Genomic DNA, 72,089 nt, shown 5'->3' with positions numbered 1-72,089 from the left:
GCAACCTGAGTCTTCTACAGGGCGCATGCTTCCCCTACCTGTTATCGCTATAGCTTAGCATATATACAAAATGCTTGTTGCATATTGCTGCCGCAGGAGTGTATTATGCTTCCCTATTTACGCCGCACACTTGGCCTCAACCTACTACAGCAACATGCTTGCCGCAAATACGCCGCCATCTGCTCAGCCCAGAGTGATGCTTCCCCTGATTATTGACTAGCCCCGGATGTACTAGAGTCTTCTACAGGGTGGCATGCTTCCCCTACCAGTTATCGATAGCTTAGCGTATATACAACAACTTCTACAGCAACAAGCTTGTCGCTTGTGTTCAAATACCAAGCTTCACGAGCAAACCAAGCTGCATGAGAGACCAGAGTTCCTATAGGACACATGCTCCCCTACCTGTTCTCACTTATATTTAGTGGACATACAACATGCTTGTTTATATCACTGCTGCAGGGGTGCATTATGCCCCCCCCTTTTGCCTCACGAAAAGGTTTAGATCCTACCTGTCTGATCGATACCATTTTGAAGAATTAAATGGTGTATCCTCCACTTTATTACCAGTTAATCATGGGGTCCCTCAAGGATCAGTTCTAGGACCTCTGCTTTTCTCGATATACATGCTTCCATTAGGGAACATTATTAGAAGATATGGGATTAGTATCCACTGTTATGCTGATGACACACAGTTATATATCTCACCAAACCAGATGAAATAGCTAAAGTGTCCAAATTAACTCAGTGCCTTAGAGAGATAAAAGACTGGATGAGCTGCAATTTTCTGTTGTTAAACCCTGATAAGAGACAGAAATACTACTTACAGTATAGGTCCAAAATCCAGTACACAGAAACTCTCACAACTTAACTTCCATTTAGAGGAATGTACTGTTACTAGTAGCTCGACAGTGAAAGACCTGGGTCTTATATTAGACAGCAACCTGTCTTTTGAAAATCACATACCACAAAAACAGCCTTCTTTCACCTTAGAAATATTGCCAAGCTGAGAAACATCCTGTCTGTCTCTGATGCTGAGAAGCTAGTTCATGCTTTCATGACCTCTAGACTGGACTATTGTAATGCATTACTAGGTGGTTGTCCTGCATCTTTAATAAATAGGCTAGAGTTAGTCCAAAATGCAGCTGCCAGAGTTCTCACTAGGACAAGAAAGTATGACCATATAACCCCATCTTTACACTGGCTACCTGTTAATTTTAGAATTGATTACAAACTGCTGCTACTTACATAGAAGGCTCTTAAAGGTTTAGCTCCCATGTATCTAACTAGTCTCCTAACACATTACAATCCTTCACACTCTCTGAAATCACAAAACTCAGGACTTCGAAGTCCACTAAAGGTGGTAGAGCGTTTTCTTATTTAGCTCCCAAACTCTGGAATAGTCTTCCTGACAGTGTTCAGGGCTCAGACACACTTTCCCAGTTCAAAAGCAGATTAAAAACTCATCTCTTTAGTCAGACGTACACATAATACATCCCATAATCTTGTGCACTATTACATTAGACTTGCACATTTTTAAGAATAACAGAAATGTTAATCCCTCTACACTGCTTCTCTCTTTATTCCCATCCCGAGGCATCCAGACATTGTACCAGCTCCGATCGTCTTCCGTGCGATGAAGATCTTGGACCTCCACTGAGATGAGGCCAATTCTGTGAAAATTCTGAGACATCTACAGATCTACCAGCTCCAGTTGGACTCTGTGATACTAAGAGGAGATCTGAACTCCATGTGATCCTTACACCAATACAGCATTTTTTTGACTGTATATTTGTAATCACACCCTCTAGTGTCACCCATATGAGGATGGGCTCCCCTTTGAGTCTAGTTCCTCTCAAGGTTTCTTCCTTACCAATTTAAGGGAGTTTTTCCTTGCCACTGCTGCCTGAGTCACCTCAGACTTGCTCATTGGGGATAAATACATATACTTACATACATACATACACACTGTGAACTATATATATCTTGAATTTTTATTATATTAATTCTTTATATTTCTCCTTATGTTTACCTTCTGTTCCATGTTTATGTTCTGTAAAGCTGCTTTGAGATAATGTCCATTGTAAAAAGTGCTATACAAATAATCTTGAATTGAATTGAATTGAATTGAATTGAATTGAATTGAATTGAATTGGGGGGCACGGTGGCTTAGTGGTTAGCACGTTCGCCTCACACCTCCAGGGTCGGGGTTCGATTCCCGCCTCCACCTTGTGTGTGTGGAGTTTGCATGTTCTCCCCATGCCTCGGGGGTTTCCTCCGGGTACTCCGGTTTCCTCCCCCGGTCCAAAGACATGCATGGTAGGTTGATTGGCATCTCTGGAAAATTGTCCCTAGTGTGTGATTGCGTGAGTGAATGAGAGTGTGTGTGTGCCCTGCGATGGGTTGGCACTCTGTCCAGGGTGTATCCTGCCTTGATGCCCAATAACGCCTGAGATAGGCACAGGCTCCCCGTGACCCGAGGTAGTTCGGATAAGCGGTAGAAGATGAATGAATGAATGAAGATGGGGGGGCACGGTGGCTTAGTGGTTAGCACGTTCGCTTCACACCTCCAGGGTTGAGGGTTTGATTCCCGCCTCCGGCTTGTGTGTGTCGAGTTTGCATGTTCTCCCCGTGCCTCGGGGGTTTCCTCCGGGTACTCTGGTTTCCTCCCCCGGGCCAAAGACATGCATGGTACGTTGATTCACATCTCTGGAAAATTGTCCGTAGTGTGTGATTGCGTGAGTGAATAAGAGTGTTTGTGTGCCCTGCGATGAGTTGGCACTCCATCCAGGGTGTATCCTGCCTTGATGCCCGATGATGCCTGAGACACACAGGCTCCCCGTGACCCGAGAAGTTTGGATAAGTGGTAGAAAATGAATGAATGAATGAATGAATGGCAGCAACTGAAGATAGCAGTAAAGTGCTCATATCTTCTAGTTTGCGTTAAGACTCTAGCTGCATACCTGACTAACTGTAGTTTATGCTCCTACTGGAACATTCAGACAGGAGAGCATTACAATAATCCAACCTAGAGGTCATGTGGCATGTAGTGACATCATATTTCTTAGCAATTTTTCTGAAATGAAGGAAGGCTACCCTTGTGATATTATTTATTTTAGACGGATTCAGCCATTTTTGTCCACATAGGCTGCTCAGGTACTTGTTCAGTCTCTTGTCATTTCAAGACTGGATTAATGTAACACCCTGCTGGCAGGTCTACCTATGAACACAATTCGTCCTCTGCAAATGATCCAAAATGCAGCTGCATGGCTTGTTTTCAACCTGCCTAAGTTCTCCACACCACCCCGCTGATGCGATCCCTCCACTGGCTACTGGTAGCTGCACGCATCAGATTCAAAACACTGATGCTGGCCTACAAAGCCAAAAATGGACCATCTACTTCTTACCTCAAAGCTCTCATCACTCCTCACACTGCACCCCGCACCCTCCGATCTACCAGCACTGATCGAATGGTTCCACCATCTCTCAGGGTAAGATGTAAGTATACTACAAGACTCTTTTCTGTTCTGGCACCAGAGTTGTGGAATGAACTTCCCCTAGGGGTCCGGACAGCTGAGTCACTGGCTATTTTAGAATAGAATAACTAAGACCTACTTATTCAGGAAACAAACACTTTTTTGCCTATTTTTTGCATTTATAAAAAAACTTTTTCATTGTAACTTTGAACAATGTTTTAAACTCTCTTCTTCTTCTTCTTCTTTCGGCTTTTCCCTTCAGGGGTCACCACAGCGAATCATCTCTCTCCACCTATCCCTATCTTCTGCATCCTCAACACTTGCACCCACTAGCTTCATGTCCTCATTAATTACATCCATATACCTTCTCTTTGGCATGCCTCTTTACCTCCTGCCTGGTAGCTCCATGTCTCCATATACTCACTCTTCCTCCTATGAACATGTCCAAACCATCTTAATCTGGCCTCCCTAAATTTGTTCCGCAAACATCCAACATGAGCTGTCCCACTGATGTACTTGTTCCTAATCCTGTCCAATCTTGTCACTCCCAAAGAGAACCTCAACATCTTCAGCTCGGCTACCTCTAGCTCTGACTCCTGTCTCTTCTTCAGTGACACTGTCTCTAATACATACAGCATGGCCGGTCTCACCACTGTCCTGTACACCTTCCCCTTAATTCTCCATTACTCTAGACTGTTGACCCCAAGTACTTAAACTCCTGTACCTTCATCACCTCTTCACCCTGTAACCTTACTGTTCCACTTCCCACACTTTCATTCACATACATGTTACTGATCATTGGACAAGACACCTGTCACTCACGATATACAGGTATGGAATCTTATGTGTAATGTGTAAATTTCTCCATTTAAATATAAGAAAATAACAGAATTACTCCACAGTAATCCATTCCATCCATCCATTCCAACTTTTCACTGCGGCAGACTGTTGAACTTCATGTATACGTTGAGTGACAGGTGTCTTGTCCAATGATCAGTACGTGTTCCAATCACAAACTATACAAACCTCTTCCGGGTTGTCTGACTTGTCATTGTGTTTTTGGATTTGTTAATGTGTTTTCGGATTTGTTAATGTGTTTTCGGATTTGTTAATGTGTTTTTGGATTTGTTAATTTGTTTTGCACTTCTCGGCCACCGTATTAGCCACATGAAATGATGTTTCACCAACCAAAAAGTTTACACTGGTAAATACTCTTTAATTGTATGAACAGTAAATTAAACATTGAACATCATAACATACATTAAAAAATATGTAATACCCTGTACATGTAGCACCATCACAACATGTATTATTATTAAAACCAAACTTATATTACAATGTCATGTCTTGACAATTTTTTAGAATCATCTCTGTAAAAAAATAAATAAATATAGACATCTATAATTAATATTTATACATTGTATATAACATAATAAATGTCATTGGTAAATTAAGATGCTTTCTTTCTGCCTGAAACATCAGTACAGCCACCGGTTGTTCCACTGTGTTAGTATCTGTCAAGACACAAGGACGTGTTATGAACAAGTGTTAGTGAGTCATTTGCTTTCAATCAATGAATCGTACACTTATTTAATGTTCATGACCAAATAATATCTTACGTGATAAAGCCAGGTAGATTTTGATTGGTGACACTGGATATCCAGGTCTGGAACTGAGACACCAGAGTATACACACCAGGTGCGTAGGCTTGAGCACAGCCTTTACCCCAGCTAGTGATACCAGTCTGAATCCAGACTGCACCCTTCTTAGTCACCAACGGACCTCCAGAATCCCCCTTTAAAAACAGAGAGAACTTTTTGCTGGGACAACAAATTCTATTTTGTTGACAATATAAGGTTGATCTACATTGTATTTTTCAGGTATTTGTTCACGTTATATCTGTGACTCTATGCATACCTGGCATGTGTCTGTGCCTCCTTGGAGATAACCAGCACAGATCATGTTTGTGGTAATGGATCCATATCCCAGTAGATAATCACAAAGATAGCTGTTCACAGTGGGCACCATTGCCTCCTGCAGCACACCAGGAGATGGCAGTTGCACTACACACAAAAACATACACAACATATCTTACAAAAGGTAACAAATTATACCCCGGTTTGGCTGCAATAAGCCAACAATGCTCTGATTTGTCCTGTTTTCTTGAGACCTGCCTTCAGGTTCAAGAACAGCAACTATTCACAACTTTAAATTCTGCATAAGGTCGTTAGATATCAGAAGCTCAGGTAGCTTGGTGTAGAGCTGTTTTAGCCTCCCAAAGCATTTTAGTTTCCTGTCTTTTGTGGCATTGATCAGCACCCAAACCCAACACCTCTACTACTGAGACACTTACAGTATATGTTCATTTAAATAAAACACCTCTGTGGCTTAAATTTGTTGTACAATATGAGAATGTCTCCTTGAGCCAAGGGACCTGTGTATGTGTGCATGTGTATGTATGTTACCTCCAGATGCAATGCTTCCCCAGCCTGAAATCCAGCACTTGGTGCCATCTGGAAAACTGCTGCCTTGCCCTGCAAGGCACACTGGTCTGATGTAGTTTGTGAAGGTGACAGAGGAGTTCAGAAGCAGAAGGGCAATGTCATTGTCCTGAGTTGCACTGTTGTAGCTGGGATGAATGATCACCTGTTTAACACTTCTTGCAATTTGATTGGGATTAGAGCCTATTAAAGTCTGTTTCCCCAAATACACAGTAAGGCTAGACATGCTAGTGCTGAAAGGATAAAGAAATAAATCAAACTGTTTAGTCGTTTGTTTAGTTAACCTTCTGAGAAATATTAGTGCAGTGTTATTTGTAAAATCGTACCTGGAGAAACAGTGGGCTGCTGTCAGAACCCAGTCTTTGTTGATTAGTGATCCTCCACAGAAATGGCCATTATACACAGGGCTCTGTAAACTAACCTGCCATGGCCACGACCCATCTGTGGTACTCTGTCCACCCACAATACGGGTGTTAAAAGGTGCAGTTCCACATTCTGAAATAAAAACATCAGTTATAGTCCCAGTGTCAATGAATGTCATCAGGATCTGACTGAATAAAATAAAGGAATAGAAATGCCTTCAGAAAACATTGAGGGAGATAAATAGAAGTACCTACCACTGAGCTGAGAATGGGAACCTGAAAGTAAAAAGGGAATATTTGTCAGAAAATGTGATGTTGACACTGTTGTTACAGAATATTTAACATGAATTACATGAGCTAAGAGTTATCATTGCAAATACCTTACCTTTTAAGTACAAGACCAGGGTCACAAACACACACTCAAGTCTCAGCATCTTTGCTTTCAGATCTCTGTCTCTGTTTGTTCAAGTGAGCAGGTGTTCTTGTCCTCTCTCCTGTTCCCTTATATCTACCCAGTATCACTGCAACAGTGTCACTGGTTTAACCTGTTATATTGCTGGAATTCCCTAATTACATAACCTTCTAGACATCCAGTCAATTAATGTAGATTAAATTTGATAAACAGAGAATACAGAGTGACACACAGAATCGGATCAGTACATGATCCTATTGTCTATCCAAAACTATTTTTATTATTCAGGACACAAATGGTAAAGCCAGGACTTGACCCATGCTTAGGAAAGTCCAGCAATTTCCTGGTATAATTGTTTTCTAGTTGTACACTTAGTTCTTACATAATTGTTCTTGGTATAGCTACAGATCCACTGTAATGATTTTGAATGTGGCTTTTGGAATGTCTTTGTTCATAAAATGTCTTAAAGTAAAGGAAAGTTCAATTTGTGCCACTGTGCCTTACTTTTCCCCTGGCACTGTAAATCTATTACTGTTTCATTCTAAGAAGGTTCATTTCTTATATTTTCTTTAACAAACAAAACCAACCAACCAAACACACAAACAAAAAACACTACAGTGACATACTTGTTACTGAATTTAAAATAAGGTGTGGATGTGTTCCTGTCATAGTTCATGATAAAAGCATTGATTTCCTGCTCATCATGATGATAATTGCAAGTATGTGGACTGAAATGCTGCAGTTTTTTTTATTAAGTGGAAGAATTTGAATGACAGAATAGCTGAGATTAATAGCATTGTTATATTAGAGATTATGAAAGGAAGAGTAGAGGAGAAAGAATTCCCTGAGAGGATTTTTTGTAGAGTGTTTTTTTGATGAAATAAAAATCATTGTGTATTTTTTTTCCAGGAAGACATCAGTCAAGTCATCCAATAATAAATATGTGTGTCCCAGATACCTTGGGCATTTCCCTGTCACACCAGAGATCCACCTTCAAACTCTTCATTAGTTGTGAGTTTCATTCAGCTCCCACCCGTTCAGTTTATTCATCAGTTTTATGTTAGGCATTGGTCACATGCATAATCAGCTACCTGTTTTAAGCCCCATTGACATACCATTCAATTGTCTAGCTTCCAATATAGTTGTAAACATGGGTTTGTTATATTCAGTCTTGATCTAGTTCTTAAGTATTCTTGTTTTTTAGTTATTGATTGTGTTGTCACAGTTTATATTACCACCAAGTATGTTATTCTGTGCAAATGAAGAATTCTGCACTTGTCTTAGCTCTACATGACAAAACACTCATTAAGAAGGAGTTTTTCCCCTTTACTTGTTTCTTTTCCAAACGAATTCTCTTAAGGTCAGTGGTGGCTCAAGTGCTTAAGGCTCTGGGTTGTTGCCTGGAAGATCTTGCTTCAAGCCCAGCTCTGCCAAGCTGCCACTGTTGGGCAATTGAGCATCCCCCTTAACCCTCCCATGTTGATTAATCAGTGGATTTATTACTTTGATAAATTCTGAGATGGACAGTTGTCAGCAAAGACTAGGGTCTGAGAGCAGCCCACTGTTTCACCCATAGAATACTTGTTAGGCCAAATTCACCCCATCTTCAGTACATCTTGTGCTACACCAGAGGCAAGGAATGCCTGTTGTGACTTAGAATCTGAGTTTTCCAAATCACAACAAATGCCCTTTATTCTGAAAGGATGATTCTGGAGGTCCTGTTTTGCATGAATTTTCCTAGTTGAAGGATGATCCACAAACTCTATGAGGTCTGCAAAATTTGTTGTGTTCAGGGTAGTAATAGAGAGTCTCTTTGTGGTATTCTATGAGATTAATGTGACCAGGGAGAGATGAAGATTTCAGAAAATTCTGCCTGCAACTGGGCGACTTTGCCCAGAAAGTAGTGGTTCCAAAGTCCCTTTTGGTTCAAAGCAGCACCCACCTCCTGCATCTTAAAAATCATAAACACATAAAATTATGTCTAGATCCAGTGTTGCTGCCACTCCACAGACAGACACCCTCGCAGTGTAATCTTTACTAACTCACAGTGGCTTGTCCAGGCTTTCTTAGTGTGATTTTTATTGCTATTTGTAAGGTTCTTGGTGTAGACAGAGGGTACACTGTGGTGTTTCCACATAACAGATGCACCTTAACGACAAAGCTCTTGTGTAAAAAGGAATTTAAAAAAAAAATGCTAAAAATGATGAATATATAATAATATATTGTTATATAATTATTACATAATAATTTGGAATGACATTTTTCATGAATTGTCTTTAACTGCTTTTCAGCAAGTGTGCTTTATATTGTGGTTGAATTTACTTAAGCTCTTATACTGATTTTTTTTTAAAGACACGTATAGTCAGTAAGTGTGAATTTAAATATTGTAATATGAGCTATTACTACTGTGATGATATCTACTCATATATACTCATAGTTTTTCATTCATTCTAAAATGGATGCTACTTTTTGGTAATTTTCCTCAATATTGTAAAAACTCAAAACTCATCTACACAGCAGATAGTACAAGATAATGATAAAAAACAAGGAACAATAACAAAACTAAAACACAAACACTTGCTCTGCTTTGCATCTGCTCTTATGTTGCTCAGATTCCAGCACAAACACTCACACAACTCAGTCCCACCTGCTAAAGTGGCCAGTGGAATGTGGTACTGTAGCTTAGTGGTAAAGGTGTTGGCCCACTGATCAGAAGGGTGTGAGTTTGAAACCTGAAACCTTGAAGGTCTATCATACGTCCACTGGTTGGCATTTGAGTCAGGCCCTTATCACTGATATGCTCAGTTGTATAAAAATAAGATAAAAATGTAAATTGCACATATATGAGCAGGAAATAGGGCCAGAAAAACTGTTTGCATTCACTAATAAGAAACGGGTATGCCATATTGCTTTGCCTTATCCCTGCACTGCTGCTGACTCATACTAAACTTCACCCACACCTGCCACAAATATGTTATCAATTAATCTGTTTAGAGGTTTATTTCAGTTATGGCATTTGTGGCATTCATTTCCTAAAAACCAGCAGTGCTCTACTACTACAGTCTGCCGAATTCCACAATAGGTGAGGAATTTTCCTGTTACAATTCAGGAAGTAATATTTTAAAAAAGGACAATTGTTTCCTGATTTTTTCTGATCCAATGCACCAAGTATGTAGACCATAAATGCTATCATTGTTTAAAAAATAGAAAGGAATTCCTAAAAATAAAGAAGGAAGTTCCAGTGACGCTGTTACAATTATAAAACCAGTTGTTTATTTCCACCTGCTTTAGGAACATTGCATAGATTTAAAAAAGTTTGGAGACCCTATGACAAAATGCCATATTCTTATAGTGAAAAGAAGCAAACACAATCTCTTCTGCAAAATATTTTTAATATTATTTCAAAAATAGAAAAAAAATAGAAAATAGTAATTATGGAGTGTTCAAAGGTTCGGACACTGAACTTAAAGGTCCCTAACTTAACCCGGAACTACCAAACTCTAGCCGGTAATATTACATACAATTGCGTTACATTTTGCTGAAATAAACCAATTATTTCTTAAATAAATTTCTGGTTGGGAATGATGTGGTACATTGGTATTTAGCATTGGTGGAAAGAGTACAAAACACACTGACTTGTCAGGATTGCAATTGAGGCCCTGTGTCAGGTGGCAAATGCAGTTAAACAAATGCTTTATTGACATGCTTTGTTGCTTGCAGACAGATCCAAAACATGAGACTAAAATAAAGTCAGCAATCAGGAAATGATCAGGTAATATGCAAACAGCAAAAAGCAGACATAGAGTCCAGTTGATGTTGATCTGTAATCAGGTTAGGTGGAAAGTGTGTATTGGGAGTCTGTGTTGACCATTATTGCAGGTCGTGTGCTGTTGACACTGACCAGATGTTTTTTTGCAGAGCAGGCAGAAAACATTCATTATTAGTTCACTAATCCAAAAGCTGGTAATAGAGCAATACAGGACAGGCAGTATCCACAATGGGAGAAAAGGCACCAGGAAGATCAAAGCAGCTACAACAGTTCTTGGGGTTCTCTAACATTTACTGGCGGTTTGTCCAGGGATATAGCTACATCCCCACACACCTACACAAGCTAACCTCCGCCCTGAACCCAAACACATGAAGTCCAAATGCTTAGCATACTTTTGAAAGACTCAAAGAACTATTTACCTCTTCACCAATCATGACAATGCCTGATCCAGTTCTGCAATTTGTGGTGAAGGTGGATGCCTCCGATCTTGCCGACAGAACAACCAACCACATCCTTCCATCCTCCGTCACCGTTCGATCCCTTTGCCTTGACACTGAGAAGAAAGTCCAATGTGCCTCCTTCAATCTCCCTAATCCTGACAGCTGCCCCGAAGGAAAATTCTACTTTCCTGACCACTATTTAAGCATATGTTCTGCGAACACTCTTCACCTTTCAATTGCCTTCCCACCAGTTTATCAGCTTGTCGGTTTCGGATTTGCAGACTGTTTTCACGACTCGGAAGTGATACTGCCCTGCTTTGATACTTTGCTTTGGTTTTGGTTTTACTGACTGTTCTCTCAACTTGGATCACTGTTGGCCAGCCGTCATAGCTGTTTTGGTTTTTGGATTATATTGCCTGTTTTCCCAGACATCTCTGCCCAGCTTTTATAACTGATTTGATTGTGGAATTATATCAAATCTGTTTAACCACTGCCTGTGTAACCTGGATATCTCTGCCCAGCTCTAATAGCTGTTTTGGTATGGATTATTAATTATCTGTTTAACTGGTTCTCTCTCTGCCCTGCATTATCCTGCATTTGACTTTTGGATTTATATTTCTTGCGTGACTTTGGCCTTGTTCCTGACCTGTGAAGTTAAGTTACTCCTTTGTTGGATTTATTTTATTTTGCTTTCTGGATTTTGTGCCCTGTGTTGTTTTTGGCTTTTCTCCAAGTAAAGACTCATTCAGCTCAGTTGACTATGTTCGAGATTTGGTCCTCCTTTCTCCCCTGACAAATTTACATTTACATTTACGGTGGGAAAGATTGTGAAAGGTTGTGTATCGTCGGCATAGCAGTGGTAAGAGAACCGGTGTGAGAAAATAACTTTACCAAGAGAGTGAGTATACTGGGAGAAAAGAAGAGGACCAAGTACTGATCCCTGTGGGACAGCAGTGGAGAGTCTGCATGGAGCAGATGTCACTCCCCTCCATGTTACCTGATATGAGCGTCCTTCCAGGTAGGAAGCAAACCATTCCCACGCAAATCCCAAGATTTGTGAGGGTGGACAAGAGAAACTTGTGGTTGACCATATCAAATGCTGCTGAAAGGTCAAGGATTATGAGGTCGGATGACAGCTTGCCTGGTCTAGCAGCATGTAGTTTCTTAGACTTCTAAAGAAGTCGAATGTGCTGCTTTAAAACCAGACTGGTTGGGATCTTGGAAGTTGTTCTGTGAGACAAATGGTGCTCCTTGCACTCTTTTAGTTCTCCAGCAATATTACTGGTGGCCCAATCTCAAGAAGAACTTCGTGACAGCATGCTTGGTCTGCACGTATAATAAAAGCCGCGAGACTCTACCTGCTGGCTACACTGAAGTTCTTTTCATATTAGACTGCTTCTCTAAAATGGCCCACTTCATACCACGACCCAAACTACTGTCTTTGCCTGCTCTGGCTTGCACTGTTTGCCTATTATTTGGATAACTGCAATGGTTTTGACATTGAGTGGAACAGGGCTTCTGGGGCCACCACATTGGCCTTTAAAGGGGGCTTAGTGCTGGAGGCTATCCTGGGCATTGAATAGGGCTTGGCAGGGAGCAGGGCTTAGGAGGCCGCCATGTTAGTCTTAGCATGGAAAAGGGCTTAGAAAGCAACCACCTTGACAAGACTTCAAAGGCTGCCATGTTGGGAGCTCAGCATTAGAGGCCATCCTGTTGGCCTTTATGTGGAACAGGGTTTGGAACTCTTTGCAGGGTATGAACCTTGGCAGGGAGCAGAGTTTGGAAGAGAGATTAGGATAACTCTTGGGAGGCTGCAGAAGGATTTTTGTCCTTTGCAAATGATCCAAAATTCAGCTGTGTGACAAGTTCTAACACACCACCCCATTGCTGCACTTCTCTGGCTTCCGGTAGCTGCATTTATCAGATTAAAAACACTGATGCTTGCATACATCAAGCTCTTAGCACTCCTCACACTGTACCTCACACCCTCAGATCTACCAGCACTGCTTGACTGGATCCACCATCTCTCAGCATAAGAAGAAGACTTTTTTCTGTTCTGGAACGGAGGTGGTTGAATGAACTTCCCCTAGATGGCCAAACAGTTGAGTGACTGGCTGACTTCAAAAAATGGGTGAAGACCTACCTCTTCCAAAAACACTTACACTAGCACTAGGGTCAGGGTTAGTAGGTATATTAAGTTATAGGTAGGTATATTAAACTAAAACACCAAACAGATTTTAAGTCTGTAACCCAGTGAACCAGTGTTGATGTATTCTTTGATAGAGAATTTAGTACATTTCTCTGAAAAGGGCATCTGCCAAATACTGTAAATTTAAATGTCAGATGCAGGTAAACAATTTTATTGAAAAGATCACAAACTGCCTGCCTAAACAGGGCTTGTAGGAGCTTGGAAGCTGAGCTAGTGTGTCCTGCTGTAACGACGGGAAACAGAGTGGACCCAAACGCAGGATAGCATAAATCAAAAATAGGGTTTAATAACTGAAAACATGAAACAGGACGATGACTAGACAGGACAAATCACAGTAGATGCCGCCCTGCACGAAGCAACGCGGCACAGTTAAATACAAGAAGACAATGACACAATAAGGATCAGGTGTGATGACAGAGAGGAGCAGACGAAGGCGGGGCAGACACGTGACGAGAAACATAAACAGATGCACGTGGCCAGAGTCCGGGCAGAGTCCTTACAGAGCCCCCCCCCAAGGCGCGGCTCCCGACGCGCCAATCCGTCCAGGCAGTCCCGACGGGCCCGGGAGGGGGGAGCAAGGCACACGGCGAGGCAGGTGGGGGGGGCAAGGCACACGGCGAGGCAGGTGGGGGGAGCAAGGCACACGGCGAGGCAGGTGGGGGGAGCAAGGCACACGGCGAGGCAGGTGGGGGGAGCAAGGCACACGGCGAGGCAGGTGGGGGGAGCAAGGCACACGGCGGCGCAGCCAAAGAGGGCCGAGCGACGTCCACAGCCGAGCTGAAGGGCCGAGCGACGTCCACAGCCGAGCTGAAGGGCCGAGCGACGTCCACAGCCGAGCTGAAGGGCCGAGCGACGTCCACAGCCGAGCTGAAGGGCCGAGCGACGTCCACAGCCGAGCTGAAGGGCTGAGCAACGTCCACAGCCGAGCTGAAGGGCCGAGCGACGTCCACAGCCGAGCTGAAGGGCCGAGCACAACCCCAGACGCACCCCGGCCAGATCCACCCCCAAAGTCCAGGAAAGGGAGGGCGGGAGGGAAAAAAAAATAAATCCTCCACAAAACAGGGAAGTCCAAAAACAGGAAAAAACACAGGCCTGCGACACCCCCGCGGACAGGAAGTGGGGCAACGTCCTCCACGGAAACCAAAAGTGAAGCGACGCCCCCCACCGGAAAGTGCGGGGCGATGTCACAGGACACTGAAAAAACAAAACAAACCTTGGGCTGGCGACATGGCCCGCAACCAGGAAGTGAGGCGGCGCCCCCCGCGAAAAAACCAAAAGCGAGGCGGCGCCCCTCACCGAAAAAATGCGGACCCACGTCGCCAAACGCGCCAAGTCCAGAGGGGGAAAAAAAAAACACAAACACGAAAAAAGTACTCCCAGTCAGCCGGTCCAAGTAGCTGCTATCACGCTGGGTCCTCATGTGGCGGCATCTTCTGTAACGCCGGAAAACAGAGCGGACCCAAACGCAGGATAGCATAAATTATAATAGGGTTTAATAACTGAAAACATGAAACAGGACGCAGACTAGACAGGACAAATCACAGTAGATGCCGCCCTGCACGAAGCAACGCGGCACAGTTAAATACAAGAAGACAATGACACAATAAGGATCAGGTGTGATGACAGAGAGGAGCAGACGAAGGCGGGGCAGACACGTGACGAGAAACATAAACAGATGCACGTGGCCAGAGTCCGGGCAGAGTCCTTACACCTGCTGTCTGTGTTGAGCTTGGCTTTGTATTTGGTGTAAATATTTAAATAAACTAAAGGAAGATAGGAAGTTGATTCTGTAATACATCTGTAACTATAAATATATGTATTAATTTCTTCCACTAAATTATTCAAAACACTAAATATTCAAAACAATAACATTTATATCCATGAATTCTCACAATCTTTATTGGAGTCTGGATTAAGACTGAGCTTGTACACTGCTGATCCATATTTCTAATTTGGCTATAGATGGTTTGAAGCAAATCTTTGTAGTATTGTTTTTGTCAAGTCAATGTTTCTGCTAAAGCAGCCTTAATTGTTCACAATTAATTTAAGGATGACTCAGCAACAAGAGGCACACAGAGGTAATTATTATTGAATTATGTGAGTAAATCAACATTTAATAATATGTAATGTTAAGTATATGACAGACATGTAAAACAAATTAATTGTAATAATCAAAATACATTATTATGATCTTATTCTCAAATATTCTATTCCTTTCCATACTATGAAAATAATAATTGAAATTTATTTTAATTTTGCCTGTCCACCACTGGTCTTCCCATTTGTGTTAGTACCTGCCAAGACACAATAACACATTTTGATTAAGATGTATTAATGACTCATGACCTGAGCTTATTATACTTTATTACGAGCAAATAATGTCTTACATGATAAAAACAGGAAGATTCTGCTTGATATTGCAGGATATCCAGGTCTGGTACTGAGACACCAGAGTATACAGACCAGGTGTGTAGGCTTGAGCACAGCCCTTACCCCAGGTAGTGATACAAACCTGAACCCAGACTGCACCCTTCTTTGTAAATACCCATGCATAATTCTAATGTGTTTACACTAGAAAGTAGATAAAGTTTGTATTATTATTATTATTATTATTATTATTATTATTATTATTATTATTAATAATATACATTTGTTCATGTTGTATCTGTGACTTTGTGTGTACCTGGCAGGTCTCTCTTCCTCCTTGGAGATAACCAGCACAGATAATGTTTGTGGTAATGGAGCCAAATCACAGTAGAATATCACAAAGATATTTATTGACAGTGGGCACCATTGCCTCCTGCAGCACACTATTCAATTCAATTAAAATTTATTTGTATAGCACTTTTTACAATTGACATTGTCTCAAACCAGCTTTACAGAACATAAACATAGAACAAAAGGTTATTATAAAGAGTAATATAAAGATTAATATAATACAAAATTTAAGATTAATATTAGATATATTTAAATGTGTATGTATTTATCCGCAATGAGCAAGTCTGAGGTGACTCAGGCAGCAGTGGCAAGGAAAAACTCCCTTGAATGGAAGGAAGAACCAAACTCAAGGGGAACCCATCCTACAGTCTGAAAAATCTTGTATTGATGAGGAGATTATTGTCCTCAAAGACCACATAGAGTTGGCAGTTGCACTACACACACATATCAAATAACTTAAAAATGTAATCAATTTTAACCCGGCTTGCCTGAACCCACCTATATCCCTTTTTCAGGTTTCTGAGCATCAGCTGTTCAAACCTTTCTGCTCAACCCAAACAAATGTCTAGTAGCATGTTCTGGAGTAGTTGGATTCTCCCCATACTTTTTCATAATCCTTACAATACATACAAACCCAGACGCAAATACAACACTTCTGATGGAATTTTGCATAATAATTACACTATAAATGTTTTAATTGTGCATGTATAGACCAATGCATTTGTGCATGCATGTATTTTACCTCCAGATTCATTTTCACTTATGGGTGTACTCACTTTTGTGGACAGCGGTTTAGACATTAATGGCTGTGTGATGAGTTATTTTGAGGGGACAGCAAATTTACACTGTTAAACAAGCTGAACACTCACTTTACATTGTTGCACAGTGTCATTTCTTCTGTGCTGTCGCTTGAAAAGGTATAATAAAATATTTTTAAAAATGTGAGGGATGTACTCACTTCTGTCAGATACTGTATGCTCCAGTTAATATCAGGTTTCTGTCAAATTTTGTTTTTCACAATGTTATATAGACTTGTAGCATTTGAAGTATGCATTTGTTTAGTAAATTTTGACTGAAACAGCACTTAACATTGTACTCTTCTATTTTTTCCCCTTTTTTCCGCACGTGGTGCTCGCGCAGGGAACAAGAAATTTGCATTGCTGCTGTGTATACTAATTTGTCCCCAATCTGTGTTTGTTAAAGGTATGTTTTACTTCAGCTATTCAGTTGTTAACTTTGATTTTTGTTTGTGGGAAGCTACTAGGTGCGTATGGGTGTGATTAGTCCACACATGCAATTCATGTATTTATTGTTCATGTTTAATTTGAAAATTTAAAAACATTTTATACTGTTTTTGTACACTTTCAAATCTTATGCATGATTTTTTGAGCATAAGCATGGTGGATGTTCATAGGGGAATGAGAAATTTGCAATGTTGCTGTGTATACTAATTTGTTCTCATTCAGCGTTTGTTAAAGGGAGATAAATCGTTTTCTTCATTAATCCTATCCAAGGTGTGGTTGTCTGTGCATCAACCCTTCATGAGCTGAGTCACTTCTCAACACTGCATATATCTACCCAACTTTCCTGAAACTAAATATGTTGCTGGTCTGGACTGTTACATCACTGGACCTTTTTCTCTTTAACCTGGAATTAAAATTTATGCTGTATATATTCAGAATATACTCATAACATGTAATTATCTTCATGACCAGCATTCCAGGTATGTGACAAGGAAATAAACAGAAAACGTATGTATAATTTTTTAAAAGTAGTACTTCCTTAACTATAACAAGGGTCTATTTTGCATCTTATTTTGAAAACAGTTCAGTGTAGCACTAGCTCAAGTTTATTGTCATGTGCATGAAGAATGATGCATCTATATATACAGTTTAATTCCATCCATCCATCCATCCATTTTCCACCCCTTATCCGGGGCCGGGTCGCGGGGGCAGCAGTCTAAGCAGGGACACCCAGACTTCCCTCTCCCCAGACACTTCCTCCAGATCTTCCGGGGGAATACCGAGGCGTTCCCAGGCCAGCCGAGAGACATAGTCCCTCCAGCGTGTCCTAGGTCTTCCCCGGGGCCTCCTCCCGTTTGGACATGCCCGGAACACCTCCCCAGGGAGGCGTCCAGGAGGCATCCGGAACAGATGCCCGAGCCACCTTAGCTGACTCCTCTCGATGTGGAGGAGCAGCGGTTCTACTCTGAGCTCCTCCCGGGTGACCAAGCTCCTCACCCTGTCTCTAAGGGAGCGCCCAGCCACCCTGCAGAGGAAACTCATTTTGGCTGCCTGTATCCGGGATCTTGTCCTTTCGGTCATGACCCAAAGCTCATGACCATAGGTGAGGGTAGGAACGTAGATCGACTGGTAAATAGAGAGCTTCGCCTTGCGGCTCAGCTCTTTTTTCACTACAACAGACCGGTATATCGACCGCATCACTGCAGAAGATGCACCGATCCGCCTGTCGATCTCCCGCTCCATCCTTCCCTCACTCGTGAACAAGACCCCAAGATACTTAAACTCCTCCACTTGAGGCAGGAGCTCTCCACCAACCTGAAGGGGGCAAGCCACCCTTTTCCAGTTGAGAACCATGGCCTCGGACTTGGAGGTGCTGATTCTCATCCCCGCCGCTTCACACTCGGCTGCAAACCGTCCCAGTGCATGCTGGAGGTCCTGATTTGAGGAAGCCAACAGGACAACATCATCTGCAAAAAGCATAGACGAAATCCTGTGGTCCCCAAACCAGACTCCCTCCGGCCCCCGACTGGGCCTAGAAATCCTGTCCATATAGATAAGGAACAGGACCGGTGACAAAGGGCAGCCCTGCTGGAGTCCAACATGCACCGGGAACAAGTCTGACTTACTGCCGGCAATGCGAACCAAACTCCTGCTCCGGTCATATAGGGACCAGACAGCCCTTAGCAGAGGGCCCCAGACCCCATACTCCCAGAGCACCCCCCACAGGTTAAAACGAGGGACACAGTCGAATGCCTTCTCCAGATCCACAAAGCACATGTGAACTGGTTGGGCAAACTCCCATGAACCCTCCAGCAACCTGGCGAGGGTATAGAGATGGTCCAGTGTTCCACGACCGGGACGAAACCCGCATTGTTCCTCCTGAATCCGAGGTTCGACTATCGGCCGAATTCTCCTCTCCAGTACACTGGCATAGACTTTTCTGGGGAGGCTGAGGAGTGTGATCCCCTGTAGTTGGAACACACCCTCCGGTCCCCCTTTTTAAACAGAGGGACCACCACCCCAGTCTGCCAGTCCAGAGGCACTGTCCCCAGCCTCCATGCGACGTTGCAGAGGCGTGTCAACCAAGACAGCCCCACAACATCCAGAGACTTGAGGTACTCAGGGCGGATCTCATCCACCCCCGGTGCCTTGCCACTGAGGAGCTTCTCAACTACCTCAGTGACCTCAGCTTGGGGGATCGACGAGTCCACAACTGAGCCCTCGGCCTCTGCTTCCTCAATGGAAGACATGTCGGTGGGGTTGAGGAGAACCTTGAAGTACTCCTTCCACTGTCCGAGGATGTCCCCAGTTGAAGTCAGCAGATTCCCACTCCCACTGTAAACAGTGTGAGCAGGGCACTGCTTCCCCCTCCTGAGGCGCCGGACGGTTTGCCAGAATTTCTTCGAGGCCAACTGATAGTCCTTCTCCATGGCCTCACCGAACTCCTCCCAGACCCGAGTGTTTGCCTCCGCAACCACCAAGTCTGTCCAACTTCCTCCCCCGCCATCGGATCCAACTCACCACCAGGTGGTGATCAGTTGACAGCTCCAAGTGTCCAAGACATATGGCCGGAGGTCAGATGAAACAACCACAAAGTCGATCATCGACCTCCGACCTAGGGTGTCCTGGTGCCATGTGTACTGATGGACACCCTTATGCTTACGCCTTATCAGGCGCAGGGAAACGACCCTCTCGTTCACCGGGGTGAACTCCAACACATGGTTGCTGAGCTTGGGGGCTATGAGCAAGCCCACACCAGCCCACCGCCTCTCCCGGCGGGCAACTCCAGAGTAGTAGAGAGTCCAGCCTCTCTCAAGGAGTTGGGTTCCAGAGCCCAAGCTGTGCGTGGAGGCAAGCCCAACTATCTCTAGTCGGTATCTCTCAACCTCCCGCACCAGCTCAGGCTCCTTTCCCCCCAGCGAGGTGACATTCCATGTCCCTAGAGCCAGATTCCGTGTCCGGGGATTGGGTCGCCGAGGCCCCCGCCTTCGACTGCCACCCAATCCACATTCCACCAGCCCCTTACGGTCCCTCCTGCAGGTGGTGGGCCCACAGGAGATCGGCCCCACGTCGCTCCTTCGGGCTGAGCCCGGCCAGGCCCCGTGGGGTAAGACCCGGCCACCAGGCGCTCGCATGCGAGCCCCAACCCCGGGCCTGGCTCCAGAGTGGGGCCCCGGTTGCGCCATACCGGGCGACGTCACGGACCTTGTTATTAAATTACTCATAAGGGGTATTTGAACCGCTCTTGGTCTGGCCTGTCACCCAGGACCTGTTTGCCTTGGGAGACCCTACCAGGGGCAGAAAGCCCCAGACAACATAGCTCCTAGGATCATTCAGGCACGCAAACCCCTCCACCACAATAAGGTGGCGGTTCGAGGAGGGGTACAGTTTAATTCTAGATGAAAAATTGTAAGTAGAAAAGAAAGCTTGTCTTTTAACTTTTCTATGGGATTCCATCAATCAAAAGAGGAATCTACATTAGACTAGATTCAACTTTATTGCCATTGTGCAAAATACATGTACAAAGTCTATGAAATGCAGTTAACATCCAACCTGAGGTACATATGTGGCATATTTACAATAAATTACGGCTAAATATATACAACTATAGTGGTGATCTAGTGATGCTATGGAATGGATAACTGATGTACAGGAGGTGCAGTGGTGAAGGCATGTTAAGAATATAAGGATATATTAATGTAGATATATGCATGGTTATATAGTAAAACATACAGAATAGATTATAGATATTCATGGTAAATCCTAAAAGCCTGACCTACTATGGACGGACGTCAAAGGATCAGATTGTTTGTGGACCACACTTTACCTCTTCCTCTGTTCAGACCTTCCTGTTGTAGTGATCAGCTTGGTGTAAATAGATAGAGCTTATAGTAAATTGTTCTATTCAAACTCACTCATCAGACAACATGCCTTTAAACAAAGATATAAGAATATTGTTGGCCCAAGGTGTGGCTAATGATTACACGCAACCTTTGAACTCCAGATTCGAAATGTGATACAGATTTCTTTGAAGCTGTTTCAGGTTCTGAAAGGTCTATAGAATTATCACAAGAAATATTAATACCATCAACTCATGAAAATTAAACTGCCACTCAGTTACAGTCGGCTCCTTTTTGTCATGTTAACACCAGCCTTGACTTTCCTCTGTTCTGTGTTTTGTTTATGTAGAGAGAAAATTGCACTTAGAATCTTCTTTGGCAGAAGAAGTAACTCAAATCTCTTTCACAGTCCTCCCATTTGAGATGCTGGTAGTACACTCATTAATATCCATCTACCATTTTTAGATATAAAGTTCCCTTTAGTGTTTTTAAACAAAAAGAGGTGGAGTCTTGTAAATTAAGAACACTTGGGTATAATCTGAATGAGAAATTCTATCAAGAATGTTACTTGAATGAATTTGATTGACATCAGCTAAAATGTTATGTATTTATTATTATTGATTAGCACTAAAAGACATTTACGGCTATTCAGCTAAAACATAATTTTTAAATGGTGTAACTCTAAAGGATCATTGAGATTTGGTGTCCTGTCAGTGGCTAATGATGCTAAGTAGTGGTCTAGTCTATTAGTAGACATACAGAGTTCCCTCCAAAAGTATAGGGATAGCAATAAAATTGTTTGGTTTTGTTCTATACTGAAAACATTTGGGTTGAGATGATAGATGTTTTGAACAACGTAAAACATTACACCTTTTGTTTGAACACACATTTTTCAAGTGATCAAAAGAATATTTAGAGAACAGAAATATAGAGGCTATATCACAATATGTAAACCAGCAGAAAGGACAATTTGGAATTCACAAATACTGTAAGTACAGAGATGATCCATGAAGGTTGTTTAACTAAGATGAACCTTTAAGTGATGAAAAGAACAAAGTGTGAAGAAAGGAAGGATTTGCTCATGTTCTAAAACATATAATCTCATTTGTGAAACATTGGGGTTGTGGTGTCATGGAATGTGCTTGCATGGCTGCTTCTAGAACATTATCACTAATCTTTACTGATGATGGAGCTCATGATGCATATGTCACATGATGCATATGTCACATTACTTACATTTACATTTACAGCATTTGGCAGACGCCCTTATCTAGAGTGACGTACATAAGTGCTTAAATCTCTAACATTGAATACATTAATGCTGGCTCACTAAGTTATATACTTAAGATACCATGAGTTTAAAACATTTGCTAAAAGTTACAATGAAAAAGTGTCAAGGAAGTTCATTTCATCACCTAGCTCCTAGTACACATGTAATTACAGAACGACAAGGTCTCAATCCACAATCTCAATTACACCTTTATTGCAATAAAAACTTACATTTTACAAAAATACATATATTAATGTATATGCTTGAGGCAAAATATAATTTATCTCAAACTGTTCAGAAACAGTCCAGAACTGAAATAAAGACATCAAAGACATCAATAATTACATTGAAAAAAATGTATTTGGTTATTACAAAACTGCTTGAATATAACAACTATATATCAAAGGTATATAGTTGTTATATTCAAGCAGTTTTGTAATAACTGCTTGAATATACAGTATATTGAATATATTGAATATATTGAATATTGAATATAAAAACAAACATCTCATATAAAATGAAAATTGTTATTGTTTAATTTAAACAGCTCATGGAGCAGCCAAGAGAACCTTCCACAAAAACAGAACATAAGAACAGGCTTTGCATTGTGTTAGTACCTGCCAAGAAACAAGGACACATTACAAACAAGAGTTAGTGAATTGTTGTTAATGCCAATCAATCAATGCTATTTTTTTATATACTGAATAATGTTTAAACATTTAAATAACTTCCAAATAATGTCTTACTTTACAAATCCAGGAAGGTCTTCCTGGATAATGCTGGATATCCATATCTGGAACTGGGACACCAGAGTAAACACATGGGGTGAGTTATGTTGAGTACAGGCCCTACCCCAGCTAGTGATACCAAACTGAATCCAGGCTGCACCAAGCTTAGTCACCATCGGACCTCCAAAATCTGCCTTTCAAGGGAGAAAATACGTTTTGTTGTAACCTCTGTGTTTTGTCTATTAGATGTTCACACTAGAAAGTTTATTTTGTTTGTGTTATTTAGATTTGTTAATATTTCCTCTGTGATGCTGAGTCTACCTGACAGGTGTCTGGGCCTCCTTGTAGATAACCAGCACAGATCATGTTTGCAGTAATTAATCCAGGACTCAGTAGTAAATCACAAATGTATGCATTATCAATGGGCACCATTGCCTCCTGCAGCACTCCAGGCAAAGGCGCTAAACACAAACCATCACACAACCATTACTATCTATTAAAAAGGTATAAAAGCTCATACTCATATATCTCTGTTTCCCCATCATCTGATTCCCAAACCTAGTTTTAGAGGCTATTTGCACCAGTTTAATTGTAAGTCTGGGATTAAAGTAAGTCCAAAACTATTCCTTGAGAGGGGTTAATTTAAAGTAGAGCAGTGTAAAATACTGGTAGCAGCACAGAAACTTAATGTACTTCACAATGAGTAACATATAAAGTAACACAATCTGACATAACGTGGATACACTACCTCCAGGATTGAGACTAACGGTCAGTTGTTTAAATGAGTTTGGAGTGTTACTCTTATGGTTCTCCATGGATCTGTCTATTCTTTTACCTGTAGTGTTAATGTTTCCCCAGCCTGTGATCCAGCCTATGATGCCATCAGGAAAAGTGCTGCCTTGTCCAGCCAGGCACACTGGACTGATGTAGTCCGTAAAGTTGACAGAAGCATCCAGACGCACAAGTGCAATGTCATTGTTTTTGGTTGTGCTGTTGTAGTTAGGGTGAAGGACCACATTTTTAACGCGTCGGGAAATCTGATTGGGATTGAAGCCACTGAAATGCTGTATCCCCAAATGCACGGTCACCTTAGAATTTTCTTTACTGAAAAAGAATTTCAGTATATCTTCAGATCTTAGATCTCTGAGTAGTGTCATTACAGGGTGACATGCAGAAATGTGAGTGAAATTTACCTGGATAAACATTGAGCTGCGGTCAGGACCCAGTCTTTGTTGATCAGGGATCCTCCACAGAAGTGGCCACCTTGTTTACCAGTCCTCTGTAGACTAACTTGCCATGGCCACTCCCCTTCTAAAGCATTCTCAGCACCCGCAACACGTGTGTTGAATGGTGCACGACCACATACTGTGAAAAAGGAGAAACTCTTACAAATTCTTGTATATGTTTCTTTATACTGCTTAAACAGAACAGAACTAAAATCAATGTAAATTAAGATTAAGTGAAGTACCTACTGTACCACTGAGCTGGGAAAAGGAACCTGTAGAGTGAGAAGATTACATAAAACATGTATTACAAAATGCTATTTTGACTCTGAAGTTATGAGAAAATACAATGTTTAAATACAATGTCACTATAAAATCTATAAAATATTTAATACACTGCTGATCAGATAACTGATAAACTCCTAGTCCTATTAATAGGACACACAAGGTCAGTTCTGTTGTAAACTTTTTATACTCTAACATCCTTTATTCAAGCAAACAATCTAAAATAAGTACCTTACCTTGAAAGTAAAAGACTAGGACCAGGACCACACACTGAATTTTCAGCATCTTTCCATTCAGCCCTCTGTGTCTGCCAATACAAGGCAGCAAGTGTTGTTCTTTTCTCTTAACATGCTGTTATATCTAGCCAGACTTCCCTCTGTGCAGTTTGTCATACTTTCTACGTCACAAATTGTCCAGATTTCCAGTTTAGTCAGGTTACAAGCTATTATCTTCATATCATAAATTCCATGTGCTTAACAAATCAAAACAAGCAGGAACTATATGGAATGAGATTAAACCATGAACACACCTGAACTGTACACAGTTCAACACCTACTGCTGAATACAGTACAGTGTCAAGTCTTACTTTAATTTTATTTCCATAATGCTAACAACTTTAACAACAGATGTTATCACAAAGCAGTCCTTTATGTTCCGGCAGAGAATGTTCAAGAAGAGTCCTGACAATGAGACCTTAAAAGGGAACCGTTCATCTTTTGGGTGACACTCGATAAATCATCACATGGGTAGAAAAGATGAAGAAATATAGTAGAAATATTTACTATATCAAAAGCAACACTAACATTAAAAAGGAATAGATTGATGGTGGCAGGAAAGTCAGAGATTATTAAAGTGAGTGTTGTGCTGTACAGTGTTATAAAGACAGACTAAAATATTAAAAGAGTAAAAGATTATTCATTCATTCATTCATTTTCTACCGCTTATCCGAACTACCTCGGGTCACAGGGAGCCTGTGCCTATCTCAGGCGTCATCAGGCATCAAGGCAGGATACACCCTGGACGGAGTGCCAACCCGTCGCAGGGCACACACACACACTCTCATTCACTCACGCAATCACACACTAGGGACAATTTTCCAGAGATGCCAATCAACCTACCATGCATGTCTTTGGACCGGGGGAGGAAACCAGAGTACCCGGAGGAAACCCCCGAGGCACGGGGAGAACATGCAAACTCCACACACACAAGGTGGAGGCGGGAATCGAACCCCGACCCTGGAGGTGTGAGGCGAACGTGCTAACCACTAAGCCAATTGACTCATGTCAATTATAACTACACTATCCAGTCATGGGCATCTAAGGGCAGTTAGCACTTTCCTCTAAGCGTTTTCTAGCCAGCATCATAACATTAAAAATATATAGAGACCTGCTTAACATAGCTGTCGTTAAATTTCACATGATAGGAAATACTCAGCTAGTGGGTGCGATTTGGTAAATGACCTAGTTGAAAACAGGTTGAAAATCTTCCAGTAAAGCAGAGCAATGATATCCATTACAGACCAAATGACTGATGATTTACACTGAATGAAGTCAGACTGGTTTGACTGATCTATTTAAACACGGTGTACAGTCCCCTGGTTTCAAAGAATAATTTTTTAGACCTCTTCCTTTAATTTTAATTTATTAATTTCTTCATAAATTAACCTTTGTAATACTGCAGCTATTAATATACTAGTTACTGCATTTCCAGTTTAAACACAGGGTATTAATGACTGGAATTCCAGGGCATGAACACTTTCACAGAAAACACGGGGATAAAAAATGAAATAATCAGAATATATGACTATTAAAAAGAAAATATGACTGGAGATTGCACCCTGTCATGGCCAATTTTTTGTTTATAATAATAATAATAATAATAATAATAATAATAATAATAATAATAATAATAATAATGAACAAAAACAATATGTCTGTGTATATGTTGTGGTTCTGAAAAAAATAAATCCATATAATGTTCCAAAATGCTTTTTTGTTCCATCTGTTCCATCCATTTGGTCAGCATGGAGGTCTCCATCAGTCAGAAGCTCTCAGTGTGGGAATCTAAGTGTGTGGACAACAAGTGAGTGATCTTCACTCTCTGGTACTACTTGCTGGAGCATTCAGTCACCTCTGAGCAGCTTCCTGGTCAGCGATGGGTGTTCTGTGACAGGTGGAGCCATGGTTTTATGGGAGTCTTGAGTAGGACAGTGGTGTTCAGGATTAGCTGATTACCTTTCTAATCGTGAGTGTGTCTGAATGTGTCTTTCTATAGCAGTGAGCTGAGCATGTGTGTGACCGCATGTTCCCTGAAAAAGAAGCTACCAAGGAAGTTTTATGTTACTGTATTTATTTCCTTTGGTTTTATTTTTCACTAAATATGACACAAGTGACTACAATGAAGCCAATGGGACCGTTATTCTTGCACTATAACATTTGAAAAATATTTTTTTTTCACTACACAATAGTTATAATACTTATACATATATTAAAATACTTATTCATATATACTATATAAAGAGATCAACCTATCATGAATAAAAGATTGATCAACTCTTTTTCTTTGTTGTCTAGAATGGAAATTAATAAGGATTCAATGATCATTTCCTATTATCTCTGTTATCTGTGTTTCTTATAGATGCTAAAGAAAGAAAAAAAAAGGTAATTAAAGTTTAAAAATCACAACTTTTGCAAACCTAAGCCTACAGTGACATTCTGTGATGTTGAATTAATGCTAGTTTTCTCTGTACTCTTGCACCATCGACATCTGATACAGATGAACAGAAAAAATAGCAAGTTTTTATATTTTGAATAACGAAAAAATGGCAATCAACTTCAATTACACTTTGTTAGAAAATAAACTAGAGCCTTTACACGGACTTTTGTTGACATCCTGTGTGAAATTAAGAGTTAGAATGTTCTCGATAAAGTTTAAAAATACATCATTATGCCACAACACAACAGCAATCAGTTCCGCCCAGGGTCTGTATAGGGTCTGACAGTTGAAAAGAAGAAGATGAGCAACCTTTATGTACATTTTTGATTACTAAACATATAAATGTTTAGGTGGTGTTAATGTTCTATAAACTGTCAAGAGCACCTTCTGACTAGTCTTCAATTTTATATGTTAGGTTTAAAGTTAAAGATTAAAAAATTAATGACGGTGAATTAAGATTGTTACCGATGGAATGATCAAAGGCATACATTGATCTGACAATTCACTTCTTACTCAAGGCAAATTAAAAGTTCATATATAGTGTGAGGATTACTAAGTGTTTTACCTGCATAATGGATCCAAGGTTTTTGAACAGAGAGAATTGAGGTCATTTTATATGTTATGTTTATACAAAACCATGTAATACTCCATAAAACAATAAAAGTTTATGATTGTAATTATATGTTTCCTGATAGGAAATGGATCAAAGGTCATACCTTTGATCTGACAGATGTCTGTCATGTTTTATGATGTTAGGTTTAAGTTAAAAGTTCATAATAAAGTTTATGATTGTAATTATATGTTTCCTGATAGGAAATGGATCAAAGGTCATACCTTTGATCTGACAGATGTCTGTCATGTTTTATGTTTTGTTTAACACCATTGTATCTGCTTTCAAGTAGATAGGTGACAAGTAATAAAAGTTTATGATTGTAATTATATAATGTTTCCTGATAGGAAATGGATCAAAGGTCATACCTTTGATCTGACAGATGTCTGTCATGTTTTATGATGTTAGGTTTAAGTTAAAAGTTCAAAATAAAGTTTATGATTGTAATTATATGTTTCCTGATAGGAAATGGATCAAAGGTCATACCTTTGATCTGACAGATGTCTGTCATGTTTTATGTTTTGTTTAACACCATTGTATCTGCTTTCAAGTAGATAGGTGACAAGTAATAAAAGTTTATGATTGTAATTATATAATGTTTCCTGATAGGAAATGGATCAAAGGTCATACCTTTGATCTGACAGATGTCTGTCATGTTTCATGTTTTGTTTAACACCATTGTATCTGCTTTCAAGTAGATAGGAGACAAGTACTTTAAACTCTGGTTTGATCCGGGATGGTTTGTGGAGCCCCCTTTTCCTTCCCACCATCTTTCATATTGTTTAACACCATTGTGTCTGCTTTCAAGTAGATAGGTGACAAGTAATTAAAACAAATCCATATGTACTTTAAAAAAAGGGTTGGTTTTATGACCCCCCTCAGATGAAACAGTGTTGTAAAACAGGACCATGTCTTTGTTCCGAATGAGATAGGAGACAAGTACTTAAAACTCATGTTTGATCCGGGGATGGTTTGTGGATCCCCCTTTTCCCTCCCACCACTCCGTCTTTCAAGTAGATAGGTGACAAGTAAGTAAAACAAGTTAGCCAATGGGAGGCTATCTATAACATCACACAAACGCACACGCCCCCCTGAGCAAACGTGCATGAGCAAAAACGCGCCCACGCCCCCTGAGCAAACGCGCATGAGCAAAACCGCGCACACTCCCCCTGAGCAAACGCGCATGAGCAAAAACGTGCAAAAAAAAGTCATTATTTTCACAAAAGGAAACCACACTCAACTACAGCAAAAATGTATGTACAGCATTTGTGTACATATCTGGACATTTTGGTACTATGATTTTCAGAACAGACTACACATGAGTGTTTAAAACGGAGGTTAAAAAAAAATAAAAAGATCATTTTTTTTAAATCACACAAACTATATGGTTGGAGTCTGAACAGGAGGGTAAATGAAAAAACAAGTTTGTATTAATATGAACTGTTTAAACACTCACTGTGCAGGTCCTGAAAAACCTAGAGACTTCCTCACATAGATACACAGGAAGGGCATGAAGAACAGTGGTACGCTTGGTGTGTATGTCATTAAATTCCTATAACAATAAAAATAAAACTGTACATAACTGAACTGTAATTTTTTTTAAAAAAAAAGTCCAAACATATATTGAAAAAATAACTTTAAAGCATCTTTAACAGAGTCAAACAAAAACCAGAGACAAAATGTGGTGTTTGGACTCATTAGAAACTTTCCTCTTCCAATACAAAATTCTACCAATAAAATGCATAACGTGTATTTGAACAGTGCAACTCTTTACTGTTTATTACTCTTTACCTGTTCATCTTGGATTTTTAAGATTTTAACCAAATAATCTGCTGTCTTTCCGGTTCTGGATGCCTTCTGTCTACACAAGGTCATCAATCGAGGAAGATGTCGATCAAGCACTGAGTAAAATGTGTTGGGACAGGTTCTGGTTTGTAATCCATTGGAACTCTGCATACACATACTGTACATTTAAAAAAAAAGACATGAGAGAAAACACAACCATATTTATAATGAATTTGGTAAATCTACTTCCATCCCACTGAGCAGAAAAGAGCCCTATGTAAAGTAATAAACCCAACTTTGTTATCAGCAAACAAATAACAGAAAAAGTGTTACTACACATTACCTCAGACTCCATTTTAAGAGCAGGCCAGAGTTCCATTAGCTCTTTCACCGGTTCATAATGGTCTGTCGTCGCAGGGCAAATGTGGTCTGCATCATCTTTCTAATGAGGGGGTAGGTTCTTTATAGGTTCTTAGAATTCTTTATGCTTAACACAAAGTTAATTACTATAAAGTTATAAAATCATGACCCTGGAATACAACTAATACTGTTTTCATAGTAATGTGTTTGTTTCATACGATGTGTAGAGATAGATAATTGTATATTAATGTTTTATGTTATAACAATATAAGGCGGGTACTACATCATTGGCGTAGTGTTAGTGGTTCAATATCAAGTAGGAATATGGTAGTAGTTCTGGACTTATACCAGAGAGCACTGCTTTATACTTTAGATTCTGAACAGACATTCTCAGATGTGCTCAAAATCATTCTGTCAGAACTTGACCACAATATAGTTCTACATTACTTTGCCAACTTAGTTTTAAAGCATATTAAATTGTATAGTTGTTTTCCTACATATTTCTGCAATTGCACTTGCTTTCTCACTCTCCTATAACTGTATATCAAAGGGCACCAAATGCGGTAACACATTAGAAAAAGTATCTTTTCAATTTTATTTCGTTTTTGTCCGTACCAGTTAATATTAGTTTTATACTAGTAAAGATTGCTTTTGTTGTTTTTAAATGTCACATGTAGCGTTGGTGTACGTTACAAGCTCATTTACGGAGGTTTGAGCTAAAAAAAACTGCCAAATGTCTTGAAAAATAATCTATTGCTTTTGTAACACGCACTTCACTTTGCATAGTGACAGCATTACCACATGGGTTGTTCATTATCATTGTTTAATTATTCCTTTAGACACATCTATGAACTGTGAATACACGGATGAACAGTGTCTATAAAGTTTTGTTTAGATTAAACCGGTGTAATTGTTTACTATGGAAATTTTACCTCAATATCTCAAAAAACTTTTGAAATTCTAATGTTGAAACAACAATTTCAATTCAATTCAATTAAATTTTATTTATAAAGTGCATTTAAAATCCGCCTGAGCTGGCCAAAGTACTGTACATAGAGATAAAAGAAAAGGAAAAAAGAAAGAACATAAATATAAAAGAACATGTGTTACCAACAATTAAAAGCACGGGAAAAGAGGTGTGTTTTTAACATGGATTTAAATTCAGCAAAAGTAGAAGCAGTTCCGACTGGTGGTGGCAAGCTATTCCACATCTTAGGGCCCCGCTACTGCGAAAGATCGGTCTCCCCTGTGTTGCAGACGGGTCATGGTACCAGTAAAAGATGGCCATTTTTGGATCTAAGTGATCTTGAATGATTGTACATAACAATCAAATCAGATAAATATTTGGGAGCTACATTATTGAGAGCTTTGTAGACGAATAGCAGAATCTTGTATTTCGATACGGTATCGAACTGGCAGCCAGTGCAAAGAACGTAAGATTGGTGTAATATGGTCTTGTTTGCGACTACCTGTGAGTAGACGGGCTGCCACATTTTGAACCATTTGGAGACGAGAGATGGAAGAGAGAGGTAACCCAGAGTACAAAGAATTACAGTAGTCAAGTCGAGTTGAGATACATTTACATTTACAGCATTTAGCAGACACTCTTATCCAGAGTGACTTACATTTTTATTTCAGTTTATACACCTGAGCAATTGAGGGTTAAGGGCCTTGCTCAGGGGCCCTGCAGTGGCAACTTGGTGGACCTGGGATTCGAACCAATGACATTCAGATCAGTAGTCGAACGCCTTAACCACTGAGCTACCACATCCCCACATCCACAGATAAAAGTGTGGATAACTGTTTCAAAATGTTTCCTGCTTAAGAAAGTTTTGACTTTAGCTAACCTGTGAATGTGAAAGAAGCTGGTACTAACTATAGTGTTGATTTGTTTGTCTAATTTAAGGCCAAAATCCTAGATCTTTAACATCAGAAGTAAGGAGTAAGAGTACCAAGGTTAATAGAAACTTCATCTGGGTTCTCTTTTGACCCAAATTGAATGATTTGTGTTTTGTCATCGTTAAGTATCATAAAATTATTTGTAAGCCATAATTTGAGTTCTTGCAGGCAAGCCTCCAATCTCTTGTATACCGAGTTATCTTTGCGTTTAATAGGTACATAAAGTTGTGTCGTCCGCATAGCAGTGATAAGACACCCCAAATTTGTGCATAATTGATCCCAGAGGTAACAGAAATAAGTACGATGAAATTATACTCTTATGTGTCACATACTTAATAGTTTAAGTTAATAAAAAGAAAAAGAAATTAGTTTAATAAAATCAAAAAGTGAAAAAAGTACTAGAAACTTAAAATACTTAAGTTAGTTGAATAGTTTTATAAAATTAAGTTGACACTACTCAATCTATTTAATTATTTTGAGCATTTGGATTTACAGTACTGACTACTTGAAAAAGTCGAGGTTTCACCAAAGCAGAAATCATGGGATGTAGGATTATTTTCAATTCTAATTTTTTAGCTTCTGAAGTGGGAGAATTATTCGAGCGCTTCTGTGCCATGTCTAATGTAAAAAAAGTTCTTAACAATTCTTTATTCTATCCCTAAGATGTAAGAATTCCCTAGAACGTCTTGAACGTCTTGAATGTTGATATTTTCTCCGTGGGTGGTGCTGGTGGTGGGAGGTGCTTTGAAAGATTCACTTGTAATCAAGGTTTAGTTTTACTCTTACGAATTCAGCTAGGAAATAATCTCAATACAGTTGTCTAAAATAAAACACATAACATTTTATTTTAATAATATGTGATAAAACAATCAATTGAAAACACAAATCTAAGATCCCTGGAGGGCTGCGTTTGCTCAGGGGGGGCGTGTGCACGTTTTTGCTCATGCGCATTTGCTCAGGGGGAGTGTGCGTGGTTTTGCTCATGCGCGTTTGCTCAGGGGGCGTGGGCGCGTTTTTGCTCATGCACGTTTGCTCAGGGGGGCGTGTGCGCGTTTTTGCTAATGCGCGTTTGCTCAGGGGGGCGTGTGCGTTTGTGTGATGTTATAGATAGCCTCCCATTGGCTAACTTGTTTTAATTACTTGTCACCTATCTACTCGAAAGACGGAGTGGTGGGAGGGAAAAGGGGGATCCACAAACCATCCCCGGATCAAACATGAGTTTTAAGTACTTGTCTCCAATCTCATTCGGAACAAAGACATGGTCCTGTTTTACAACACTGTTTCATCTGAGGGGGGTCATAAAACCAACCCTTTTTTTTAAAAAACATATGGATTTGTTTTAATTACTTGTCACCTATCTACTTGAAAGCGGACACAATGGTGTTAAACAATATGAAAGATGGTGGGAAGGGGGCTCCACAAACCATCCCGGATCAAACCAGAGTTTAAAGTACTTGTCTCCTATCTACTTGAAAGCAGATACAATGGTGTTAAACAAAACATAAAACATGACAGACATCTGTCAGATCAAAGGTATGACCTTTGATCCATTTCCTATCAGGAAACATTATATAATTACAATCATAAACTTTTATTACTTGTCACCTATCTACTTGAAAGCAGATACAATGGTGTTAAACAATATGAAAGACGGGTTTTGGGAGGGAAAAGGGGGATCTTTAACTACTTGGAATCAAGCAATATATCAATACAATCATTAACTTTATTATGAACTTTTAACTTAAACCTAACATCATAAAACATGACAGACATCTGTCAGATCAAAGGTATGACCTTTGATCCATTTCCTATCAGGAAACATTATATAATTACAATCATAAACTTTAATTACTTGTCACCTATCTACTTGAAAGCAGATACAATGGTGTTAAACAAAACATAAAACATGACATACATCTGTCAGATCAAAGGTATGACCCTTGATCCATTTCCTATCAGGAAACATTATATAATTACAATCATAAACTTTTATTACTTGTCACCTATCTACTTGAAAGCAGATACCATCCATCCAGCCATCCATTTTCTACCGCTTATCCGGGGCCGGGTCGCGGGGGCAGCAGCCTAAGCAGGGACGCCCAGACTTCCCTCTCCCCAGACCCCAAGATACTTAAACTCCTCCACTTGAGGCAGGAGCTCTCCACCAACCTGAAGGGGGCAAGCCACCCTTTTCCGGTTGAGAACCATGGCCTCGGACTTGGAGGTGCTGATTCTCATCCCCGCCGCTTCACACTCGACTGCAAACCGTCCCAGTGCACGCTGAAGGTCCTGATTTGAGGAAGCCAACAGGACAACATCATCTGCAAAAAGCATAGACGAAATCCTGTGGTCCCCAAACCGGACTCCCTCCGGCCCCCGACTGCGCCTAGAAATCCTGTCCATATAGATAATGAACAGGACCGGTGACAAAGGGCAGCCCTGCCGGAGTCCAACATGCACCGGGAACAAGTCTGACTTACTGCCGGCAATGCGAACCAAACTCCTGCTCCGGTCATATAGGGACCAGACAGCCCTTAGCAGAGGGCCCCGGACCCCATACTCCCAGAGCACCCCCCACAGGTCACCACGAGGGACACAGTCGAATGCCTTCTCCAGATCCACAAAGCACATGTGGACAGGTTGGGCAAACTCCCATGAACCCTCCAGCAACCTGGCGACGGTACAGAGATGGTCCAGTGTTCCACGACCGGGACGAAACCCGCATTGTTCCTCCTGAATCCGAGGTTCGACTATCGGCCGAATTCTCCTCTCCAGTACCCTGGCATAGACTTTTCCGGGGAGGCTGAGGAGTGTGATCCCCCTGTAGTTGGAACACACCCTCCGGTCCCCCTTCTTAAACAGAGGGACCACCACCCCAGTCTGCCAGTCCAGAGGCACTGTCCTCAGCCTCCATGCGACGTTGCAGAGGCGTGTCAACCAAGACAGCCCCACAACATCCAGAGACTTGAGGTACTCAGGGCGGATCTCATCCACCCCCGGTGCCTTGCCACCGAGGAGCTTCTCAACTACCTCAGTGACCTCAGCTTGGGGGATCGACGAGTCCACAACTGAGCCCTCGGCCTCTGCTTCCTCAATGGAAGACATGTCGGTGGGGTTGAGGAGAACCTCGAAGTACTCCTTCCACCGTCCGAGGATGTCCTCAGTCGAAGTCAGCAGATTCCCACTCCCACTGTAAACAGTGTGAGCAGGGCACTGCTTCCCCCTCCTGAGGCGCCGGACGGTTTGCCAGAATTTCTTTGAGGCCAACCGATAGTCCTTCTCCATGGCCTCACCGAACTCCTCCCAGACCCGAGTTTTTGCCTCCACAACCACCCGGGCTGAAGCTCGCTTGGCCCTCCGGTACCTATCAGCTGCCTCCGGAGTCCCCCGAGCCAACCAGGCTCGATAGGACTCCTTCTTCAGCTTGACGGCATCCCTTACTTCCGGGGTCCACCACCGGGTTCGGGGATTGCCGCCACGACAGGCACCGGAGACCTTACGACCACAGCTCCAAGCGGCTGCGTCGACAATGGAGGTGGAGAACATGGTCCACTCGGACTCAATGTCTCCAACCTCCCTCTGGATCTGGTTGAAGCTCTGCCGGAGGTGGGAGTTGAAGTTCTCTCTGACTGGAGACTCTGTCAAACGTTCCCAGCAGACCCTCACAGTACATTTGGGTCTGCCAAGTCTGTCCAACTTCCTCCCCCGCCATCGGATCCAACTCACCACCAGGTGGTGATCAGTTGACAGCTCCGCCCCTCTCTTCACCCGAGTGTCCAAGACATACGGCCGGAGGTCAGATGAAACAACCACAAAGTCGATCATCGACCTTCGACCTAGGGTGTCCTGGTACCATGTGTACTGATGGACACCCTTATGCTCGAACATGGTGTTCGTTATGGACAAACTGTGACTAGCACAGAAGTCCAATAACAGAACACCACTCGGGTTCAGGTCGGGGGGGCCGTTCCTCCCAATCACGCCCCTCCAGGTGTCACTGTCGCTGCCCACATGAGCGTTGAATGAAAGCAGATACAATGGTGTTAAACAATATGAAAGACGGGGTGTTGGGAGGGAAAAGGGGGATCTTTAACTACTTGGAATCAAGCAATATATCAATACAATCATTAACTTTATTATGAACTTTTAACTTAAACCTAACATCATAAAACATGACAGAAATCTGTCAGATCAAAGGTATGACCTTTGATCCATTTCCTATCAGGAAACATTATATAATTACAATCATAAACTTTAATTACTTGTCACCTATCTACTTGAAAGCAGATACAATGGTGTTAAACAAAACATAAAACATGACATACATCTGTCAGATCAAAGGTATGACCTTTGATCCATTTCCTATCAGGAAACATTATATAATTACAATCATAAACTTTTATTACTTGTCACCTATCTACTTGAAAGCAGATACAATGGTGTTAAACAAAACATAAAACATGACATACATCTGTCAGATCAAAGGTATGACCTTTGATCCATTTCCTATCAGGAAACATTATATAATTACAATCATAAACTTTATTATGAACTTTTAACTTAAACCTAATATCATAAAACATGACAGACATCTGTCAGATCAAAGGTATGACCTTTGATCCATTTCCTATCAGGAAACATATAATTACAATCATAAACTTTTATGGTTTTATGGTTTTATGGTTTTATTGGGGCAATAAAACTGTCAGCTGATGAAAGGTGCCCTCCATATTCTCTCTGACAGCTCTGTGGAAATGTAATAATTACTGCCTATGCAGGAGGAAGGAACATTTCTGTACAATTGTCACCCCAGGGGGTTAATCTGGCAGCGGATTAAGCTTTTCACTTTAGTATATTAGACACACAGTGCGGATGGAACCAGAATGCCTTCTAGTGGCCCAAGCTTGACAACAACCTCAAGCATTTTGTCTAAGCATGTCAGGTATGTGCGCACTCCCAAACAGAACGCCAGGTGCCTGCAGGCCTGTTAAAAACACTGGCAATTTTCCATTGCCCTTGGTCCCATCTGGCTATCTATTTCATCACAGTCTTGCCAAGTTTCCACAGATTCATGACAATCCTGGTGGTCATCAACCGATTTTCAAAATCCTGCCATTTTATCATGCTCAATGGATTACCCAAAGCCAACAGAGACAGCTACGGCTCTGTTTAATTTTCTATTACCGGTCTTTAGCCTCTGTCCTTTTCACCTTTGCCCTTCAATTTGAATTTGTATGCTCCAATCCTTAAAGAAACCTTCTAATCCTACTCCTTATGCCTTCGCTTACTCTAAGGAAAAAAATACTCTAAGGAGATGTTTTTTAGCATGTATGGAAGGAGTCTCCAATGTCAGTGCTTTGTTACAGGAAAAGTTGTAACTTGAAGGCTGTACTGTATTAGGAATGCCACCAGGGGTGATATGAGCTAAAGTGAGTAACCAATAGTTTTCATTATTTAGATGTTGCCACTAAACAAAACTGCTTTATAAACATTTTTTTTATAATTATTATTCCAAAATCATAAGGAATCATAAGGAATGTCTGTGATATATCAACAAAAAATTGTATTTTGTCTAATTTGTGTAGATCAGTGGATTCCAAAAATGATCAAATAACCCATTCATGAATAATCATCTTTGTGGAAAATTTCACACAACCATCTGTTACATTTCTAAAATCAATGAGAATTATACAGTGATTTATACTTCAGCACACTTTATATACACAATGATTTAATGAGTGACTAAACGAGAACATCAAAGTGAGCAGCTAAGCTGATCTGAGTAAAAAGGGACATGATGGTAACATTTGACTGCTGGGGTTTTTGAGAGTGAAGGGCACCAGGATGGATCAGGCAAGTCCAGAAAAAAAATTGGTCACAGTGGGAACACTAGAAGCTTGGGGAATGCTATGTACAGCTTGACAGAGAGAGAGTGAAAATAGAGAAAGCAAAAATAAAAGTGAGAGAAAAAATATTAGACATGCTTGTAATCAAATGATGGAAAAAATTTAAATACTATTATTTTATACTATATATTATACATGCATATTAACAAATCCGAAAACACAACAAGTCATACAACCCGGAAGAGGTTGGTATAATTTGTGAATGGAAACTTACCGATCATCGGACGAGACATCTTTCATTCAACAGTATATCTTGAATGACAGGTGTCTGGTCCAATGATCGGTAAGTTTTCATTCACAAACTATACCTACCATTTCCGGGTTGTCTGAATCGTTGCACGAAACACATTAACAAATCCGAAAACACAACGACAATTCAGACAACCTGGAAGAGGTTGGTATAGTTTGTAATTGGAACACGTACCGATCATTGGACAAGACACCTGTCACTCAAGGTATACATGAAGTTCAACAGTCTGCCGCAGGGAAAAGTTGGGATGGATGGACGGAATGAATTACTGTGGATTAATTCTGTTATTTTCTTATATTTAAACGGAGAACTGTCTCCTATATTATACTAACTGTCTCTTATATTTAAACGGAGAACTTTACACATTACACATAAGATTCCATACCTGTATATCTTGAGTGACCGGTGTCTTGTCCAACGATCGGTAAGTTTCCATTCAAAAACGATACCTACCGTTTCGGGGTTGTCTGACTTGTCGTTGTGTTTTCGGATTTGTTAATGTGTTTTTGAATTTGGTAATGTGTTTTCGGATTTGTTAATGTGTTTTCGAATTTGTTAATTTGTTTTGCACTTCTCGGCCACCGTACCTCCTGGATACAACGATAGATTTCTCATCAAACTGGGTGGCTCGCCATCTAGTTCATACGGTGGCCGAGAAGTGCAAAACAAATTAACAAATCCAAAAACACAAGGACAAGTCAGACAACCCGGAAAGGATAGGTATCGTTTTTGAATGGAAACTTACCGATCATTGGACAAGACACCTGTCACTCAAGATATACAGGTATGGAAACTTATGTGTAATGTGTAAAGTTCTCCGTTTAAATACAAGAAAATAACAGAATTAATCCACAGTAATACATTCCATCCATCCATTCCAACTTTTCCCTGCAGCAGACTGTTGAACTTCATGTATACCTTGAGTGACAGGTGTCTTGTCCAATGATCGGTACGCTGTTCCAATCACAAACTATACCAACCTCTTCCGGGTTGTCTGACTTGTTATGTTTTCGGATTTGTTAATTTGTTTTCGGATTTGTTAATGTGTTTTCAGATTTGTTCATTTGTTTTCGGATTTGGTCATTTGTTTTCGGATTTGTTAATTTGTTTTCGGATTTGTTAATGTCAGGGTGAGGAGCTCAGTCACCTGGGAGGAGCTCCGAGTAGAGCCGCTGCTCCTCCACATCGAGAGGAGTCAGCTAAGGTGGCTCGGGCATCTGTTCCGGATGCCTCCTGGACGCCTCCCTGGGGAGGTGTTCCGGGCATGCCCAACCGGGAGGAGGCCCCGGGGAAGACCTAGGACACGCTGGAGGGACTATGTCTCTCGGCTGGCCTGGGAAAGCCTCGGTATTCCCCCAGAAGAGCTGGAGGAAGTGTCTGGGGAGAGGGAAGTCTGGGCGTCCCTGCTTAGACTGCTGCCCCCGCGACCCGGCCCCGGATAAGCGGTAGAAAATGGATGGATGGATGGATGGATGGATTTGTTAATGTGTTTTCGAATTTGTTAATTTGTTTTCGGATTTGTTAAAGTGTTTTCGGATTTGTTAATGTGTTTTCGGATTTGTTAATGTGTTTTCGGATTTGTTAATTTGTTTTGCACTTCTCGGCCACCGTATTAGCCACATGAAATGATGTTTCACCAACCAAAAGGTTTACACTGGTAAATACTCTTTAATTGTATGAACAGTAAATTAAACATTGAACATCATAACATATATTAAAAAATGTGTAATACCCTGTAAATGTACTGTAGTACCATCACAACATTTATTATTATTAAAATCAAACTTATATTACAATGTCATGTCTTGACAATTTTCTAGATCCATCTCTGTAAAAAAATAAATAAACATAGACATCTATAATTAATATTTATACATTGTATATAACATAATAAATGTCATTGGTAAATTAAGATGCTTTCTTTCTGCCTGAAACATCAGTACAGCCACCGGTTGTTCCACTGTGTTAGTATCTGTCAAGACACAAGGACGTGTTATGAACAAGTGTTAGGGAGTCATTTGCTTTAAATCAATGAATTGTACACTTATTTAATGTTCATGACCAAATAATATCTTACGTGATAAAGCCAGGTAGATTTTGATTGGTGACACTGGATATCCAGGTCTGGAACTGAGACACCAGAGTATACACACCAGGTGAGTAGGCTTGAGCACAGCCTTCACCCCAGCTAGTGATACCAGTCTGAATCCAGACTGCACCCTTCTTTGTCACCATCGGACCTCCAGAATCCCCCTTTAAAAAGAGAGAGAACTATTGCTGGGACCACAACAAATTCTATTATGAATGACAATATAAGGTTGATCTACATTGTATTTTTCAGATATTTGTTCACGTTGTATCTGTGACTCTATGCGTACCTGACAGGTGTCTGTGCCTCCTTGGAGATAACCAGCACAGATCATGTTTGTAGTAATGGATCCATATCCCAGTAGAAAATCACAAATATATTTATTGACAGTGGGCACCATTGCCTCCTGCAGCACACCAGGAGATGGCAGTTGCACTACACACAAAAACATACACAACATATCTTACAAAAGGTAACAAATTATACCCCAGTTTGGCTGCAAGAAGCCAACAATGCTCTGATTTATCCTGCTTTCTTGAGACCTGGTATATGTGACCTGTGTATGTGTGCATGTGTATGTATGTTACCTCCAGATGCGATGCTTCCCCAGCCTGTAATCCAGCACTTGGTGCCATCTGAAAAACTGCTGCCTTGCCCTGCAAGGCACACTGGTCTGATGTAGTTTGTGAAGGTGACGGAGGACTTCAGAAGCAGAAGGGCAATGTCATTGTCCTGAGTTGCACTGTTGTAGCTGGGATGAATGATCACCTGTTTAACACTTCTTGCAATTTGATTGGGATTAGAGCCTTTTAAAGTCTGTTTCCCCAAATACACAGTCAGGCTAGACATGCTAGTGCTGAAAGGATAAAGAAAGAAATAAGTGTTTAGTCGTTTGTTTAGTTAACCTTCTGAGAAATATTAGTGCAGTGTTATCTGTAAAATTGTACCTGGAGAAACAGTGGGCTGCTGTCAGAACCCAGTCTTTGTTGATTAGTGATCCTCCACAAAAATGGCCATTATACAGAGGGCTCTGTAAACTAACCTGCCATGGCCACGACCCATCTGTGGTATTCTGTCCACCCACAATACGGGTGTTAAAAGGTGCAGTTCCACATTCTGAAATAAAAACATCAGTTATAGTCCCAGTGTCAACAAATGTCATCAGGCTCTGACTGAATAAAAGAAAGGAATAGAAATGCCTTCAGAAAACATTGAGGGAGATAAATAGAAGTACCTACCACTGAGTTGAGAATGGGAACCTGAAAGTAAAAAAGGAATATGTGTCAGAAAATACGAGGTTGACCCTGTTGTTAGAGAAAATTTAACATGAATTATATGAGCTAAGAGTTATCATTGCAAATACCTTACCTTTTAAGTACAAGACCAGGGTCACAAACACACACTCAAGTCTCAGCATCTTTGCTTTCAGCTCTCTGTCTCTGTTTGTTCAAGTGAGCAGGTGTTCTTGTCCTCTCTCCTGTTCCCTTATATCTACCCAGTATCACTGCGACAGTGTCACTGGTTTAACCTGTTATATTGCTGGAATTCCCTAATTACATAACCTTCTAGACATCCAGTCAATTAATGTAGATTAAATTTGATAAACAGAGAATACAGAGTGGCACACAGAATCGGATCAGTACTGTACATGATCCTATTGTCTATCCAAAACTATTTTTATTATTTAATAGTTATATATTCAGGACACAAATGGTAAAGCCATGACGTGAACCATGCTTAGGAAAGTACAGCAATTTCCTGGTAGCAGTTTCACTTAGTTCTTACATAATTGTTCTTGGTATAGCTACAGATCCACTGTAATGATTTTGAATTTGGCTTTTGGAATATCATTGTTCATAAAATGTCTTAAAGTAAAGGAAAGTTCAATTTGTGCCACTGTGCCTTACATTTCCACTGGCACTGTAAATCTATTACTGTTTCATTCTAAGAAGGTTTACTTCTTATATTTTCTTTAACAAACAAAACCAAACAAACACACAAACAAAAAACACTACAGTGACATACTTAAATTAAGACATACTGAATTTAAAATAAGGTGTGGATGTGTTCCTGTCATAGTTCATGTTAAAAGCATTGATTTCCTGCTCATCATGATGATAATTGCAAGTATGTGGACTGAAATGCTGCAGTTTTTTTAATTAAGTGGAAGAATTTGAATGACAGAATAGCTGAGATTAATAGCATTGTTATATTAGAGATTATGAAAGGAAGAGTAGAGGAGAAAGAATTCCCTGAGAGGATTTTTTGTAGAGTTTTTTTAATGAAATAAAAATCATTGTGTATGTTTTTTCCAGGAAGACATCAGTCAAGTGATCCAATAATAAATATGTGTGTCCCAGATACCTTGGACATTTCCCTGTCACACCAGAGATCCACCTTCAAACTCTTCATTAGTTGTGTGTTTCATTCAGCTCCCACCCGTTCAGTTTATTCATCAGTTTTATGTTAGGCATTGGTCACATGCATAATCAGCCACCTGTTTTAAGCCCCATTGACATACCATTCAATTGTCTAGCTTCCAATATAAGTTGTAAACATGGGTTTGTTATATTCAGTCTTGATCTAGTTCTTAAGTATTCTTGTTTTTTAGTTATTGATTGTGTTGTCACAGTTTATATTACCACCAAGTATGTCATTCTGTGCAAATGAAGAATTCTGCACTTGCTCCTGTCTTAGCTCTACATGACAAAACACTCATTAAGAAGGAGTTATTCCCCTTTACTTGTTTCTTTTCCAAACCCATTCTCTTAAGGTCAGTGGTGGCTCAAGTGCTTAAGGCTCTGGGTTGTTGCCTGGAAGATCTTGCTTCAAGCCCCAGCTCTGCCAAGCTGCCACTGTTGGGCAATTGAGCATCGCCCTTAACCCTCCCATGTTGATTAATCAGTGGATTTATTACTTTGATAATTTCTGAGATGGACCCCTTGTCAGCAAAGACTAGGTTCTGAGAGCAGCCCACTGTTTCACCCATAGAATACTTGTTAGGCCAAATTCACCCCATCTTCAGTACATCTTGTGCTGCTCCAGAGGCAGAAAATGCCTGTTGTGACTTAGAATCTGAGTTTTCCAAATCACAACAAATGCCCTTTATTCTGAAAGGATGATTCTGGAGGTCCTGTTTTGCATGAATTTTCCTAGTTGAAGGATGATCCACAAACTCTATGAGGTCTGCAAAATTTGTTGTGTTCAGGGTAGTAATAGAGAGTCTCTTTGTGGTATTCTATGAGATTAATGTGACCAGGGAGAGATGAAGATTTCAGAAAATTCTGCCTGCAACTGGGCGACTTTGCCCAGAAAGTAGTGGTTCCAAAGTCCCTTTTGGTTCAAAGCAGCACCCACCTCGTGCATCTTAAAAATCATAAACACATAAAATTATGTCTAGATCCAGTGTTGCTGCCACTCCACAGACAGACACCCTCGCAGTGTAATCTTTACTAACTCACAGTGGCTTGACCAGGCTTTCTTAGTGTGATTTGTATTGCTATTTGTAAGGTTCTTGGTGTAGACAGAGGGTACACTGTGGTGTTTCCACATAACAGATGCACCTTAACGACAAAGCTCTTGTGTAAAAAGGAATTTAAAAAAAAAATGCTAAAAATGATGAATATATAATAATATATTGTTATATAATTATTACATAATAATTTGGAATGACATTTTTCATGAATTGTCTTTAACTGCTTTTCAGCAAGTGTGCTTTGTATTGTGGTTGAATTTACTTAAGCTCTTATACTGATTTTTTTAAAGACTCATATAGTCAGTAAGTGTGAATTTAAATATTGTAATATGCGCTATTACTACTGTGATGATATCTACTCATATATACTCATAGTTTTTCATTCATTCTAAAATGGATGCTACTTTTTGGTAATTTTCCTCAATATTGTAAAAACTCAAAACTCATCTACACAGCAGATAGTACAAGATAATGATAAAAAACAAGGAACAATAACAAAACTAAAACACAAACACTTGCTCTGCTTTGCATCTGCTCTTATGTTGCTCAGATTCCAGCACAAACACTCACACAACTCAGTCCCACCTGCTAAAGTGGCCAGTGGAATGTGGTAGCTTAGTGGTAAAGGTGTTGGCCCACTGATCAGAAGGGTGTGAGTTTGAAACCTAAGGTCTTTCAAACGTCCACTGGTGGGCATTTGAGTCAGGCCCTTATCACTGATATGCTCAATTGTATAAAAATAAGATAAAAATGTAAATTGCACATATATGAGCAGGAAATAGGGCCAGAAAAACTGTTTGCATTCACTAATAAGAAACGGGTATGCCATATTGCTTTGCCTTATCCCTGCACTGCTGCTGACTCATACTAAACTTCACCCACACCTGCCACAAATATGTTATCAATTAATCTGTTTAGAGGTTTATTTCAGTTATGGCATTTGTGGCATTTATTTCCTAAAAACCAGCAGTGCTCTACTACTACAGTCTGCCGAATTCCACATTAGGTGAGGAATTTTCCTGTTACAATTCAGGAAGTAATATTTTAAAAAAGGACAACTGTTTCCTGATTTTTTTCTGATCCAATGCACCAAGTATGTAGACCATAAATGCTATCATTGTTTAAAAAATCGAAAGGAATTCCTAAAAATAAAGAAGGAAGTTCCAGTGACGCTGTTACAATTATAAAACCAGTTGTTTATTTCCACCTGCTTTAGGAACATTGCAGATGGCTGATCTCCTACAGTAGATTTAAAAAAGTTTGGAGACCCTATGACAAAATGCCATATTCTTATAGTGAAAAGAAGCAAACACAATCTCTTCTGCAAAATATTTTTAATAGTATTTCAAAAATAGAAATAAAATTGAAAATAGTAATTATGGAGTGTTCAAAGGTTCGGACACTGAACTTAAAGGTCCCTAACTTAACCCGGAACTACCAAACTCTAGCCGGTAATATTACATACAATTGCGATACATTTTGCTGAAAGCAACCAATTATTTCTTAAATAAATTTCTGGTTGGGAATGATGTGGTACATTGGTATTTAGCATTGGTGGAAAGAGTACAAAACACACTGACTTGTCAGGATTACAATTGAGGCCCTGTGTCAGGTGGCAAATGCAGTTAAACAAATGCTTTATTGACATGCTTTATTGCTTGCAGACAGATCCAAAACATGAGACTAAAATAAAGTCAGCAATCAGGAAATGATCAGGTAATATGCAAACAGCAAAAAGCAGACATAGCAGAGTCCAGTTGATGTTGATCTGTAATCAGGTTAGGTGGAAAGTGTGTATTGGGAGTCTGTGTTGACCATTATTGCAGGTCGTGTGCTGTTGACACTGACCAGATGTTTTTTTGCAGAGCAGGCAGAAAACATTCATTATTAGTTCACTAATCCAAAAGCTGGTAATAGAGCAATACAGGACAGGCAGTATCCACAATGGGAGAAAAGGGAGGGTAACCAGGAAGATCAAAGCAGCTACAACAGTTCTTGGGGATCTCTAACATTTACTGGCGGTTTGTCCAGGGATATAGCTACATCCCCACACACCTACACAAGCTCCGCCCTGAACCCAATCACATGAAGTCCAAATGCTGAGCATACTTTTGAAAGACTCAAAGAACTATTTACCTCTTCACCAATCATGACAATGCCTGATCCAGTTCTGCAATTTGTGGTGAAGGTGGATGCCTCCGATCTTGCCGACAGGACAACCAACCACATCCTTCCATCCTCCGCCACCGTTCGATCCCTTTGGCTTGACACTGAGAAGAAAGTCCAATGTGCCTCCTTCAATCTCCCTAATCCTGACAGCTGCCCAGAAGGAAAATTCTACTTTCCTGACCACTATTTAAGCATATGTTCTGCAAACACTCTTCACCAGATGGCCTCATTGCTAGCCTAGCACTTTCAATTGCCTTCCCACCAGTTCATCAGCTTGTCGGTTTCGGATTTGCAGACTGTTTTCACGACTCGGAAGTGATACTGCCCTGCTGTATCACTTTGCTTTGGTTTTGGTTTTACTGACTGTTCTCTCTACTTGGATCACTGTTGGCCAGCCGTCATAGCTGTTTTGGTTTTTGGATTATATTGCCTGTTTTCCCGGACATCTCTGCCCAGCTTTTATAACTGATTTGATTGTGGAATTATATCAAATCTGTTTAACCACTGCCTGTGTACCCTGGAGTGAGTATACTGGGAGAAAAGAAGAGGACCAAGTACTGATCCCTGTGGGACAGCAGTGGAGAGTCTGCATGGAGCAGATGTCACTCCCCTCCATGTTACCTGATATGAGCGTCCTTCCAGGTAGGAAGCAAACCATTCCCACGCAAATCCCAAGATTTGTGAGCGTGGACAAGAGAAACTTGTGGTTGACCATATCAAACGCTGCTGAAAGGTCAAGGATTATGAGCACGGATGACAGCTTGCCTGATCTAGGAGCAGGTAGTTTCTTAGAGACTTCTAAAGAAGTCGAATGTGCTGCTTTAAAACCAGACTGGTTGGGATCTTGGAGGTTGTTCTGTGAGACAATGGTGCTCCTTGCACTCTTTTAGTTCTCCAGCAATATTACTGGTGGCCCAATTTCAAGAAGAACTTCGTGACAGCATGCTTGGTCTGCAAGTATAATAAAAGCCGTGAGACTCTACCTGCTGGCTACATTGAAGTTCTTTTCATATTAGACTGCTTCTCTAAAATGGCCCACTTCATACCACGACCCAAACTACTGACTTTGCCTGCTCTGGCTTGCACTGTTTGCCTATTATTTGGATAACTGCAATGGTTTTGACATTGAGTGGAACAGGGCTTCTGGGGCTGCCTCATTGGCCTTTAAAGGGGGCTTAGTGCTGGAGGCTATCCTGGGCATTGAATAGGTCTTGGCAGGGAGCAGGGTTTAGGAGGCTGCCATGTTAGTCTCAGCATGGAAAAGCAACCACCTTGACAAGACTTCAAAGGCTGCCATGTTGGGAGCTCAGCATTAGAGGCCATCTTGTTGGCCTTCATGTGGAACAGGGTTTGGAACTCTCTGCAGGGTATGAACCTTGGCAGGGAGCAGAGTTTGGAAGAGAGATTAGGATAAGTCTTGGGAGGCTGCAGAAGGATTTTTGTCCTTTGCAAATGATCCAAAATTCAGCTGTGTGACAAGTTCTAACACACCACCCCACTGCTGCACTTCTCTGGCTTCCACTTATACACTTACCACTTAGCTGCACTTATCCGATTAAAAACACTGATGCTTGCATACATCAAGCTCTTAGCACTCCTCACACTGTACCTCACACCCTCAGATCTACCAGCACTGCTTGACTGGATCCACCATCTCTCAGCATAAGAAGAAGACTTTTTTCTGTTCTGGAACAGAGGTGGTTGAATGAACTTCCCCTAGATGGCTGAACAGTTGAGTGACTGGCTGACTTCAAAAGATGGGTGAAGACCTACCTCTTCCAAAAACACTTACACTAGCACTAGGGTTAGGGTTAGTAGGTATATTAAGGCATAGGTAGGTATCTTAAACTAAACCACCGAACAGATTTTAAGTCTGTAACTGTAACCGGTCACGTTCGGTTCTGACCGGTGCTCGCGTTCTCTGCATTGTGTTGTGGAATGACTCGTCTTTACAACATTGCTGCAGCAGTACTGGAGAGTTTATTGTCACCAACACTCAACAATTCTGCATGGAATACAGAAAGAAACAAAATAACCGTGGCTGCTTGGTCAGCTTTACCACCTCTCCTCAATATGCACAAAGTAAACTCATAAAACAGAAATACAAATTCAATTAAACAAATTATAAAACATTAGAAGTTACTGTATCTGGATGGAATACAGAAAGAAACAAAATAACCGTGGCTGCTTGGTCAGCTTTACCACCTGCACAAATCAAATTGCAGCCATTAACTCACTAGCATCACTAAGCCTAGCCAATGCACATGCTTATTTGCTCGCTGTACTTATTGAATAAGACGCTTAATCCTCCCCATCCATCCACAAATCACCTTACATATCACATATTACATTAATAACACTTAACAATAATATTTGAACATGTTATGGGTGAAATTCAAATGTGTAAAACTCAATTTTGCAAGTAATCCCGGGAGAGCACCGCTAACAGCTTACCTCTCCTCAGTATGCACAAAGTAAACTGAGGAGCAGCGCGCACTTCCCGAATGACGTCATGACATAACACAGCTTAATCGCAAAAGAAAACACTTCCGCCAAAAATAGAACTACTTAATTTAAACATGACATAAAACATATTAAACAAATAAAACAAATAGGAAGGATTTTTAGTGAAATGCATATATTTACATTGTAAATATACATACATGAAAATTAACATCAGTCACATTCACCCCTCCTGAATTTCACTAAAATCCTGACTGGACTAGACAATGGAAACAATAGAATCAGATTCACAAGCAAAACTTACTTGTAGTTCAACATACTATGTTACCCGCTTAACAGGTTAGAATAATCCAAGGTTGGTCTAGTCCTGGACATCTTTAGAAAGTCATACTGCCTTTTACAGTATTCTTTTACCTGATCTATTATTCTCTATAAACTCCACATTGTGCACATCTATTCGCAACACTATGCCAAAGAAAAGAAAGTAAAAACCCTCCTTAAAACTGAGAAAGAAACGATCCTGCCCTCTTCACAACTGGTGACTTCTGTGTCATAGACTCAATCAAACGACTAACCTTTTTGACCACCCTCCCTGCACGAGTCCTAAAACTCTCATCTGGTATGTGTGCTGGCATGTCAGTAATATGATTATTATTGGAGTCATTTACAGCCCTTACTTGGTCTAAGGTACTAGAGTAGGATTCACCATCTACATCATACATTCGATCAGAACAATCTCCAGCAACCTCATTTGGACTACAACATTCTGCTGAATAATCAGATTCCAAATCACCACAAACAGACTCTTGGCCCTCGACTTCTCCCTGTTCATCAGACACCCGTGCTCCCATCCTATCATCAGAACCACCCCCATCAGTTGGATCAAACAGATCCGACATGCAAGGTTTGGTCTCCGCATTCCCAGCACTTGACAGAACATCCTCATCTTGGGTTGGTTCAATAGGTAGAAAGCTGATGTCCAGAATTAGGTTGCGATGCACCACTTTTGACTTACCCTTTCCATCAATCACTTTATATATGTCAGCCCTAAGATCCCCTTCCTTTACCGTATAGACATTTGGATCCCACCTATCAGCAAGTTTTTTCTTTCCTCTCTCACCCTTGTTGGCGAGCAACACTCTATTTCCAATGTTCAAACATAACCCCTTAACCTTTCGATTATAGAAGTTGGCCTGTTTTCTCTGCTCCTTTTCAGTGTGTTTCTGAGCTATGTATGCTGCTTCTTTGAGGTGAGACATTAGCATTTGCACATAGTTACTATGATCAACAACCATGGGGTTATGAAACACCTGCCCAAAAATGACATCAACTGGCAACTTTGGGATACGACCAAACATTAACTGAAATGGGGCGTAACCAGTGGTCTCATGCACCGTGGCATTATACGCAAATGTCAGAGCCTGTATCTGCTCGGGCCATTTTTGTTTCTCCTTAAGAGGCAAGGAGCATAGCATACTGCCCAATGTTCGATTGAGCTGTGTTACACCATTCCCCATCGGGTGGTATGCTGTAGTGGGTGTCTTCTCAACACCAGCCAATTTAAGCAATTCTGCAATGAGTGGACTTTCGAAGTTAGCCCATTGGTCGGTATGAATACATGTCAGAAAACCATAGATGCAAAAAACATGATCCCACAACTTCTTGGCTATCCGTTTCGCTTTCTAGTTTGCGCACGGAAAAGCATGAGCCAACTTAGTAAAATGATCAGTAACAACTAATACATCCATGGATCGTTGCTTGCTATCCTCAGCACACCAAAAATCCAAACACACCAACTCCATTGGTACCGAAGTCTTAATGCTCTCAAGAGGGGCTAGAGCAGATGGCTCTGGTGTTTTGGCCAATACACACTTCTGACAACACTTGACATACTCCCTAATATCATACTCCATCCTAGGCCAGTAAAAACGTTGTCGAACTAACTGGAGGGTTCTCGACTGTCCCTGATGTCCAGCAAGATCATGTACACCATTTAAAGCCTTAGCCTTAAGACTTGATGGAATTACAAGTTGGAGCCTTTTGTGATTGCTTAACGGATCTTTCGAGACGCGATAAACTACTCCATTTTGCAATTTCAACCTATCCCATTGCTTAAGAAGAGATAAAGTTCCAGCACCCATTCCAATCATCTCTCTCCTTGATGGTCGTTTTTTCTGAGTCAAAAAAGGAATCACTTTCGAGATTGCTAAATCTGACTCTTGATCCTGCCTGATTTTCTCTAAAGGGATTGCTGAGATGGTATCACACCCAGGCACTACCATATTCTGAATCGATTGGATTGTCTGCATGGCCCTCAGCTCGGTTACCCTTTCCCACTGATCATGAAGACCTAAGAGGGTTCTGACTGTATCATGATTGTATGACGCTGTATTAGCCAAGGGCGTTACATGGAGACTGTTCACTTGCAACCGAAAAGTGTCCTGAACCCCATCCTCATCAACACATTCAGCTTCAGCAAGTAAGTTGCCGTATCTCTCTGTGATAAGCCTATGACTCACTGTTTTTGGAAAAGGATCACGGCTCAAGGCATCAGCTACAATGTTCTTGCTCCCAGCAATATGCTTAAGATCGAAAGTGTAAGCAGCAAGCTTGGATACTCAGTGTTGTTCACAAGCATCGAGTTTAGCTTTAGTTAGTATATAAGTGAGAGGGTTATTGTCTGTCCATACCGTGAACATGTGTCCTTTTAACCAATGGCTAAATTTTTCACATACACTCCACTTCAGGGCTAGAAACTCAAGCTTATGTGCTGGATACCTCTTTTGAGAGTTACTTAGAGTCTTGCTTGCAAATGCAATGGGGCGTGCTTTCTCCTCCCCAGCCGGTATCTGTGATAGCACAGCCCCGATTCCATCTAGAGATGCATCAGTTGACAAAATTAATGGAAGAGAGAAATCAGGATGTGCTAGAACCACGCTCTTCAATTCAATAAGCTCTCTTTCAGTTTAGAAAGGGCCACATCACACTCGGGAGACCAATTGGTTGATTTCAACTTCCTATAAGTGCCTGCCCTAGTCCCAGTTTTGACCTTTGTCTTTCTTTTCTGTCCAGCTGTCAAAGAAAACAACGGTTTGGCTATTGAGGAACAACTTGGGATGAAATGCTGATAATAGAGAATCATGCCCAAAACAGACTTAATCCTTCGGACAGATGGAGTACACCCATCCTCTTCCATGAGGTCCTCTTTTGACAATTTGGCTATGGCTTCAACCTTCGAAGGATCAACAGATACACCATTCCTGTCAATTATATGACCTAAAAATTTAATAGATGTTTGCATGAAATGGCATTTTTTTGGACTTAACTTGAGGTTGTAATCCCTCAACCGTTGAAAGACTATCTCCAGCCTGTCCAACGCTGCCTCCTCATGAGGTGCAAACACCAATAAGTCGTCCAAATAACACAACAGGCTACTGAAATTCAAGTCCCCACAGATACTCAGCATCATGCGCATAAAAGATGCTGGACTGTTACACAGTCCCTGTGGCATCCTATTATACTCATGAAGGCCCACTGGAGTTGCAAACGCAGTGTACTTTTTATCTTCTTCAGACATGGGGATGTTATAGAAACCTGATGTCAGATCCATAGTGCTGAAGAGAGCGTTTCCTCCTAAAGCAGCGAGGCAGTCTGATTGATGAGGAAGTGGGTGAGCATCCTTGATGGTTCTAGCATTCAGCCATCTAAAATCCGTACAAATTCTTAGACTACCGTCTTTCTTCCATACTAAAACAAGGGGCGAACCATATTCACTCACTGACTTACGGATTATTCCCTGCTCTTCCATTTCTGAGAGAACTTGCCGTAACTTTTGATAGTGAGCAGGTGGTATCCGAAGGTACGGAAGTCGGAATGGACGCTCATCAGTTAGGTGAATGCGGTGAACAAAACCTTTGACCTCTCCGCAATCTAAAGCATGTTTAGAGAATACATCATTATAGTTCTCAAGCAGCTGCACAAGCCTGTCTTTTGCTGCATCACTAGCAGAACACAAATCGATGTTGATGTCACCAAGGTCTGCAGCCTTTAGTCTCTGCTTAAGATCAGCAATGGCACCAGGCTGAGATATACTCTCCGGTGCAGCCACCTGAGCCTGACTATAACCTTGTAAAAGTTCAAAATCTTCAACAGCATGACATGGGAACACATCTGCCAGCTTACAGTTCTTTTTTAAAGTGATCGGTTTGTCTGAAAGGTTGATAACTTTCAAAGGTACCCATGGATCTCCCCATAAAGGTGTAACGACACGGCCAATGATAATGTTCCAAGGCATAGTTCGGGAAGAAGTGGCCTCTACGATGACACTGCTTCCTGGTGACATGGCAGTATTACTTGGCAACTTTCCCCAAACAAGGTGTTCTTTTTTTGCCACTAATGTGACTGCTTGAAAAAGCTTAACAGTCCCAATCTTATCTGGTGGGTCACTACCCCTCCAACAGCAAGTATTTGCCATAACATCTAAAAAACGTTTGTATGATAAAGATGACTCAGAAGCACTGTTAGACAGTTCTCCAATGATCACTGTTGGCTTTCATTTGACTCATTAGAAACTTCACCACATTGGTTCCAATGATTAAATCATCCTTTTGCCCTGGCATGACCAAGATTGGTACCAAGCATCTCATACCATATACTTTAAGCTCGACTTTGTATATGCATTTCGGCTTTGTTGCTTTACCTCCACATCCCACTAACATTATTTCTTGTGTCAGTGGTGTGGGTTTCGGTAACACATTATCTCTGAGCATTCTGCTCTCTACTGCTTCACTGAAAGTACAAGCCATGGATCCAGAGTCCAACATTCCCATCATTTGGAATTTATTGTTCACATAAACAGGTGCATAGAATAACTCATCAAATACTTCCGATGTTTGCATATTCTGTGAAATCAACTTGACTTGGGTCGGAGCTTGTGCACATGCACTTTCATAAACCTCTTTAATGTCTGTAGTACTGAGGGTTCATTCTGTTCCACCCACACGTCCCCTCTCCAGGTGTGGGCCGACTATTTTAAAGCCGGTGAACCTTGAGATGGCTGTACAGTCTGACTGTCAGTACTTGATTGAATGTTCACACAATTCCTTTTTATGTGGCCAGATTGGAAACAAGCAAGGCAGAGTCGCTGCCGTCGACAATGTGACAAAGTGGAATGCTCGTGAGATCGACATACTTTACATGCTCTCATAGGTGACTGACTTGGCCAAGGGCTTTTTGACTCTACCTGACTATTCTGAGTTAGCGCACGATCAAGTAAACTGATAAGTGTCTTTATACAATTATCATCATTCTGTAAAGATAAGGTACTAGCATTAGCATCATCAGGCATCACAACAGGGAAATCTCCTGTGATGGCATTCCCTTCCCTAAGTGACTGGGTATGAGCTGTTGCATTTCTTGCAGTGATATCACGCTTAGACCTAACTACTGACTGTTCCTTTTGCTCAAGCTGATATCTGTCTAGATGTTCTTGTACCTCGCTTGCTGTCCACTTATCTGGTGCTTTCAAATGAAAAATCGCTGTCAAAGACGGGTCTGGGCAATATTTGACAAACATCATGGCCGCTTCTTGGCATGGGTTATCCATCTGTTGCCCGAGTCTAATCAAAGCCTCTTCCGCAACATCTGCGGCCTTATTCAAATGAACCCAATATTCAACTGGATTTTCTCTGCCAACAGGTACTGTGCTGTAGAAATCTGCTAAGGGCATGTAAGAAAATCTGGCCTCGCTTAAATGCTGTTTTAGAATATCAACAAGGTCCCACGTCACCTCCCAGTGGGTAAGCTGGTGCCGCTGCCTGTCCCTCAGCGTCCCTGGTCGCACCTGGGGATTGACTTCGTCACAGACCTACCCCTGTCTAGTGGAAACACTTGTGTCCTGGTTGTAGTGAACCGATTTTCGAAGGCATGCCGTTTCATCCCCCTGAAGGGCTTAGCCACAGCCCTCGAGACGGCCGAGGCCCTGTCCCACCACGAGCTTTGGGTCATGACCGAAAGGACAAGATCCCGGATACAGGCGGCCGAAATGAGTTTCCTCCGCAGGGTGGCTGGGCACTCCCTTAGAGATAGGGTGAGGAGCTCGGTCACTCGGGAGGAGCTCAGAGTAGAACCACTGCTCCTCCACATCGAGAGGAGTCAGCTGAGGTGGCTCGGGCATCTGTTCTGGATGCCTCCTGGACGCCTCCCTGGGGAGGTGTTCCGGGCATGTCCAACCGGGAGGAGGCCCCGGGGAAGACCTAGGACACGCTGGAGGGACTATGTCTCTCGGCTGGCCTAGGAATGCCTCGGTATTCCCCCGGAGGAGCTGGAGGAAGTGTCTGGGGAGAGGGAAGTCTGGGTGTCCTTGCTTAGACTGCTGCCCCCGCGACCTGGCCCCGGATAAGCGGTAGAAGATGGATGGATGGATTACACTATAAATGTTTTAATTGTGCATGTATAGACCAATGCATTTGTGCATGCATGTAAATGTATTTTACCTCCAGATTCATTTTCACTTATGGGTGTACTCACTTTTGTGGACAGCGGTTTAGACATTAATGGCTGTGTGTTGAGTTATTTTGAGGGGACAGCAAATTTACACTGTTAAACAAGCTGAACACTCACTTTACATTGTTGCACAGTGTCATTTCTTCTGTGCTGTCGCTTGAAAAGGTATAATAAAATATTTTTTAAAATGTGAGGGATGTACTCACTTCTGTCAGATACTGTATGCTCCAGTTAATCAGGTTTCTGTCAAATTTTGTTTTTCACAATGTTATATAGACTTGTAGCATTTGAAGTATGCATTTGTTTATACTACATATACATATGTGTATACTAATTTGTCCCCATTCTGTGTTTGTTAAAGGTATGTTTTACTTCAGTTATTCAGTTGTTAACTTTGATTTTTGTTTGTGGGAAGCTACTAGGTGCATATGGGTGTGATTATTCCACACATGCAATTCATGTATTTTATTGTTCATGTTTAATTTGACAATTTAAAAACATTTTATACTGTTTTTGTACACTTTTAAATCTTATGCATGATTTTTTGAGCAGAAGCATGGCGGATGTTCATATGGGAACGAGAAATTTGCAATGTTGCTGTGTATACTAATTTGTTCTCATTTAGCGTTTGTTAAAGGGAGATAAATCCTTTTCTTCATTAATCCTATCCAAGGTGTGGTTGTCTGTGCATCATCCCTTCATGAGCTGAGTCACTTCTCAACACTGCATATATCTACCCAACTTTCCTGAAACTAAATATGTTGCTGGTCCGTACTGTTACATCACTGGACTTTTTTCCCTTTAACCTGGAATTAAAATTTATGCTGTATATATTCAGAATATACTCATAACATGTAATTATCTTCATGACCAGCATTCCAGGTATGTGACAAGGAAATAAACAGAAACCGTATGTATAATTTTTTAAAAGTAGTACTTCCTTAACTATAACAAGGGTCTATTTTGCATCTTATTTTGAAAACAGTTCAGTGTAGCACTAGCTCAAGTTTATTGTCATGTGCATGAAGAATGATGCATCTAAATATACAGTTTAATTCTAGATGAAAAATGTAAGTAGAAAAGAAAGCTTGTCTTTTAACTTTTCTATGGGATTCCATCAATCAAAAGAGGAATCTACATTAGACTAGATTCAACTTTATTGGTCCTTGTGCAAAATACATGTACAAAGTCTATGAAATGCAGTTAACATCCAACCTGAGGTACATATGTGGCATATTTACAATAAATTACGGCTAAATATATACAACTATAGTGGTAGTCTAGTGATGCTATGGAATGGATAACTGATGCACAGTAGTGCATCAGTTATCAGTGGTTTGTGGACCACACTTTCCTCTGTTCCTCTGTTCAGACCTTCCTGTTGTAGTGATCAGCTTGGTGTAAGTAGATAGAGCTTATAGTAAATTGTTCTATTCAAACTCACTCATCAGACAACATGCCTTTAAACAAAGATATAAGAATATTGTTGGCCCAAGGTGTGGCTAATGATTACACGCAACCTTTGAACTCCAGATTCGAAATGTGATACAGATTTCTTTGAAGCTGTTTCAGGTTCTGAAAGGTCTATACAATTATCACAAGAAATATTAATGCCATCAACTCATGAAAATTAAACTGCCACTCAGTTACAATCAGCTCCATTTTGTCATGTTAACACCAGCCTTGACTTTCCTCTGTTCTGTGTTTTGTTTATGTAGAGAGAAAATTGCACTTAGAATCTTTTTTGGCAGAAGAAGTAACTCAAATCTCTTTCACAGTCCTCCCATTTGAGATGCTGGTAGTACACTCATAAATATCTATCTACCATTTTTAGATATAAAGTTCCCTTTAGTGTTTTTAAACAAAAAGTGGTGGAGTCTTGTAAATTAAGAACACTTGGGTATAATCTGAATGAGAAATTCTATCAAGAATGTTACTTGAATGAATTTGATTGACATCAGCTAAAATGTTATGTATTTATTATTATTGATTAGGAATAAAAGACATTTAGGGCTATTCAGCTAAAACATAATTTTTAAATGGTGTAACTCTAAAGGATCATTGAGATTTGGTGTCCTGTCAGAGGCCAATGATGCTAAGCAGTGGTCTAGTCTATTAGTAAACATACAGAGTTCCCTCCAAAAGTATAGGGATAGCAATAAAATTGTTTGGTTTTGTTCTATACTGAAAACATTTGGGTTGAGATGAGATGTTTTGAACAACGTAAAACATTACACTTTTTGTTTGAACACACATTTTTCAAGTGATCAAAAGAATATTTAGAGAACAGAAATATAGAGGCTATATCACAATATGTAAACCAGCAGAAAGGACAATTTGGAATTCACAAATAAGTACAGATATGATCCATGAAGGTTGTTTAACTAAGATGAACCTTTAAGTGATGAAAAGAACAAAGTGTGAAGAAAGGAAGGATTTGCTCATGTTCTAAAACATATAATCTCATTTGTGAAACATTGGGGTTGTGGTGTCATGGAATGTGCTTGCATGGCTGCTTCTAGAACATTATCACTAATCTTTACTGATGATGGAGCTCATGATGCATAGGGTGGCCAGACGTCCTCTTTTTGAAACCTAAAAATGTGTCCGGGAGGAATTTCTAAATCATCCGGGATTTTGTTATTCTAGCCTCAAACGTGTTTACGGCGAATTTGCATTGCTCTCTCTTTCATTCACATACTAGTCACGCCCTCCCCCTACAGTTCGCTTTGCATTGAGTGGAAGTGTAGGGTGTAGAGCTACCATCATTGGTCGATAGTATTCTCTGTACACATTTAATTGGTCAGTCACCTCAAGCGCCTTGTTTACCACTGGCAAAGCGTATGGCTACCCGGCATCTTCAGCCATGCCAAAACGCAAGTGTAAGTTCACTGACGAATTAAAACAAAAATTTCCATGTTTTCGTGTCGGTCGAGATCAACATGAAGCTGAGTGCCTGACCTGCAAAGCAGGCACTTACGTGTCGGTCGCAAATAAAGGTGCCAACGACCTAGAGGCACACATATGTTCAGCAAAGCATCGAAAGGCAGCGAGGGGCGAGAGCTTATCAGCTAAAGTGACAGAGTTTTTCGTAAGTAAAAACGAAAGTGCAGCTGTCACTGCTGCTGAGGCTGCCTATGCTTTCCACACGGTTAAGCACCATGAAAGCTACAGGTCAATGGACTGCACATCTGACTTGTTAAAAAAGGTTTTCACAGATTCTAAAACAGCTAAAAAATTCTCAAGTGCTCGAACAAAGACAGAGGCAATTGTAAATACTGTGATAGCCCCACATTCTGTTGAAGTTGCGCTAGAAGCACTTCAAGATATCCCCTACTGTGGCGTGTCTACTGATGGCAGCAATCATGGAGCAGTAAAGATATTCCCTCTGCTCATTCAGTATTTTGATTGGAAAAACGGCGGTGTGCAAAGAAAATTACTTGAAATTAAAAACACCCCAAATGAATCAGCTGAAACTATTTCACAGTACATCAAAGAGACACTGGAAAAGAAAGGGATATTTTCTAAATGCATTGCATTTACTGGTGACAACTGCAACACACATTTTGGAGGAATCCAGCGTAATGAGGATGGGAAGAATGTTTTTGCAAATTTAAAAAAGTCCCTGCAGAACACAGCTCTTATTGGTGTAGGCTGCCCAGCACATATTCTGAACAATTGTGTTCACCACGGAGCAGACACACTGGATGTTGACATTGAGCACATCATTTTCAAAATTTATCAGCACTTCCACATCTACACTGTGTGTACAGAGAGTCTGAAGGAGTACTGTGAGTTTGCTGATGTTGAATTTAGAGCTCTCCTCTCTCACAGCAAGACACGATGGCTGTCATTATTCCCAGGAATTGAGAGATTGCTACAGATGTATCCAGCTGTTTGTCACAGGAAAAACCACCAATGCACATCAGGAAGTTTTTTGAGTTCAGTGAGATTTACCTCTGGCAAATGCATTCACTCATGTGTGTATGTCAGTCGAAAATTCAAGAGATGGAGAACGAGAACAATTCAGTTGTGGAAGTAAAGAGGATTTTATACAGTGTCCATAGCATGCTTCATGAACGCATGAACAACTTCATGCCTCTTCATTTGACTCTTCAAGTCAAAAGTATGCTGGCACAAAATCAGAAGAATGGGTATGGTCAAAGGTGTGAGCATTTCAGTGCTCAAGTACAGGGCCTGTACAGTACATGTTTGGACTATCTAGAGAGATGGATGGCACCCATGGAGGAGTTTTCCATTTTTATGTGGAAGGATCTGAGTGAGATTCCTGACTGGAATGACGTAGAGGGCTGTATCAGGCACCTAGCTGGGAAAGGGGTGGACATTGATGATTCAAAGTGCTTTGATCAGGTCACCAATCTAAAGAATTTCATTGAGAGAAGTAACAGTGATGCAGACTTCAGTGATCTGCAAGCACACCAGAGGTAGACCAAATTCTTTGAAAGATCCAAAAGTGTTGATTTTCATTCAGAGCTGCTTAAAATGGCACAGTTTTTTTTTGCCATACCTGCTCACAATGCAAATGTTGAGCGTATCTTTTCACTGACGCAAGCCCAGTGGACCAAGGAGAGGAATCGCTTGTCTGTTGATTCACTGAAGGGGATTCTGTGCACTCAGTACAATTACAAGAACATGACCTGCAAAGACTTCCATTCTTACTTAATGAGTAATCGTAGACTGTTGGGAAAGATTCAGTCCTCTGAAAAATATGCCCCACGTGAGGAGGACTGAAAAGTATCATCCATTGTTCCACTTTTCAACTTTAAAAATGTCTTATTTTGTGCAATTAGGTTTTATTTTTTTTTACCATTGTTGTGACTATACTTTACATTGTATACAAATGTATAATTTGTTTTTGCACATTTAAAACTTTCAAGTGTTCAAAATAGCCTTTTGAGGCAGTGTTTTTCTGTTAGCGTTGGGCCAGCCAATAAAGCTCATTATCATACATAGTCAACATGTCTGTTGACACATTTGTATGAATTCACATTTTCATAGTTCCATGTACGAACCATATACGAACCCCCCACCCCCACCCCCCACCCCCACACCCCGCGCACGCTGAAGTGTCCTCTTTTTCACACACCCAAATCTGGTCAACCTAATGATGCATATGTCACATGATGTATATGACACATTACTTCACACACTATTTGTCTGAAGTAAGTGCGAGTGGATGCCTGGGGTGTGGCAAGCATCTTGTTCCCTTCTCAGAGAACCAGGTTACATATATAACCAGTTGTAGTTCCATTTTGAAGGAACTTGATGCTGCATCAATGCTAAGGGATGTCAATACCCACGCCGCCACACTCCATCTGATGACTGTGCCAGAGGCCTTGAGAGAGCATGAGCGGACTAGGAACAGAAAAGGTAGCCCTGAAGGACCTAGGACCTTGGCGTGGGGTCCAGCTCTAGGTTATACAACCTGAAAATGGGTGCAGAGAGGACCAGCCTGCCACAGCATAAATTTCTTAGATGTAAATCCCCTAGGCCAGGAAACTGTATGAGCCGATACCTCCAGTGGAGTGAGCTCTGTCACCTAGCGACAAAGCAACACAGCATACCTTATAGGCCTGTGTAATGGCATCAACACCAGGTGCTGCTTGGAGACCGGGGGGACCTACACTGAAAGCTCAAGCGGTGGACATAAGTTCTCAGTGCTCTTACTGGGAAAAGCGGTATATGTGCGGGCAAAGAGAAGACAGTAGACCTGCAAGATGACCAGACAACCAGCCATCAAGAGCGCCTTGGGTACATGGCCTTGGAAATGCCAGGGGCAAATTCTAGGTGGGGTGACTGACTTACACACATGGTGAAGATGGTGGTGCGGCAGTAGCAGTGGTTCCATTCATGTTTTTAGCCCGACATTGTACATTGTACACCAGAGACATTGGTGTTCATGTGTATGACTACCAGATATTTTTTCAGTACAGTAATCATGCTAAAAACAAACAAGATGGTGCAAGAACTGCAGATGCAGGCCATTTTATTTACCTCAGGATTTGACCATTGTTTTCATTGTCAGTGTACATTCCACCTAGTGCTAATGCTAAAGAGACACTATGCGAGTGCTCTGGGGTTATTAGCTGTCTGTAGAATGGTCATCCTGACTGACTGTTTATTATTGGTATAGATTTTAATAATGAAGTGCATTTTGAAAGTGCAAGTGAAGCACATCGCCTAGTGCATTGATGACATGTCTGTCCAAGACCATTACCATGCACTCCAGCCAGAAGCCATGGATGACTGCAAAGGTGGATGCGCTGCTGAGGTCTAGAAACTTAGCCTTCAGAGCAGGGGACAAGATAGCCCTAAGAACAGAAAAAAGGCCAAACTGTCCCAAGCAAGGAGAGAGGCAAAGCACGGCCAGAGAATCCACAGCCACATCCAGGACAGTGGAGACACCTGGCATATGTTGCAGGGCATCCAGACAATCACAGACTACAAGACTACTTCACCTGTCTCTGGCAGTGACGGCTCATTATCAGATGCACTGAATGACTTCTACAATCAGATTGAGGTGCAGAACAATGGCTAATGTGAGGAGAACTCTATGTAGGCTGCTGGACAAGACAATATTCCTAGCAGAACAGCTAGCAGATGTTTTCATTGACATCTTCAACATTTCCCTGAACAGCACCTTTGTTCTTGTGTGTCTCAAGACAACCACCATTTCTCACATACCAAAAAGTCTACAGTGTCCCGCCTCAATGAATATCATCCTGTCGCACTCACAATCATTGTGATGTTCTTCAGGAGGCTCATTATGAGGCACATAAAGACCCAGCTAGCACCATCACTGCAGTTTATGTATCATCCAAACTGCTCTTGGACAACATTTACATTTACAGCATTTGGCTAATGCCCTTATTCAGAGAGATGTACAAAAGTGCTTTTAAGTCTCTATAATTGAATATATTAACTCTGGTTCACTAGTTTTCAGACTTAAGATACCATGAGCCTAAAACACTGTTCAAGAATTTCATGAAGTAGGTCTTCAAACATCGTTTGAAAATAGCCAGTGTTTCAGCTGTCTGGACCCATAGAGGAAGTTCATTCCCCCACCTCAGTGCCAGAACAGAAAAGAATCTTGTTCTATACTTACCTTTTACCCTGAGAGATGGTGGGACCAGTCAAGCAGTGCTGGTAGCTCTGAGGGTGTGAAGTGCAGTGTGAGAAGTTATGAGAGCTTTGAGGTAAGATTGAGCTGCTCCATTTTTGGCTTTGTAGGAAAGCATCAATGTTTAAACCTGATGTGTTCAGCTACAGGAGCAAGCAGATGGAGTGCAGCAGTGGGGTGGTATGCAAGAACTTTGGCAGGTTGAAAACATGTCACGCAGCTGCATTTTGGATCATTTGCAGAGGCTGAATTGTGTTAATACCTAGACCTGCCAGCAGTGAGTTGCGGTAGTCCAGTCTTGACAAGAGACTGAACAAGTGCCTGAGCAGCCTGTGTGGACAAAAATGGCTGAATCCTTCTAATGTTGTAGAGAAGGAACCAACATGAGCATGTCAACATGAGGAAAAGGACAGTTGACTGTCCATGGTTGTGAGCTGTGACTGAAGGGGAGTTCAGATCGTTATGCAGGGATATAGCAAGATCATAAACTGGGGATGAATCACCTGGGATGATCAGCAGTTTAGTTTTGCTAGGTTTGAGCTTCAACTGATGAGTCATCATTCACAATGATATGTCTGCCAGACATGCTGAGATCCAGACATAAGCTGTGGTATTTGAGGGTGGGAAGGAAAAGATAAGTTGTGCATCATCAGCATAGAGGTGGTAAGAGAACCCGTGTGAGGAAATAATTTTACTAAGAGAGAGAGTATACAGGGAGAAAAGAAGAGGACCAAGTACCGAGCCCTGTGGGACACCAGTGGAGAGTCTGCATAGGGCAGATGTCACTCCCCTCCATGTTAACTGATATGCGCGACCTTCTATGTAGAAAGCAAAATATTCCCATTCTTATCTGCAAATTCCAAGACTCCTGAGGGTGGACAAGAGAGTCTTGTGGTTGACCATATCAAACGCTGCTAAAAGGTCAAGCAGCATGTAGCTTCTCAGTGTATTCCAAAAGGGCTGTCTCTGTTGAATGTGCTGCTTTACTGGTTGGAATCTTGACGTTTGTTCTGTGAGAGATAGACAGACAGTTGATTATAGACAATGCATTCAAGAATTTTTGAAAGAAAAGAAAGAAGTGATACCGGTCTGTAGTTACTGATGTCTGATGGATCCAGAGCAGGTTGTTTCAAGATGGGAATAACCCTTGGAAGGTAGTTGGTAGATTACAAGATGTTAGGGATCCATTGATGATCGTGGTGATGAAGGGCAGAAGGTCTTGCAAAAGATGGTGTGGAGCATAGAGGATAGGGTGTAGAGCCAATGGGCAGGTGGTAGGATTGCAAAATTGTAAAATTCTGCTGCTATGGTTGAGAAATGTGACAAAGAAGGAGTAGGAGGAGTAGGGGGGTTGAGTAGAGTAGCAAAGATGTTGTGGAACTTTACCAGGGTCTTGTGCTGAAGCATCTGGCTTTTCCTTGTAGAAGGAAGTTTTGGCAGAACTCACATCTGAAGGAAACTTTACCAGGAGTATGCTAAGAGTCAATATCTGCATCAAGTTGCGATTTCTTCCACTTTCTCTCAGCCAAGGAGCAGAACAAGAAGTCTTCTTGGGTTTAGAGACAAAGGGCAGAGAAAGTCCATGGTTGAGGAAAGAGAAGAGAGGAAGGTGTCTGTGGCTAAGTCCAAGGGTAGTAAGCTAGTCATGCAGGTGATTCAGTATACAGATGCCTTCTAAACAATGCTGCTAGGAGCCCTAGCCCTTAGCGATACTTCTAGTCCAACCTGGTGGAAATGACAGACCTAGGGTCTGCACTCACCTGACAGATGTGGATTTTGTGTATGCTGATTGGCCTCCCTAGCCTTTGATTAGGGGCTCAGGCCACAACACTTGCCATTTTCTTCACTCTGACTGTGCTAATAGGGGGTCGCTCTGGATAAGGGTGTCTGCCAAATGTTGTAAATGTAAATGGGTCATGTGTGGCTGAAAGATGGACCAGGCTGCTCACCTTGGCGAGGAATAAATACCCTGAATGCCATTGAATGACGCTTTACTTCAAGTTTACTTAGAAATATTGCCAAGCTAAGAAACATCCTGTATGTATCTGATGCTGAGAAGCTAGTTCATGCATTCATGAACTCCAGACTGGACTATTGCATAATGCATCACTAGGTGGTTGTTCTGCATCTTTAATAAATAGGCTACCATTAGTACAAAATGCAGCTGCCAGAGTTCTCACTAGGACAAGAAAATATGATCATATAACCCCAATTTTATCATCTCTACACTGGCTACCTGTTAAGCTTAGAATTGATTACAAATTGCTGCTACTTGCATATAGTGCTCTTAATGGTTTAGCTCCCATGGATCTAACTAGTCTTCTAACACATTACAATCCTTCGCACTCTCTGAGATCACAAAACTCAGGACTTCTGGTAGTTCCCAGAATATCAAAATTTACTAAAGGCAATAAAGCATTTAGGGGGGGCACGGTGGCTTAATGATTAGCACGTTCGCCTCACACCTCCAGGGTTGGGGGTTCGATTCCCACCTCAGCCTTGTGTGTGTGTGTGGAGTTTGCATGTTTTCCCCGTGCCTCGGGGGTTTCCTCTGGGTACTCCGTTTTCCTCCCCCGGTCCAAAGACATGCATGGTAGGTTGATTGGCATCTCTGGAAAATTGTCCGTAGTGTGTGATTGCGTGAGTGAATGAGAGTGTGTGTGTGCCCTGTGATGGGTTAGCACTCCGTAAAGGGTGTATCCTGCCTTGATGCCCGATGACGCCTTAGCACAGGCTCCCCGTGACCCGAGGTAGTTCGGATAAGTGGTAGAAAATGAGTGAGTGAGTGAGCGTAATATTAATCTTGAATTTTGTATTCTATTAATCTTTATATTAATCTTTATATTAATGTTTTGTTCTATGATTATGTTCTGTAAAGCTGCTTTGAGACAATGTCAATTGTAAAAAGCATTATAGAAATAAATTTGAATTGACCTGAATTGAATTCATACTGCATGTTGATGACAGCATTCACTGCATCACGGCACAGGCCCTTAGGTAAAATTGGGGCATCCAAGAGAAGGGACCAATCCCTGACCTTGATTCCTTTTAAATTTAACCACAGGTGCTTCTCTGTGGCAACTACTACAGCCATTTAACAGCCTATGGGGCAAACCATTTGCTTTGTGGTATGGCACGCAAGATCCATGGCTCGGTGGAGCTCAGATATTACCTCAGAGTTCAATCACTCGCCACAGTCAATATCTTTTAGCATGTCAGCCTTGTTGGCCTGCAGTGCAACACCGGCTTGGCCTGCTGCCATGTATGCATTACCCAATGGGGCTGAGGTGGCTCTACATGGCTTAGAATTAAGCGCAGTGTTCCTTTATGTGGGCACTATAGGGCAGAGATACCTCATGAGAATCCCTTCAACTTTATGTATGGCCACATTTTTCATTTTTCACGATTTTCACGGCCTACAATGAGCAAAAAATGGCCAGAGAGGTGCGGGAAAAAAACAGCAGCTGCCTGCTGCATGTGGCCTGAAGTCTAAAAGTGGTCAACTAGCTTAGAACGGGTGACACTATCTTCCTCTTCAGGCCAATTCAAATGTAACTTACTGACAGCACACATTTCCACCTCGAGGAGCTCCTCGATCTTCACTGATTGCGGTGGCAGATCAAAAGACCAAAACCTCTGCTCGCTGATATTAAGCTCCTCAGAGTCCGACACAGACAGCAAGATATTTTTTTCTGGGTTAGGAGAAAATGCCACATGAGCTCCTGAATCCAAAACGCGGAGATTGGAGTCAGGGGAGAGGGCAAGAGTTGCATGTGCCCGTCTCATGTTCCAATAGGGTCTAGGGTTTCATAAATTTAAAATGATTTGAGGCAGCCTACATCCACAGAAGATCTGTGGTTAGTGCTCCAAGATGTATGGAACAACCTACATAATGCAGAGTTCCTTCAAAAACTGTGTAAATGTACCTAGAAGAATTGATGCTTTTTGGAGGCTGGTCACACACTATCGATTTGATTTGGAATTCTCTTCTGTTTATGCACTTCCTTTCATGTTAATTTATAAAAAATGAACTATTATCACTTTTAAGTATAAAAGCATTCTTATTGTACAGCACCTTTTTTATACCTTGCTAAAACTAAAAAGTGCTTTGAAGTCTTTACCAGTGAATACTTTCAATAAAGAAATGGTACTTTAGGTACTTCAGAAAGTTCTTCACATGTTACTTGTACACAGCCAGTGACTTGACTGTTCTGACTTCTAGAGGAAGTTCATTTCAGCACCTAGCTCATAGTACACATGTAATTACAGAACGACAAGGTCTCAATCCACAATCTCAATTACACCTTTATTGCAATAAAAACTTACATTTTACAAAAATACATATATTATTGTATATGCTTGAGGCAAAATATAATTTATCTCAAACTGTTCAGAAACAGGCCAGAACTGAAATAAAGACATCAAAGACATCAATAATTACATTGAAAAAAATGTATTTGGTTATTACAAAACTGCTTGAATATAACAACTATATATCAAAGGTATTAACTTCTCAGGTAAAAAAAATCTATATATATATATATATAAAGCAAAAAACAAACATCTCATATAAAATGAAAATTGTTATTGTTTAATCTAAACAGCTCATGGAGCAGCCAAGAGAACCTTCCACAAAAACAGAACATAAGAACAGGCTTTGCATTGTGTTAGTACCTGCCAAGAAACAAGGACACATTACAAACAAGAGTTAGTGAATTGTTGTTAATGCCAATCAATCAATGCTATTTTTTTAATATACTGAATAATGTTTAAACATTTAAATAACTTCCAAATAATGTCTTACTTTACAAATCCAGGAAGGTCTTCCTGGATAATGCTGGATATCCAGATCTGGAACTGGGACACCAGAGTAAACACATGGGGTGAGTTATGTTGAGTACAGGCCCTACCCCAGCTAGTGATACCAACCTGAATCCAGGCTGCACCAAGCTTAGTCACCATCGGACCTCCAAAATCCGCCTTTCAAGGGAGAAAATACGTTTTGTTGTAACCACTGTGTTTTGTCTATTAGATGTTCACACTAGAAAGTTTATTTTGTTTGTGTTATTTAGATTTGTTAATATTTCCTCTGTGATGCTGAGTCTACCTGACAGGTGTCTGGGCCTCCTTGTAGATAACCAGCACAGATCATGTTTGCAGTAATTAATCCAGGACTCAGTAGTAAATCACATATGTATGCATTAGCAATGGGCACCATTGCCTCCTGCAGCACTCCAGGCAAAGGCGCTAAACACAAACCATCACACAACCATTACTATCTATTAAAAAGGTATAAAAGCTCATGCTCATATCTCTCTGTTTCCCCATCATCTGATTCACAAACCTAGTTTTAGAGGCTATTTGCACCAGTTTAATTGTAAGTCTGGGATTAAAGTAAGTCCAAAACTATTCCTTGAGAGGGGTTAGTTAAAAGTAGAGCAGTGTAAAATACTGGTAGCAGCACAGAAACGTAATGTACTTCACAATGAGTAACATATAAAGTAACACAATCTGACATTACTTGGATACACTACCTCCAGGATTGAGACTAACGGTCAGTTGTTTAAATGAGTTTGGAGTGTTACTCTTATGGTTCTCCATGGATCTGTCTATTCTTTTACCTGTAGTGTTAATGTTTCCCCAGCCTGTGATCCAGCCTATGATGCCATCTGGAAAAGTGCTGCCTTGTCCAGCCAGGCACACTGGACTGATGTAGTCCGTAAAGTTGACAGAAGCATCCAGACGCACAAGTGCAATGTCATTGTTTTTGGTTGTGCTGTTGTAGTTAGGGTGAAGGACCACATTTTTAACGCGTCGGGAAATCTGATTGGGATTGAAGCCACTGAAATGCTGTATCCCCAAATGCACGGTCACCTTAGAATTTTCTTTACTGAAAAAGAATTTCAGTATATCTTCAGTTAGATCTCTGAGTAGTGTCATTACAGGGTGACATGCAGAAATGTGAGAGAAATTTACCTGGATAAACATTGAGCTGCGGTCAGGACCCAGTCTTTGTTGATCAGGGATCCTCCACAGAAGTGGCCACCTTGTTTACCAGTCCTCTGTAGACTAACTTGCCATGGCCACTCCCCTTCTAAGCATTCTCAGCACCCGCAACACGTGTGTTGAATGGTGCACGACCACATACTGTGAAAAAGGAGAAACTCTTACAAATTCTTGTATATGTTTCTTTATACTGCTTAAACAGAACAGAACTAAAATCAATGTAAATTAAGATTAAGTGAAGTACCTACTGTACCACTGAGCTGGGAAAAGGAACCTGTAGAGTGAGAAGATTACATAAAACATGTATTACAAAATGCTATTTTGACTCTGAGGTTATGAGAAAATACAATGTTTACATACAATGTCACTATAAAATCTATAAAATATTTAATACACTGCTGATCAGATAACTGATAAACTCCTAGTCCTATTAGTAGGACACACAAGGTGAGTTCTGTTGTAAACTTTTTATACTCTAACATCCTTTATTCAAGCAAACAATCTAAAATAAGTACCTTACCTTGAAAGTAAAAGACTAGGACCAGGACCACACACTGAATTTTCAGCATCTTTGCATTCAGCCCTCTGTGTCTGCCAATACAAGGCAGCAAGTGTTGTTCTTTTCTCTTAACATATTGTTATATCTAGCCAGACTTCCCTCTGTGCAGTTTGTCATACTTTCTACGTCACAAATTGTCCAGATTTCCAGATTAGTCAGGTTACATGCTATTATCTTCATACTGTATCATAAATTCTATGTGCTTAACAAATCAAAACAAGCAGGAACTATATGGAATGAGATTAAACCATGAACACACCTGAACTGTAGACAGTTCAACACCTACTGCTGAATACAGTACAGTGTCAAGTCTTACTTTAATTTTATTTCCATAATGCTAACAACTTTAACAACAGATGTTATCACAAAGCAGTGTTATAGAAATCGGCATCTAGATTTTGATGAAGAATGATCGAGACAGAGGATGACAGAGATGAAAAAAAAACTCAGTGTCAGAAATGGCAGTTGCCACGACAAGGATAAAACCTGAATAACAAAACACCATTTATTAACAAAAAGAATGAAAAAACAAAGACAGGGGAAAAATCATGAAACGGTCAAACAAACAGGTCACATAAACCAACACAGACACAAACAAAAAAAGAAAACCATAAACCGAGGCCTACACAAAGCTAGATGCAATGCGGAAAATGAAAATTAACAGGAAATTAGTAGCAGGCGAGTCCAAACCCGACACACATGACAACAACGGCCCATTATGTTCCGGCAGAGAATGTTCAAGAAGAGTCCTGACAATGAGACCTTAAAAGGGAACCGTTCATCTTTTGGGTGACACTCGATAAATCATCACATGGGTAGAAAAGATGATATAGTAGAAATATAGTAGAAATATTTACTATATCAAAAGCAACACTAACATTAAAAAGGAATAGATTGATGGTGACAGGAAAGTCAGAGATTATTAAAGTGCAGTGTTGTGCTGTACAGTGTTAGAAAGCCAGACTAAAAGATTATTATTATTATTATTATTATTATTATTATTATTATTATTTATAACTATAAGGTTTTACAACCATTTCCAACACTTTAACCAAGGAAGGTTGATTAGAAATAAGTCACTAGGCAGGTGTCTCAGTGTAAACAAGAGATTTCAGGTTTGAACCCAAAAATGCTTTCGTCAACTGCAGACAGGAGTCACAGAGAGCAAAAGTGGTCATATTCTCTGTGAGGAAATGATTTCATACTCACTCTCTCATGTCAATTATAACTACACTATCCAGTCATGGGCATCTAAGGGCAGATAGTACTTTCCTCTAAGAGTTTTCTAGCCAGCATCATAACATTAAAAATATATAGAGACCTGCTTAACATAGCTGTCATTAAATTTCACATGATAGGAAATACTCAGCTAGTGGGTGCGATTTGGTAAATGACCTAGTTGAAAACAGGTTGAAAATCTTCCAGTAAAGCAGAGCAATGATATCCATTACAGACCAAATGACTGATGATTTACACTGAATGAAGTCAGACTGGTTTGATTGATCTATTTAAACACAGTGTACAGTCCCCTGGTTTCAAAGAATAATTTTTTTAGACCTCTTCCTTTAATTTTAATTTATTAATTTTTTCATAAATTAACCTTTGTAATACTGCAGCTATTAATATACCAGTTACTGCATTTCCAGTTTAAACACATGGTATTAATGACTGGAATTCCAGGGGATGAACACTTTCACAGAAAACACTGGGATAAAAAACTGAAATAATCAGAATATATGACTATTAAAAAGAAAATATGACTGGAGATTGCACCCTGTCATGGCCAATTTTCTGTTTACAATAATAATTGTGAGAATAATTGTATGAAATACTTTATCTTTTCTAATAATGTTGCAGAATTTCTGTACGAAACACAATGTTCTTTTCTTTTACACAATCACATACACACACACACACATTCTCTCTCTCTCATACACACACACACACAGATACCTTGACCTTAGCATAGCCTCCTCTCCCTAGCACATCTGCTCCGCTTTGTATGAAAGAAGCTATGAAAAACATGATATTTCTCTGGGAGGTTTCCTGCTTCATGATAACGGTCAATGTATCTTCTGTTCCGCACACACACATTATGTATTTCCTCTATATATTCAGGTTTGACATAATAAAGTTTGGGAATTCTCTTTGAAAGACTGACTGGCGTGTTTCATTGAGACTACCCCGAGTACTCGCCGGGAACCAGAAACCGAGCAGAGGTTGAGACGGCTGAATTTAGTTACCCTGTCCAGGCGACAGAAGAAAATTCCTTACAGTTTTGGGGGCTCGTCCGGGATATCAGTATTCGGGTAAGTGCTGATTTGGTATCTTGTCATACCGGTTAAAGTGTAGGCACTTACCCCGTGTACTGGTATCTATATTTGGGGATGTCAGTGTTCGGGCAAGTGCTGATTGGTATCTAGTCATACCATTCAAAGTGTAGGCACTGTGCTGATATCCATATCCGTGTATAGTCGAATGTATGCACGATGTGTAAGGTAATTCGTCACTGGTTATTGAACCAGTGAAATAGCGCGCGCAACGTCTCTAAGGTTAGAGCCTATAAATTTATTTGATCACCCTCTCTGTCTCGGTCGCTGGTCTCCAATTGTGTTGTGTTGTTTGTGTTGTGTTAATTGTGTTGCGTTGTTTGTGTGTAATAATAACAGTTGTACCTATAGTCGAACATGGGTAATTCGGCAACAAAATATCCTAAGCCGGATCATGAGGACTGGATGACTGGATGAACCGTTGTGGTCTAGGTTGTTATACTAACCCCTGGTTAGATAACAGCAGGGTGGACCGAATCACAACCTCAATTTTTGACATATCCTCGTGGTGGTACTTTTAAACCTGAATATTTGGCATCTGCTTACACTCAAATTTATGACGGCTTTGGGGATCCTGATTGGGATTATCAGTACATGACAGATGGTTATACGAAATGGCTAGAAATGAAATGCCTTTTCTTGAGTTATGTGTGAGTGGCACAGTATATTCTTTCCTCTTTGATACAGGAGCTACAATGTCAGTAGTGGGGAAGCAATATGAGGGTCCTCTCTCAGGGGGATCCATTAGCTCTGTGGGAATAGAAGGGGTCACAAAAGAAACGCCTTTTACTCCAGCCCTCCTCGTCACATGTCCTTCTGATCCTAACATTTTTCAATATCACCGATTTGCTTATATGTCAGAATGTCCTTTTAATCTTTTGGGAAGGGATCTCATGAACAGGTTACACATTTCTATTAGCTTCTCTGGCTCTAAACTTGTTGTTTCTGTTCCTGAGTCTGCTCCACTGTCACATTTATCTGATATGATGTTTAATGACTGTTTTCTCTCTACCACACAGAAATCACCATCCCCATCTTTTGCTTTACTAGACACTCTACCGCCCTCATTGTGGGCTGATCATAAGAATGACGTGGGTCTCGTGCAGTGTACACCCTACGAGGCTAAGTTAAAACATTTAGACCCTTTGTTTGTTAAACAATATATTTTGTCTGAAGCTAAATTGCAGGGCGTGGCTGGAGTTTTACAATCTCTGCTACAACAGGGAGTAGTCAAACCATGTGTAAGTTCATACAACACTCCTGTCAATCCGGTCCCTAAACCGGATGGTTTCTGGCACTTCACACAAGATTTGAGGAAAATAAATGACATCATCATCCCTGTGGCACCTGTTGTG

The 72,089-nt window shown here is 40.9% G+C and overlaps 3 protein-coding genes and 1 pseudogene across 3 annotated transcripts; all 4 read right to left on the bottom strand.

Annotated features, from left to right (window-relative positions):
- Window positions 1–4,878: 4,878 nt before the first annotated feature.
- LOC132844167 (serine protease 27-like) lies at window positions 4,879–6,830 on the bottom strand. Its single transcript, XM_060867366.1, has 7 exons — window positions 6,722–6,830; window positions 6,592–6,612; window positions 6,301–6,469; window positions 5,939–6,207; window positions 5,391–5,536; window positions 5,093–5,268; window positions 4,879–4,987 (listed from the first exon to the last, which is right to left on the bottom strand). Exons 1-7 carry the CDS (start codon window positions 6,768–6,770, stop codon window positions 4,981–4,983), a joined length of 837 nt encoding a protein of 278 aa, XP_060723349.1. The 5' UTR covers window positions 6,771–6,830; the 3' UTR covers window positions 4,879–4,980.
- A 15,898-nt stretch (window positions 6,831–22,728) lies between these two features.
- LOC132843900 (serine protease 27-like) lies at window positions 22,729–24,835 on the bottom strand. The gene is made up of 7 exons (XM_060867024.1): window positions 24,710–24,835; window positions 24,434–24,463; window positions 24,159–24,330; window positions 23,801–24,069; window positions 23,287–23,426; window positions 22,984–23,159; window positions 22,729–22,854 (listed from the first exon to the last, which is right to left on the bottom strand). The coding sequence occupies exons 1-7, from the start codon at window positions 24,756–24,758 to the stop codon at window positions 22,848–22,850; spliced, it is 843 nt and encodes a 280-aa protein (XP_060723007.1). The 5' UTR covers window positions 24,759–24,835; the 3' UTR covers window positions 22,729–22,847.
- A 14,825-nt stretch (window positions 24,836–39,660) lies between these two features.
- LOC132844165 (serine protease 27-like) lies at window positions 39,661–41,584 on the bottom strand. The gene is made up of 7 exons (XM_060867364.1): window positions 41,456–41,584; window positions 41,326–41,346; window positions 41,035–41,203; window positions 40,675–40,943; window positions 40,377–40,522; window positions 40,076–40,251; window positions 39,661–39,970 (listed from the first exon to the last, which is right to left on the bottom strand). Exons 1-7 carry the CDS (start codon window positions 41,502–41,504, stop codon window positions 39,964–39,966), a joined length of 837 nt encoding a protein of 278 aa, XP_060723347.1. The 5' UTR covers window positions 41,505–41,584; the 3' UTR covers window positions 39,661–39,963.
- Window positions 41,585–66,349: 24,765 nt separating this feature from the next.
- LOC132844171 (serine protease 27-like) lies at window positions 66,350–68,414 on the bottom strand (annotated as a pseudogene).
- Between the last annotated feature and the right edge of the window lie 3,675 nt (window positions 68,415–72,089).

Source organism: Tachysurus vachellii, chromosome 4 (genome assembly GCF_030014155.1).
Source record: "Tachysurus vachellii isolate PV-2020 chromosome 4, HZAU_Pvac_v1, whole genome shotgun sequence".
NCBI classification, from domain to species: Eukaryota; Metazoa; Chordata; class Actinopteri; order Siluriformes; family Bagridae; genus Tachysurus; species Tachysurus vachellii.
This window is presented reverse-complemented; position numbering and strand designations above follow the sequence as displayed.

Excerpts from the sequence above, each read along its gene's own strand:
- LOC132844167 (XM_060867366.1), bottom strand. The coding sequence starts at position 6,770 with ATGCTGAGACTTGAGTGTGTGTTTGTGACCCTGGTCTTGTACTTAAAA. Across the intron at positions 6,470-6,591 it reads TTCCCATTCTCAGCTCAGTG|AATGTGGAACTGCACCTTTT; the intron begins GTAGGTACTTCT and ends TTTTTATTTCAG. Across the intron at positions 6,208-6,300 it reads GCAGCCCACTGTTTCTCCAG|CACTAGCATGTCTAGCCTTA; the intron begins GTACGATTTTAC and ends TTATCCTTTCAG.
- LOC132843900 (XM_060867024.1), bottom strand. The coding sequence starts at position 24,758 with ATGCTGAAAATTCAGTGTGTGGTCCTGGTCCTAGTCTTTTACTTTCAA. Across the intron at positions 24,331-24,433 it reads CCAGCTCAGTGGTACAGTAG|TATGTGGTCGTGCACCATTC; the intron begins GTACTTCACTTA and ends CCTTTTTCACAG. Across the intron at positions 23,427-23,800 it reads GGGAAACATTAACACTACAG|CGCCTTTGCCTGGAGTGCTG; the intron begins GTAAAAGAATAG and ends GTTTGTGTTTAG.
- LOC132844165 (XM_060867364.1), bottom strand. The coding sequence starts at position 41,504 with ATGCTGAGACTTGAGTGTGTGTTTGTGACCCTGGTCTTGTACTTAAAA. Across the intron at positions 40,944-41,034 it reads GCAGCCCACTGTTTCTCCAG|CACTAGCATGTCTAGCCTGA; the intron begins GTACAATTTTAC and ends TTATCCTTTCAG. Across the intron at positions 40,523-40,674 it reads GGGAAGCATCGCATCTGGAG|TGCAACTGCCATCTCCTGGT; the intron begins GTAACATACATA and ends TTTTGTGTGTAG.